This window comes from Asparagus officinalis, chromosome 8 (genome assembly GCF_001876935.1).
Source record: "Asparagus officinalis chromosome 8, Aspof.V1, whole genome shotgun sequence".
NCBI classification, from domain to species: Eukaryota; Viridiplantae; Streptophyta; class Magnoliopsida; order Asparagales; family Asparagaceae; genus Asparagus; species Asparagus officinalis.
In genome coordinates, this window is record NC_033801.1 from 5,302,787 (window position 1) to 5,374,875 (window position 72,089).

Genomic DNA, 72,089 nt, shown 5'->3' on the forward strand with positions numbered 1-72,089 from the left:
GAAAGCAATCTTTGTGGGATTTAGGGATGGAGTCAAAGGCTTCAAGTTATGGGATCCACAGGACAAGAAGATAGTTATTAGCAGAGATGTCACATTTGACGAGGCGTACATGATGAGGCCTCGAGCCCCTCAGCAGGTGGAGGGAGACCAGACAGGAGAGATATCGCAGCAGGTGGAGGATGATGTGACTCCACCCACTCCAGAGAACACTGTATCCATTGAGGCTCCTACAGAGGTGACACTGGGAGGAGATGAGATGACAGATGGGCAGATACAGGATACAGTAGATCATGGGACTCAGGAACAGGGTCATGTTCAGAGGACCATTGCAGCAGATAGACCGAGGAGAGAGATTCGTCGGCCAGCTAGGTATAATGATGTCATGGTCGCATATGCATTATCAGTGGAGGTCGTTGATGATATGGTTCCAGCCACATTCAGGGAGGCAGAGTCTAGCCCCGATTCGATCAGGTGGAGGGAAGCTATGGAGGAGGAGATGCGGTCTCTTCAGAAGAACGACACTTGGACACTTGCACATCTACCTAAGGGTAAGAAAGCTATTGGTTGCAAGTGGGTATATGCAAAGAAGGAGTATTGGTTGCAAGTGGGTATATGCGAAGAAGGAGGGATCTTCTATTGGGGACATTCGGTTCAAAGCCAGATTAGTTGCCAAGGGATATGCACAGCTTGAGGGCATTGATTACAACGAGGTATTTTCACCCGTTGTGAAGCATTCGTCGATTCGAATTTTATTGGCGTTGGTGGCACAGTTGGATTTGGATTTGGTCCAGATGGATGTGAAGACAGCCTTTCTACACGGTGATTTAGATGAGGAGATCTACATGACACAACCACAGGGTTTCAAAGCTGCAGGAAAGGAAAATTTGGTTTGTAAGCTGAAGAAGTCTCTTTATGGTTTGAAGCAGTCACCAAGACAGTGGTATAAGAGATTCGACGGCTTTATGATTGGCCGAGGGTACACGAGGAGCCCATATGACCCATGTGTTTATATGCACAAGCTACAGGATGGTGAGCTCATATATTTGCTTTTATATGTTGATGATATGCTTATTGCTTCCAGGAATTCTTCAGCTATTCAAAAGCTGAAAGAGGAGTTATCATCCGAGTTTGAGATGAAGGATCTTGGAGAGGCAAAGAAGATATTGGGTATGGAGATCGAGAGAGAAAGAGTGAGAGGGAGTTTGAAGCTTACACAGAAGAGCTACTTGCAGAAGATGTTGAAGAAATTCAGCTTTGATGGCAATGCAAAAGCAGTTAGCACACCATTGGCTCCCCACTTCAAGCTTTCAGCGTTGATGTCACCTGTTTCAGTTGAGGACAGAGATTATATGTCGAAGGTCCCATATGCCAGTGCAGTAGGTAGCTTGATGTATGCGATGGTGTGTACGAGGCCAGATTTGTCACAGGCCGTGAGCATGGTATCGAGATACATACACGACCCCGGGAAGGGTCATTGGGAGGCCGTGAAGTGGATTCTACGGTATGTTCAAGGCACCGTGGATGTTGGTTTAGTATTCCAGAAGGATGAAAAGAATGGGCAGGATTGTATTGGATATGTGGATTCAGATTATGCTGGAGATCTTGACAAACGCCGGTCTACGTCAGGTTATGCTTTTACATTGGCAGGTGCACCTGTATGTTGGCGTTGCACGCTTCAGTCCACAGTGGCTCTCTCTACTACAGAGGCAGAGTATATGACAGTTACTGAAGCTATTAAGGAGGCTTTATGGTTGCGTGGATTATTGGAGGACTTGGGGATTGCACAGGAGACTATTCGGATATATTGTGATAGTATGTCGGCTATCTATTTGGCAAAGAACCAGGTTTATCATGCGCGCACAAAGCACATCGATGTCAGATTCCACTTTGTACGGGACGTCTTGGATGATGGAGATGTCATATTGGAGAAGGTCCATACGAAGGACAACCCTGCAGATATGTTGACCAAAGTTGTTTCAGGAGTGAAATTTGGTCATTGTTTGAAGTTGTTGAACATCCTTCAGTGCTGAGGCCGTTGGCGGCCATTTGGGTGAACTACGTTCGGCTTGATTCCTTGGGCAAGAGGATACGTAGGCAGTCTTTAGATGCAGCCGGTTTGATCAGTTGATCAAGATGGGGGGAGATCGTGTTTCAGCTCGAGTATTGGTTTCCTGGACTTGTTGAGGAACTATTGGATGTTTTGGTGTCGGCTCAGTTTTTTGGTGGAAACATTCGCCGAGGTGGAGAATTGAAGGAATTTCAGCATCAGCAGCAGAATCAGGAAAAACAGGCGGCGGTCGACCGGTCCGGTCGACCGGATTCGTGCACAAGGGTTCCTGTGCGTCTGGAAGGAGGTCGGTCGACCGGCCCGGTCGACCGCAGATGATTCGGTCGACCGGTGCGGTCGACCGACGGTCTCTCTGGATTTTTGGGGTTTCTGCTGGATGGTGATCGGTCGACCGGGCCGGTCGACCGGAATTGATCGCGGTCGACCGGGCCGGTCGACCGACGAAGCGGATATCAGTTTTTCCAGGTTTTCGACCCGGTTCGTTTTGTAAGTTCTATATATACCTAAACCTGTTTGTTTAGGGATGGTGTTGAACGAATTTGAGCAGCCAAAGAGAGAGAATCATTGCATCAAATTGTGAGAGAGCTTTGAGAGATCTAGAGCTTTGTTTTAGGGTTTGGTCTGAGAGATTTGTAACCCTATTTGTATTCTCTTGATTTCTAGTAGAAAGAACTCCCCCCTCCTTGCCCCGTGGACGTAGGCAACTTGCCGAACCACGTAAATTGTGTGTTCTTGCTGTGATTGTGGTTTGCATATTATTTGTGGTTTAGTTCGAGTTATTGTTCGTGTTGCCCTAGAAAGCTTCCGCCGCGCACAACAGTTTTCTGTCGTTTTTCCTGTATTCTCTTCAGTGGACGCCCAAGTCAATCTTGGATCGATTCTTCTCATTAATGCTAAATTGCTGCATTTAAGCCCCTGTGTGATATCTGTCCTGCTCAAGGTGAGGGGTATGAGATTTTAATTTGAAAAATTCTGACAGCAGTAGGAGGATTATGGCCCTATTGCGATATGAATAGTCAATTTGACGCATTATTTGGTTCTATTTTACTTTCGCTGTTGAGACCGGTGGATCTCGTTGCTTCAGTGAAACTGGATTTTCATCTCGAAATGGATATCTATTTACTAAGTCACAGTCAATGGACACCTAATAGATCGAAGAAGTCTGTTCTGTATCCTGTTCCATATCCAGATTCTTTGTGAAGTACTAGAAATTTGACACGAGCAAATGCACATGACATGAAAACATATTGTTATTGTATATTTACATTAAAAAAATAAACAGACCTTAAGAAGTAAGTAAATAATGCAGTGTTTTTTCTGATCCGGCCTATTGTAGACCCGTGACCAAATAAGTAGGCCCGACACACTGTAGACGTGGCCCGGCCTACTGTAGACCCTACCCATCAATGGCCTTGTCCGGCCCAAGCCGGCTCGGCCCACCCCCGCTAGACTCAAGGTTAACTATAAATATTTATTTTGTTTAACAAAAAATAAATGAGCCTCACGTAGTCAGGTATTTAAATCCGAATTGTGTATATCTTTGTGTTTGCTATTTTTCTATGTGATGTTATATATATACTAGGTTTTATGCACATGCAATGCACGTGGTTGAATGCCATGATTAAGTATTTTTGATTTGTTTCCTTACTAAAATTTGTTTCTCGTTCCATTTTGATGGTTTTTGCTCACTTATGCCTCTAAACATTAGCATTGTGATTATTTATTTTCTTTGAATTTTGTTTAAATGAGCTACACCCAATTTAAATTTTAATATTGATAATTAAATTGATAGGAAACAAATATAATCCGAAACCAACTTGAATTATCATGTTATTTGGACCAACATGAAATCAAGCTTGTCTTGAGAATGTATTGTAGTACAAACGTGAAAAACACTTGAAAAAAATAGCTTTATAAAAAGAAGATGAACAAGTAAAACTAATAAGATAAGATCATTGGTAAAAGTGGGATAAAACGACACAAAAGAGAATATGGAGTTTGTTCCTATACCTTGATAGACTTCAAAAAATTACAAATTAAAGATTAATGCTAACTCTAGTATAGTTTTATATGATAAAAGCACCCATATAAGCATATAAAAGTACTAAAAATTTTCATGAAAATCCCTTAAATTCGTAATTTACTTAAAAATAAAATATTCTAAAAAATATTCAGAAAATAGTGTCTTTTATTTCTTCTGTTTTATTTTTTTATTAAGCCGATATCAATGCTTCTCCAACTTTATCTTTTTCGATAAAATTAGCTACATTTAGATGCTGAAAAGGGATAACAAACCTTAAATTAAAAGTTAAATTTATATATCTTAGTGCAAGAATATCAAACAACTACTCCTTTCTTTGCTAAGTTTTGAAATTTTAGTCTTTATTTTGTGATTTTGAATATTTGAGGTTTGTGTTTTGCAAATTTTGAAAGTTTGATAGTATGTTTTGAAAATTTTAAATTTTAAGTTAGATGTTTGTAATTTCCATGTTTCATGCATTGTTGGTAAGTTTTTGAATATCATGATATTTCTTACAACTCTAAAAATTGAAGAGTGCTTTTTGCAATTATTAAAACTTTGGATTGTTTTTTTGTAAATTTAACATTTCAACGGACTACTGATAATTTCTAGATTTGATATGTACTGGTTATAAGTTTTAAAATTTTAGGGTTTCTTTTGTGATTTTTGTCTTCTGAAGGAGTTTTTTTTGTAATTTTTAGAAGTTTGAGGTTATTTTTTATAAATTTGAAATTTTTAGGTGCATGATAGTTGTTATTGGTGTTCCCATTCGTTAAAGTACAATTCATTGCTAAGCAACAGGTATGTGCACTTCTGTATGCTATGCCCCAGTCAACTTGGCAGCTCAAGACCAGCGAGGAGTCCGACTATGCCGACTCGTCGAGTCAACATTCCTCAATGTCGACACGAAAAGAGGTACCAGTTGACCCTCTTGTCGAAGACAACTAGCCACAAGTTACTCGATCACTTGCCAGACGTCTTGCAAAGACGACTCGAAAGGTGTTACTTCTCGGCGAAGCTAAACGACAATTTCTACCTCGAGTTTATCCTCATTGGCAACGTGTCAACATCACATTTAATGCTTGGCAGGCGCTATCATGCATCTGGCCTTGATAGCCTTCATGACTCATCGGACCACATAGGCCCTTTCATGCCGCCGATCACTTCCCATTTAATGCCGAAGCGATTATTCCTCCAGTCGCTAGTCGACACCTGTAAAGCAGAAGCTGACTCAGCTGTCAGCCCCCACTTTGCCACTACCCTCCTGTGCTTGGCTAGAGTGACCAATCTGCCCTTATACCCTAAGTATAAATACATGTACTATTCTAACGTAAAAAAGGTTCACAAATCTGGATCTTCTTTGATCTAATCTAATCAGTAAAATTAAACCGCACACTTACAAGAACTCACACGGTTCTTCTTTTTTCTCACTCAAGTTCATCAATTAACTTGGCCGTCAGAGGAACCACGGGGGACAACTTTTTGCTATCCACTTTAGTTGACATAAGTTTTGCTCTCTCTCTCTCTCTCTCTCTCTCTCATCTATATATATATATATATATATAGTATATATATATTATATATATATATATATATATATATATATATATATATATAGAGAGAGAGAGAGAGAGAGAGAGAGAGAGAGCGAGAACGCAAAACTTGTTGTCAACTAAAGTGGATAGCAAGCAACAAATTTTGTGCTTGGTACCAACACATATTCTGCACACCACATATATATTATATATATATATATATATATATAATATATATATATATATATATATATATATATATATAATGAGAATAATGGGTTGCACATTGGTCATAGGGAGGGGGATTTTTCCTCCTTTAAAAATGATGTGGCACAATGCTCCGACGACTTGTGATATTTCTCGTCTGCTAACTTTAATTCACATGGTGAGGATGTGCGAGCACATCATTTTCAAGGAGGAAATCCTCCTTGACATGGACACAGCGGAGTCGGCCAATTACCGTGGGGCCTGTCTCTCTCATCGCTCGTCTCTCCTTATATTATATATTATATAAATATATTTTTATATATATATATATATCATATTATATATATATTATATTATAATATATATTATATATTATATATATATATATATATATAATATATATATATATATAGAAATATGGGTATGCTTGGTAAGCGAACATAAATTTTGTGGTTGGTAGTGGAGGTGCACAAATCCCCCATCGCACTCATGTCAAGATTGGGCGGGATGCACTATTCCAAAAAAGCATGGGTTTGAGGAGTGCATTGTGATAATGCAATTATTTAAATGAGTGGATGAGATTATGGGCCTACCCCTCTGTCCCTACAAGCATCAACTTTTTATGCTTGGTACCGAAGCATAACCATGTTTTCTCAATTCGTCTCTCTCTCTCTCTCTCGTCTCTCTAATCATATATATATATATATATATATATATATTATATATATATATATATATATATATATATATATATGTGTGTGTGTGTGTGTGTGTGTGTGTGTGTGTGTCTATATATATACATATATATTCACATATGTATATATATACATGTACACACACACACACACACACACACACAAACACACACACACACACACACACACACACATATATATATATATATAGGGAGAGGTTCAAATAAAAACCTCACTATCCTAAAAACTAAAAACCAATCCTCTCCATTGGATCTAGATTCATCCAATAGCTTAGATTAAAGCTGCATAAGGGTAATTAGGTAAAATAAACAGCCCATTAAAGAGAGGTAATTAATGCTTCTCTGTTGAGTTCTCCATTTCCCCATGCAACTCTCTCTCTCTCCAAAATCATAGCAACTCTCTCTCTGTCTTCAACATCTCTCTTCTTCAACCTTCGTCTTCTTCAACCTCTCTCTCTCCAAAATCATAGCAACTCTCTCTTCTTCAACCTTCGTCTTCATGGTTTATGAAGTTATTTTGACGCTTCGTCTTCACGGTCTTCTTCAACCTTCGTCTTCATGATTCAGTGGGCTGTTAAATTATTTTGACGCTTTAATGGTAAGTTTATAAAATTTGTTTGATTTTTCATCTAAAAGTTTTAGTTTTAACCTTAAAGATCGTAGCTTTTTGTTGTAAAAGGTAAAATATTTCACCTTTTAGTCTGAAAAGTTTTTTGTTTTTTGAAGAAACCAGTTGAAAAACGAAGACACGCATAAGTGAATCTAGATTCACTGCAGTTGAAAAACGAAGACACGCATAAGTGAATATAGATTCACTGCAGTGAATCTCGATTCACAACAGTGAATCCAGATTCAGTATGTGAGGTGTTTGTTTTTTACCATAAAATCGTAATTTTTTGCTGTAAAAGATAAAATCTTTTCATGGTTTAAAATTTTATAGCTTGTTTTTTACCATAAGTTTCTTATTCTTTAATATAATCCAGATTCAATGGAGTGAATCTGGATTCACTGGAGTGAATCCAGATTCACTGGAGTGAATCCAGATTCACTCCAGCGAAAGCTTGGATGGTTGAGTGAATCCAGATTCACTGGAGTGAATCCAGATTCACTGGAGTGAATCCAGATTCACTGGAGTGAATCCAGATTCACTGGAGTGAATCCAGATTCACTGGAGTGAATCCAGATTCACTGGAGTGAATCCAGATTCACTCCAGCGAAAGCTTGGATGGTTAGGATGGTTTTTAATGAATTGTTGAAGAAATAAATTCATGTGTTGTAATTTCGAAGAAATAAACGCATGAGTGAATCTAGATTCACTGTAGTGAATCCAGATTCAGTTATGTGAGGTGTTTGTTTTTTACCATAAAAATCGTAACTTTTTGCTGTAAAATATAAAATCTTATTATGGTTTAAAATTTTATAGCTTGTTTTTTACCATAAGTTTCTTATTCTTTTTGTTTTTTATTTTTACAGATTTGCTATTGTTTGATGACGAGTTTCAGTCCACTGAATCTGGATTCAATTCAGTGAATCTGGATTCACTCCAATGAATCGAGCTTCAATATAATCCATATTCAATGGAGTGAATCCAGATTCACTGGAGTGAATCCAGATTCACTGGAGTGAATCCAGATTACTGGAGTGAATCCAGATTCACTGGAGTGAATCCAGATTCACTCCAGCGAAAGCTTGGATGGTTAGGATGATTTTTAATGAATTGTTGCTGTGTTCTTCATGCGAAGATGGAAGATCAAAGCTTGATAGAAGATGGAAGTGAGTTACAGAGAGCAGGAAGTGAGTTAGAGAGAGAAATGGGGAAATGGAGAACTCAACAGAGAAGCATTAATGTTGCCAGCCACCATTAATGTAGTGAATTGTTCCGCGTGTTGTTTTTTTGGTTTCCAATGTTGCCAGCCACCATTAATGTAGTGAATTGTTCCAATTTTACCCTTTTCACATTAATGATGTGTATTAAATTTGTCTATATTTACAATTCTGCCATCGAAATGTAGGCCATTGGATTAGATAGATTGGAGGGTTAGGATTGGTTGTTAGTTCTCTAGGTTTTTATTAGAACCTCTCCCTATATATATATATATATATACTTTGGTTTCCAATGTTGCCAGCCACCATTAATGTAGTGAATTGTTCCAATTTTACCCTTTTCACATTAATGATGTGTATTAAATTTGTCTATATTTACAATTCTGCCATCGAAATGTAGGCCATTGGATTAGATAGATTGGAGGGTTAGGATTGGTTGTTAGTTCTCTAGGTTTTTATTAGAACCTCTCCCTATATATATATATATATATAGATATATATGTGTGTGTGTGTGTGTGTGTGTGTGTGTGTGTGTGTGTGTGTGTGTGTGTGTATATACTTTGATTTCGGATGCAGATGATGGATTGGTTTTGGATTCGGTGGTAGCTGGTGGACATGATTTGGATACGGCCATTGGTTTACCTCAGATGGAGGTATTTGATTTGTATCAGTTTGGGGCCGCTATCAGTTGCAGATCCGTTGGTGATATTGGGGAAGAATTGCAGACTTTTCTATTTGTTTGAGGGCCTTTGAAGGTCGTTTGGGTGAACTACGTGAAGGCTTGATTCCTTGGGCAAGAGGATACGTAGGCAGTCAGTTTTGATGCAGCCGATTTGGTGAGTAGATACCGACATTTGGGTGAGTGTTCGCACTCCCGTTTGGGTCTCGACTTGTGTGGATGGAGTCCGTTGTCATGAGTCTGTTGCCGTGACGTACTAAATGCAACAAGTGAGGCATTTGTTTTGGTTGGTGTCGGCTCAATTTTGGGAAAACTTCGTCGAGGTGGAGAATTGTGAAAACGGCGAAGGAATTGAGGAAGGAATTGAGAAAAACGTGAAGAATAAGCAAAACAGGTTCCACCACACCCTGGTATGGTGTCTGCCATGGGTGTGGCAGAATCTGCCCTGTCTTCCATGGGTGTGGTGTCTGCCACCCTGGTGTGGCAAAATCTGCCATATTTACCATGGGTGTGGTGTGTGCCACACCAGGGTGTGGCAGACTCATTTTTAGAATCACAATCAGTTTGGGATTGTGTTTTGTTATAAATAGAGACACGTTTTTTAGGGTTTCTTTGACTTTGTTTAGCCTTTGATTGAGTTTTGATTAAGCATTGATTGGGGGATATTTGGAGCACAAAGACTGAAAACCTCATCCCCTTCTTGCCCCGTGGACGTAGGCAACTTGCCGAACCACGTTAAAATTGGTGTTTTGTTTGTGCATTGATATTTAGTTCGTTTGGCCCTCTTGGATCGGCGTTTGGTTTGGTTCCTCGACACAGCTTTTGGCACAACAATTAGTGGCAACTGAAGTCATAATTTATTGTTCAAAAAGTTACTTGAATCTAAATCTGCATAAATTATAGGTAGCCAAATTTCCCCAAAAACCAAATCATTTTTTAACTACTCATTTATGCTAATGAGGTACAGAATCTTATGGTCAAGGGATAATGTCAACAAAAGAGAGATTACATTAATTTTACTACAGATAACCTTTTAGATATGTTGCCGGCTATCCATGAACCTATGCCTCATGTCTCGAGCAAACCCGAAATTAAATTTTTTAAGTTTTTCTTCCGCATAAATCATAATCATCACTATCTCAAAATAATTGAAAACTCCCCCATTAACTCAAGGATGCTTTGCTTAGATTAGGATCCTAGAAGTTATCAAGTGAATGTGACAAAGGCGTGGTCAATAAAACAAATAGTTAACCAAAGATAAGATCGACTTCGGTCTTTGGGCTATAAATTAAAAAGATACGGGGATATGTTTTCTATTGCATCATGGTACTAACTTTCTTTAATGACGTCAAAGCAAATCACATTTCTTTTCATTTGATATATTATTTAATAATATTTTTAATTAATAATATTGAACATATTAATAGTATATCAAAAATATTATAAATATTATATTTTAATGAGGAGCCATGTGTTGGATTTAATCTAATAAATCTATTTGTGGGCACATATGATTAATCAATGTGTATTGCTATCTTTCAGGATAACCCACTAAAGTGATCAATTAAGTTGGGTTAATTTGGTATTTAAATAAGTCATGGGGTTATATGTGCAGATACCAGGTTGTAATTGTAATTTATTGAGGGGCTAAATTACAAAAGTACAACATCTATAAATAAGGGGTTATGGTCCCTAACCTAGGGTTACATTCTCTAATTCTCTACACCCCCATCTAGCTAGAGAAATTCGGTTTTAGAGAGAACCCTAAGGTTAGAAGATCCAACACCCAAAATCAAGATCAAGCAATGGATTCAGGTATAAGCTTCCGCTCTTTTAGATCCTTGTTAATCTCTTTGAATTAATCATGGCTATATGGTTTTAGATCTCAAGTTTTATGATGTAGATCTAACAAGTGGTATCAGAGCCACCTTGATTAATTCTTAGGGATTTAAGTTTTATTGGGTTTTTGATCTTAAATCTCTGGTTAAAGATTCATTTTTTGTTCTCGGATGAACAGTAATGTTCGGTGAACAGTAGCGAAATTTTTTTCCGGGTGAACAGTAAAGCATTTTTCGGATGAACAGTAACTGAAAAATCGCCGTGAGCAGTAACTTTTGGGAATTTTTTGGCTTTTTCTTTGATTTTTCCTTCAATTTTTTCCAATTCTGGATCTGTTTTGAAAATAAAAATCAAAGATTTTTGGGTTTGACGGCGGCGGTTTCAGTTTGAAACCCTAAGGGTTCATGGCGAAAATTGAGGAGGTGGTTACCTCAAACGAACCTCGCGTTCGTTTCCACTTTGCGTTCGTTCTCAGGTTGAACTCTGCGTTCATTTTTTAACGAACTTTGCGTTCGTTCTCAGGTTGAACTCTGCGTTCATTTTTTAACGAACTTTGCGTTCGTTCTCAGGTCGAACATTGCGTTCGTACTCAGGTTGAACTCTGCGTTCATTTTTTAACGAACTTTGCGTTCGTTCTCAGGTTGAACTCTGCGTTCATTTTTTAACGAACTTTGCGTTCGTTCTCAGGTTGAACTCTGCGTTCATTTTTTAAACGAACCTTGCGTTCGTTCTCAGATCGAACATTGCGTTCGTACTCAGGTTGAACTCTGCGTTCATTTTTTTAACGAACTTTGCGTTCGTTCTCAGGTTGAACTCTGCGTTCATTTTTTTTAACGAACTTTGCGTTCGTTCTCAGGTCGAACATTGCGTTCGTACTCAGGTTGAACTCTGCGTTCATTTTTTTTAACGAACTTTGCGTTCGTTCTCAGGTTGAACTCTGCGTTCAATTTTTAACGAACTTTGCGTTCGTTCTCAGGTCGAACATTGCGTTTGTGCTCAGGTTGAACTTTGCGTTCTTTTTTCAAACGAACCTTGCGTTCGTACTTAAGTGAGTCTCGTACTCAATACAGTTGAACCTTGCGTTCGAAGTTAAGGGAACTTCGTGTTCATTATGGTTAAGCCTCGGCTTTTCATGGGTCCATTTTGGTATACTTAATTTATTTAATTAAGTTATGGGCCCTAATTAAGCTGTGAGACCCCAATTAAGTTTTTGGAAATTCAGTTGATTTAAATTAAATTTTTTAATTTAAATCTATTTCGGTTTTTTAATCAATTATTTAATTCAAATATTATGACACTAAGGTATTAAGGTTGTCTCTCACTCTAATTGATTAATTGAAACAAGAAGTTGCCAAAGTAACCTCTCTTGTGTAGATTGTTCATGAGGAATGTGAGATGTTTGTGTGTATGCTTTCGTGTAAATATTTAATCGGCCCAAAGGAAGGTTAATATTTATTTAGACTGTATACACATCTGCGATGATAAGCGTGTGACAATTATAAGGTTTACATGTGAATAATGAATCGATCCAAAGATAGTTTCATTATTTGACATGAGTTATTGTCAATGTTTGATCATTGCAACAAGGTATCACTTACAAGTTAATATTACTGTCCAAAGACTTGATATTAATGTTGTGCCCGATATCTTGATGGGGACTGTTAATTATTTGAATAATATTGATTATGGTTATTGATGTGAGCTTCTTTTGTTTTATTTCAGCTAATGCATCTGCTGCAACAATTTCTGCTAACATCAACTCAATTCCCATGCTAAATGGGACAAACTTCAAGGTTTGGAAAGAGAACATATTAATTGTTCTTGGCTCCATGGATCTTGACTATGCATTAAGAACTGAACAACCCCAATCTGTCAATGCGGATAGCACTCCTGATGCAAAGAAGGAGCATGAGAAGTGGGAGCGTTCAAATCGCATGAGTTTTATGATCATTAAGCGCGGCGTTCCGGAAGCCTTCAGGGGCATAGAATCCGAAGGGATTACTAAGGCTAAAGATTTCCTTGTCGAAATTGAGAAGCGTTTTGCGAAAAACGATAAGGTAGAAACAAGCACGCTTTTAGCTCGCTTGATTTCGATAAAGTATAAGGGCAAGGGAAACATCAGGGAGTACATTATGGAAATGTCTCATATTGCTTCAAAGCTTAAGGCACTTAAACTCGATCTTTGTGACGAGTTACTAGTGCATCTGGTTTTGTTGTCTCTTCCTGCATAGTTCAATCAATTTAAGGTCAGTTATAACTGCCAAAAGGAGAAATGGACTCTAAATGAGCTAATTTCATACTGTGTGCAAGAAGAAGACAGGTTGAAGCAAGATAAGACAGAAAGTGCTCATTTGGCCTATGCCTCTAAGGATAAGGGCAAGAAAAGGAAGAATGATAAGGAAGCTGCTAAGGGTCCAGTTGAGAAGAAACAACATAAGGATAATCAGGGTTGTTTCTTCTGTAAGAAGCCTGGACATGTAAAGAAGGACTGTACAAAATATCACGCCTGGCGTGATAATAAGGGTACGTTCCTTGCTTTGGTCTGTTCTGAGGTTAATTTAGCTTCAGTACCTAGAAACACTTGGTGGTTAGACTCTGGTGCTACTACTCACATAAGTGTTTCTATGCAGGGTTGCCTGAGCTACCGAAAGCCAAGTGATGTTGAAAGACACATCTTTGTGGGCGACGGACAATCGGTAGATGTGGAAGCAATTGGGCACTTTAGGTTGTTGTTAGGAACTGGTTATTATTTGGATTTAAAAGATACTTTTGTAGTACCGTCTTTTAGACGGAATTTGGTTTCTGTTTCTGTATTGGACAAATCAGGTTATTCTTGTTCATTTGGAAACAGTCAATTCAGTTTATCTTTTAATTCAAATGTTGTGGGAACCGGTTACTTGAGTATTTATGACAACCTATATTTGCTTGATACAATTGCTTCTTACAATGAATCCTTGCATGTGGAATCACGTGGTACTAAGCGTAAATTAAATAAGGAAAATTCGGCGACATTATGGCATAAGCGCTTAGGTCATATCTCAAAAGGTAGAATTGAGCGTCTTGTGTCTGATGGCATTTTGGATTCCCTTGATTTTTCGGACTTCGACGTATGTGTTGAATGTATCAAGGGAAAACAGACCAAAGTGAAAAGATTAGGTGCCAACAGATCTTCGGATGTCTTAGAATTGATACATACGGATATTTGTGGGCCATTCCCTACGGAATCCTGGAATGGTCAACAATATTTTATATCATTCATAGACGATTACTCACGTTATGGGCACCTATATCTTATTCATGAAAAATCTGAGTCTCTGGACATGTTCAAAGCCTATAAAGCTGAAGTTGAGAATCAACTCAACAGAAGAATTAAAACCGTCAGATCTGATCGTGGTGGTGAGTACTACGGTAGATATGATGGTTCAGGTGAACAACGTCCAGGACCATTTGCTAGATACCTAGAGGAATACGGTATCGTCCCACAGTACACCATGCCGGGTTCACCTAGCATGAATGGTGTAGCTGAAAGACGAAACAGGACTCTTAAGGATATGGTAAGAAGTATGATTGCTCATTCTTCTTTACCAGAGTCACTCTGGGGAGAAGCACTTAAGACAGCAGCTTACATTCTGAATAGAGTACCAAGTAAAGCAGTTGCTAAAACACCTTATGAGCTTTGGACTGGTCGAAAGCCCAGTTTAAAGCATTTACATATTTGGGGATGTCCAGCTGAGGCAAGGCCTTATAGGCCAAATGAAAAGAAATTGGACTCCAAAACAGTTAGCAGCTACTTTATTGGATACTCTGAACGCTCTAGGGGCTTTAAGTTTTATGATCCCACTATAAGGAACATTTTTGAGACGGGAACAGCAACATTCTTTGAGGATGTTGAGTTTGGGGGGAGAAATAAGGTTAGAGACATTAGTTTTGAGGAGGAATTGGCTTCAGATCCAATCCATACAGTTACTTTTGACAATATTCAGGTTCCTATACCTGTTGTTGCTCAAGAAGTAAATCCGGAACCTCAAGATGATAATGTTGAACAACTCCCTGTTCCAGAAGAACAAACTCAACAACCTCAAGAACCAGTGCCATTAAGGAGATCCACGAGAGAAAGGAGAAATGCTATTCCGGATGATTATATTGTATTTCTCCAAGAACATGAGGAAAGTAGTGGAATGTTAGAAGATGATCCAATCAACTTCTCTCAGGCCATGAAAAGTTCTAACTCTCAACAGTGGATTGATGCCATGAATGAAGAGTACAAGTCTATGCAAGACAATAAGGTTTGGGAACTTGTCCCATTACCAGAAGGTGCAAAACCAATTGGTTGTAAATGGATTTTTAAAACCAAGCGGGATGCAAACGGTAATGTGGAGAGGTATAAGGCACGTCTTGTGGCTAAAGGCTATACTCAAAAGGAAGGCATTGATTATACAGAGACTTTCTCTCCGGTTTCATCGAAAGACTCTTTCAGAATAATCATGGCACTTGTTGCTCATTATGATCTTGAGTTACATCAGATGGATGTTAAGACTGCATTTCTCAATGGAGACATTGATGAGATGATCTATATGGTGCAACCAGAAAACTTTGTGTCGGGAGACCCAAAGAATATGGTCTGCAAATTAAGGAAATCCATCTATGGACTCAAGCAAGCTCCTCGTCAATGGTATCATAAGTTTCAACAAATAGTTATCTCGTTCGGTTTTGAGATGAACATTGTTGATGACTGTGTATATCACAAGTTCAGTGGGAGTAAGTATATTTTTCTGGTTCTGTATGTGGATGACATCTTGCTTGCCACTAATGATATAGGCATGTTGCACGAAACCAAGAGATTTCTATCAAAGAATTTTGAGATGAAAGATCTTGGGGACGCCTCTTTTATATTAGGGATCCAGATACATCGAGATCGCTCTCGGGGTATTCTTGGATTATCACAAAAGAGCTATATCGATAAGGTACTTAAAAGGTTTGGCATGCAAGATTGCAGACCAGGTGACACCCCTGTTGCTAAAGGAGACAAGTTTAGTCTCAATCAGTGCCCTAAAGGTAACCTTGAAATTCAGGAAATGCAGAAGATTCCTTATGCTTCGGCTGTAGGAAGTCTAATGTATGCTCAGGTATGTACGCGTCCGGATATTGCGTACATTGTTGGGATGTTAGGCAGATACTTAAGCAACCCTGGTATGGATCATTGGATAGCAGTCAAAAGGGTTATGAGGTATCTTCAGAAAACAAAAGATTACATGCTCACATACAGAAAATCAGAGAAATTAGAGGTCATTGGGTATTCGGACTCTGATTTTGCTGGATGCCAAGATAGCAGGAAGTCTACATCAGGCTACATTTATATGTTAGCAGGAGGAGCTATATCATGGAAAAGTGTCAAACAAACACTAGTAGCTTCCTCCACTATGGCAGCAGAATTTGTAGCTTGCTATGAGGCATCCAATCAGGGAATATGGCTGCGAAATTTTGTCACGGGACTGCGCATTTTGGAAAATGTTGAAAGACCACTAAGGCTATATTGTGACAATAAATCTGCAGTAATGTATTCCAATAACAACAGGAGCTCAATTAAGTCAAAACATATTGATATTAAGTTCCTGGTTGTGAAAGAAAGGGTACAGAGTGGACAGATATCCATAGAGCACATTGGGACAAACTCCATGATAGCTGATCCTCTTACTAAGGGATAGCCACCTAAGGTCTTTCATGAGCATACTGCTCATATGGGTGTGGTATTATTTGAGGACGTTATGTTTTAGTGGGAGTTTGTAATTGTGGTGCTTTATGTTTGGTTGTATTGTCTGATCAGAATAAAGTTTTCAGTTAAGTCACTCTGTTACATTATGTTTGGTTTTGACCTCACTAAGGAGGACCAGTTGAAAATAGACATGTACTGATCACATTGCATGTAATTTTCATGCTGCACATCCATGATTGATCTATGTCATTTGATTGTATTGGTATATGTGACCATTGATGGGTCGAGTCACGATAAATGTGACGAAGGCCGCTTTGATCCTATATTGATATAGTCAATGGACGAGATTGTTCGGAAATACCATTTCAGTGATAGCAATTTTTGAGCTCATAAGGTTATACACAGTTTAAGGAATCATATGGTGCCCAAGTGGGAGATTGTTGGATTTAATCTAATAAATCTATTTGTGGGCACATATGATTAATCAATGTGTATTGCTATCTTTGAGGATAACCCACTAAAGTGATCAATTAAGTTGGGTTAATTTGGTATTTAAATAAGTCATGGGGTTATATGTGCAGATACCAGGTTGTAATTGTAATTTATTGAGGGGCTAAATTACAAAAGTACAACATCTATAAATAAGGGGTTATGGTCCCTAATCTAGGGTTACTACATTCTCTAATTCTCTTCACCCCCATCTAAGAGAGAAATTCAGTTTTAGAGAAACCCTAAGGTTAGAAGATCCAAAACCCAAAATCAAGACCAAGCAATTGATTCAGGTATAAGCTTCCGCTCTTTTAGATCCTTGTTAATCTCTTTGAATTAATCATGGCTATATGGTTTTAGATCTCAAGTTTTATGATGTAGATCTAACACAGTAGGCTTCTTTCTCGTAAAGATTTCTAGCAACAATATTCCAAAGCTATAGACATCTCCCTTTGTAGAGACTCTTCCTGTTGATGCATACTCTATACGACAAACACAACGAATAATACAAATCATTTGCGATTGGATTAAATTTGAGGTGAAAGTTTGTAAATTTATTTACCTGGAGCAATATAGCTAATTGTCCCTGCCGTGCTTGCTGAAGTTACACTCCGGCTGACACCACTCAGTAGTTTTGCAATGCCAAAGTCACTGACGTGTGCAACCATTTCTTCATCAAGAAGAATGTTGCTCGGTTTCAGATCACAATGTAGTATGACCTCAGAATGGTGGTGATGAAGATAGTCTAGAGCTGAGGCTACATTGATTACTATATTAATCCTTTGGAGTAGGTCCAAGCAGTAATTATGGGAGTAGAGCCATCTTTCTAGGCTACCATTAGGCATGAATTGGAGGACGAGTGCCTTGAAATCCAAGTTGGAGCACGCACTGATGATTCTAACAAGATTTCTGTGTCGAACCATTCTTAAAGCACGACACTCAGCATCAAAACTCCTCAAAGCTCCTTCAATTTTCAACTTCAAGACCTTGATGGCAACAACAAGACCATCATCTAAAAGCCCTCTGTACACAGAACCAAATGCACCCATTCCCAGCAAGTTTATCTCGCTGAAGTTGTCAGTGGCACGAACAAGCTCGTAGTATGAGATCAATCTATGGTAAGTAGGAGAGAGCATGCTAGGAGGGGCTAGATTCTTGGCTCTCCTTCTACAAAATCTTAATAAGATGCAAAAACCAAGAAGAAGGACTCCGGAAGAAGCAATAACAGGGAGGATATACCTTAGCAAATGCCTCCCTGAGTTAGAATGTGTTGAATCAAATGGATTACAAGATGGAAATCCTAATATGGGTGCTCCACATAGTGCTGAATTTCCTTCTAAAGACACGGCACTGACGTTTAAAAAGGCACCGCCATTTGGAATCTTTCCTTCCAACTTGTTGAAAGATAAGTTCAGGACATTGAGATGTCGAATTTTGACTAAGGACTCGGGTATAACACCTGAGAGCTTATTGCAAGAAAGATTTAGGACATCAAGGTTAATAAGATTACCAAATGATTCAGGAATGTGCCCGTCGAATGAGTTATTTGACAGATCTAAATAATTTATTTCGAGATACTTTGGAGGACTTGGAAGGTTACCCGACAGCTGATTTACTGATATGTCCAATGAATATAAATCCATGTTCCACAATGTCAATGGCAGCGATCCAGTGAGAAGGTTTTGTGAAAGATTTAAGAGTTGTAGAGTAGTCAGACTCCCAATAGTTTCAGGAATTGCTGAAGATAACCTGTTAGCAGCAAGGATTAAGCTCTCTAGTTCGGTGATGTTATCCAGTGAGTCAGGTATGGATCCAGAAAGACTGTTTTCGTTACTATGCAAACTTAGGTACTGCAGGCCTTGTAGCGTTGTGATTTCAAACGGTATTGTTCCAACTAGCTCATTATTGCCCAGTAATAATTTTGTCAATCCAGACAGGTTACCCAGCTCAACAGGAATTTTCCCCTTAAAATGATTATCCTCAACATCAAGCAATGTTAGAGTCCTTGAAAGATTACCAACAGTACGTGGAAGAATGCCATCCAGCTCATTTCCAGTAACAGCCACAAACTCTAAACCTCTGCAGTTTGAAAGCGATGCAAGGAAGTCAGCTCCTCCTGTTAGTTTGTTTCCTCGTAGATCCAAGTATGAAAGGTTAGGCGTGTTCCCAAACTGCAAGTGCACTGGTCCGGTGAGACTATTATCGTTCAGTGCAAGGTGTGTGAGTGATGACAAATTTGAAAGGGAAATTGGTATGGGACCAGTTATACCACCACACGCCATAATCTGCAATCCGACGAGGTTCGTAAGACGACCCAACTCCTCAGGAATATTCCCATGGAAACTGCTGCCGCCAAGGCTTAATTTAGACAGGTTAGTCAGGTTACCTAAAGAGGATGGTATGGTACCCGTCAGATTGTTACCTCCAAGATACAGTATATTAAGCTGCTTCAGATTTCCAATCTCGGGCGGGATGTTCCCGGTTAGCTGGTTGTAACTCAAGCTCAGGATTTGAAGAGTACGACTACCGCAAAGGCTAGACGGGATGCTGCCAGTGAGTTGGTTCCAAGACATAGACGTAACAGGAGGGAACAACGGATGGAAGTTGCTATCATTAGAGGGCAGGGTCCCTGAAATACTGTTTTTCCCATGATGCAATTCAAGAAGCGACGACATGTTGAAAAAGGCAGGAGGTACTGAACCTGAAAGCTGATTACTATCAAGTCCGAGATATTTCAGTCGAGGCAGCTGAGCCAGAGATTCAGGAATGGTTCCAACTAAGCCATCATTGGAAAGCCAGAGCAGAGACAGAAATGAGAGGTTGCCGATGTGAGGAGGGATGGTGCCGTAGAGCGGCATGTTGCTAATGTTGAGAGCAGTGACTCTTTGCCTTCGACGGCTGCAGGAGACGCCCATCCAGGTGCAAAAGGAGGCATCGGTGGTCCAGTTGGCGGATAGAATGCTGCCTGGATCACGTTCGATGACCTGGGCTCTGATGGCCAAGAGGGCCGAGAGGTCGGTAATGTTGTTATGTTTCACCGCCGATGATGAGGTAAACAATAATAGCATCAGATGCGTTACTAAGAGGACAGACTGGTAGGTCCCCATTGATGCCAGTGAAGGAAGATTAATAGAGGATAAAAGAAATTGATCCTTCACGAGGGAAAATGCTCAACATAAATAGGCCAGCTGATTTGCTCTCACTTGCACCTACCAACGTTTACTCGGACTTTGCCGTCCTACGCCATCCCTTGCGTTTGGAAATCTGGTACCCATCGTCAACATAGACTTGGACTCTTGAAAGTCCTATCCAAGGCCATGCGTTTGCAAATTAGGGGCTGTTTGTTTGTCCAAAAAAAAGGGAAATCAAAGAATAGGAAACCTATTTCTTAGAAATTTTATTTTGAGGTTGTTTGGTTGGAAAAAAAAGAAGGAAATTAAAGAATAGGAGATGGGGATGAGATGAGTTGTCGTCATATTATTGGATGATGTGAGTGATTTTTTAAGAAAACTTGTTTTGATGTCATATTATTGGATGATGTGAGTGATTTTTTAAGAAAACTTGTTTTGATGTTGTTTGGTTGGCTAAAAAATAAGGAAATGTATTATAAGAAATCTATTTCCTATAATATGTTTTTTTCTTGTGTTTGGTTCATTCTTAAAAATAAGAAAATAGATGAGATGAGATGAGTTGTCATTATATTATGATGTGACCCACACTTAAGGAAATTATTTTCCTAGCTTTTTAGGAGGAAAACAAAGAAATAAAATGTTAATAAGATGAGGTGAGTTGTCACAATCTTATTGGATGATGTGAGTGATTTTTAAATATGAGATGAGATGAGTTGAGTGATGTTGTGGATGAAAATAATATTTTATTAGATGTGGTGGATGAGTTGTTAAATGAGAGATTTCCATGCTCCCATTTCCTATTCTTGGTTTTTAGGAAACCAACCAAACAGCCCCTTAAGTCATCAGAAATTAAGTCATCTGTCCTACGTGTCAGGCGCCCAACCTTTTTGACCCAGCCAACATGAAAACAAAAGTGGGGCCCACAAAGGCGGGCCCCACAAGAAGAAAAATCAAATTCGGTGGCAGCCATTGTTGAGAATTTATAAAGGATGTGGGTCCCACAAATATTTTATTATTAGTGGCGGGTCCCACATATAATATTATATTTGTGCATAGTGTTTTCTCAAACACTATAAATAGGGCCCTAAACTCTTAAGGAAATCTCATCCCAGAAACAACTCCTCTTATAGAAGAGTAAGAGAAAACAAAGAGAGAGTTTGTGAGAGTTCTTGGAGTGTATCTGATCAAGAGAGGGTGTTCTCTTGGATCAATTCTTTTGGGATATTAAAGAATTTGGCGTCGTCGTTGCACCGTGGAGTAGCTCCGAAGGAGTGAACCACGTATATCTGTGAGTACTCTGTGTTGAATTTTGTGCCTTTATTTTGTGATTAAGTCTCCGTTCGAGGCGTTATTATTGGGGTGAATCCTAACAACTGGTATCAGAGCCTGACTTAGAGTATATATATCTGCTTATCGTATGCTCTGTGGCTGCCACTAAAAGTGGATCCTCCACATCAGAAAATAAGTTAGATTAATATTTACTCTTTTAAGGCATTGGGCACTATTCACGTGTACGACACTATTCACGTGTACGGTACTATTCACTTGTACGGTACTATTCACGGGTACGGTACTATTCACGGGTACGGTACTATTCACGGGTACGGTACTATTCACGAATACTGTACTATTGACGAATACGGGAAAGACGTAATCTTTCGCCATGGGATCTACAGTTGAAGACAACAGACTTCGAATTGAGAAGTTCGGCGGCCAAAATTTTAGGTATTGGAGGATGCAAATAGAAGACTATTTGTACCAGAAGGATCTCTTCCTACCCCTCCAAGGAGAGGCGGGGAAACCTGAGAAGATGGACGACGATAAGTGGAAGGTGCTCGATCGTAAAGCACTTGCCACCATCAGGCTCAACCTTCACCAGCATGTGACTTACAACGTCTCGCATGCGACCACCACCAAGGAGTTGATGGAGGCCTTGGAGGCGCTGTATGAGAAGCCGTCTGCTTCAAATAAGGTGTACCTGATGAAGAAGCTATTCAATCTCAAGATGCAGCAAGGAGCTCGCGTGACGGACTTCTTGAACGAATTTCAGGCTGTGGTGCAACAGCTTGCTGCAGTAGATCTAAAGTTCGACAACGAGATCCAAGCTCTTCTGCTACTTTCTTGTCTACCAGATTCATGGGAGAATATGGTAATGGCGGTGAGCAACGCTAATGGCAATGACAAGATGAAGCTCGACACAGTGGTTGGGGCAATTCTGGATGAAGAATCTCGCCGCAAAGTCTCAGGAGCTGAGGCCTCTAGCAGTGGGAGTGCTCTGCATGTCGAGGCACGAGGGCGTGCACAGAAGAAGGGTAGGGGACGACGAGGCCAATCAAAATCCAGAGGGAAGTCTAAAGAGCCAAACCCGAATGGTTACGGTGAAGGGAAGTACTTCAGATGCGAAAAGAATGGTCACTTTGCACGGGACTGCAGAGTTTGTGTTCCAGCATCAACAGGGGATGATCGGGCTGACGGTGCAGCCAATCTCATGCACGAGACGGATTCGGATGCACTTCTCCTATCCCTAGAAGACAAAAGTGATGCGTGGGTCATCGACTCTGGCGCATCTTTTCATGCAACCTCACAACAAAAGCTGCTTTCATCGTTCGTGAAGAAGGACTTGGGGACAGTCTATCTTGGCGACGATCAACCTTGTAAGGTTTCCGGAAAGGGAAATTGTACCCTCAAGATGGAGGGCGGGACCACCTTGACGCTGAATGATGTTCGGCATGTAGTCGGGCAACTGACTGACTTCGGTTACAAAGTATCCTTCGAGCAGAGAAGCTAGAAGGTGTCCTGGTGGTGGCACCCGGTAAACACGAGGGATCTCTCTACATCGCCAACGGGAAGATCGACCACTTGCTTGTCGTAGGACAAGCATCATCATCATCATCCATCGGCATGACTTGGCATCGACGACTTGGCCACATGAGCGAGAAGGGGATGCAGATTATGGCCGCGGGAGAGAGGCTTCCGGGTCTGAACAAGATCGATCTGACTTTCTGTGAGGACTGCATCCTAGGCAAACGAAAGAAGGTGAGCTTCAACAAGATCAGACCGGCTCTAAATCTGCAGAAATTGGAGTTGGTACACACGGACATGTGGAGACCTGTGCAAGTCCCATCTGTTGGAAATTCTCTTTACTTTGTCACTTTTATTGATGATGCTACGAGAAAATTGTGGGTGTTCTTCTTGAAGCACAAGTCAGATGTATTCATCATCTTCAAGAAGTGGCTTGCCTGTGTGGAGAACGAAACAGGCAATAAGCTGAAGTGCCTAAAGTCTGATAATGGAGGCGAGTATTGCAGCCAGGAGTTCGAGAACTTCTGCTCGTCCCGTGGGATTCGGAGACTGAAGACCGTCCCAGGCACACCTCAGCACAACGGAGTGGCGGAGCGCATGAATCGCACTATCTTGGAGCGCGCCAGAAGTATGAGGATCCACTCCGGATTGCCCAAGAGCTTTTGGGCTGAAGCTGTCAATACTGCTGCATACTTGATCAACCGCGGGCCATCCGCCCCAAGAGCTTTTGGGCCGAAGCTGTCAACTGCTGCATACTTGATCAACCGCGGGCCATCCGTGGCTCTCAGTTATGGGATGCCTGAAGAGGCTTGGATCGGAAAGAAGCTGAAGCTAGAGAACTTACGAATATTTGGTTGTGACGCCTATGTCATGACCAATCCTACAGACCGATCAAAGCTTGATCCAAAGTCAAAGAAGCTCTCTTTCATCGGCTATGGAGGAGATGAGTATGGGTACCGTTTCTGGGATCACGATACGCGCAAGGTGGTGCGCAATCGTAACGTCGTATTCCATGAGAATGCGGTGTACAAGACCAAAGAGGTGAGTGGGAGTCAGCTATCTCCCCCTCTTTTTCCAGATATTGCTGACAGTGAGGACGGAGGTGAGATACCAATCAGCATAGAAGACAGAGACCAAGAGAACATGCGGGATGCACAGCAGCAGGATCCAGCAGAGTTGCCGATCGCAATTCGCAAAGCTCCAAGAAATCCAAGGGTGCCAGAGAGGTACCTTTCCACAATGAATTACCTTCTCCTGACTAACAATGGTGAGCCAGAGAGCTATGAGGAGGTACAGCAGACCGACAAAGCTCGGGGCGAGTGGGAGTCTGCCATGGAGGAAGAAATGAAGTCCTTGATGAAGAATGGGACTTGGGAGCTTGTAAAGCTTCCACGAGGGCGAAAGGCACTTCACAATTCGTGTGATATATTCGGTCAAGGATGAAGCCGATGGACGGAGACGCTACAAAGGCGAGGCCTTGTAGATGAAGGGCTATGAACAAAAAGCAGGGATTGATTATCTGACGTTTTCGCTCCCGTCGTCAAAGTTGACCACGATCCGAACTGTGCTGACATTGTAGGCAGTTCGAGATCTCCACTAGAACAGAATGGATTGAAGACGACATTCCTTCATGGGATCTGAGGAAGAAATCTATATGCATCAACGAGCAGTGGCTTCAGAGAGCGAGCAGGGAAGGGCCTCGTGTGTCGCTAACGCAAGAGCTTGTATGGCTGAAGCAAGCTCCGCGACAGTGGTACATGAAGTTCGAAAAACTTTATGGAGGAGAACGGTTTTCTCAAATGTGACACAGACCACTGCTGCTTCATCAAGAGATTATGACGAATCCTATGTAATACTCTTGATTTATGTTGATGACATGTTGATTGCAGGCCCGACTTGCCCCGCATTGAGGAACTCAAGGGGCGTCTCTCCGAGTGCTTCGAGATGAAGGATCTGGGTCCAGCAAACAGATTCTGGGGATGAGGATCATCAGAGACAGATCAGCACGGAGCTGAGGTTGTCTCAGAAAGGCCTACATTGAGAAAGATTCTTGAAAAGTTTGGCATGGAGAAAGCTAAACCGGTGGGCTCGCCGTTTGCAAGTCATTTCAAGCTATCGAAGACACAACCAGAGACTACAGAAGAGCACGAGTTCATGGGCAAACGATACCATATGCCATCTGTCGTCGGGAGTTTGATGTATGCGATGTGTGTGCACAGAGCCAGATATTGCCACAAGGAGTGGGAGTTGTGAGCCGCTTCATGAGCAATCCAGGGAAGCATCACTGGGTGGCGGTCAAGTGGCTTCTACGCTACTTGAGAAGCTCGTCGAACCGTTGTCTTGAGTATGGCGGGGCAGATTGGCAGCTAGAGGGCTTTTGTGATGCGCAGACTATGCCGGGGATATTAGACTCGAGAAGGAGTACGAGCGGCTACATCTTCATCTTGGGTGGTGGAGCGATAAGTTGGAGATCCAAGTTACAGGATACTGTGGCTTTGTCGACAACCGAAGCCGAGTACGTGTCTGCAGCAGAGGCAGCAAAGGAGTTGCTATGGTTGAAGGCTTTTCTTCTCGAGCTTGGAGTAAGCTTTGAGAAATACTTCATCCACTGCGACAGTCAGAGTGCCATTCACTTGTCAGAGAACGACGCATTCCATGCTCGGACCAAGCATGTTGATGTGAAGCACCATGCCATACGGAGATGGCAAAGCAGGAACGAGTTCAAGCTTGTGAAGATTGATACGAGGTACAATCCAGCCGATATGCTGACCAAGCCAGTTCCACTCGAGAAGGTGAGGCTGTGTGCAGCCTCATATGGCCTCCGTTGAGAATGTTGAGGGCCGTGCAAGACGCCAAAGATACATGACATCCGGATGATGCAACCAAGAGTGGTGTGAAGATATGATCGACATTCAATCAAATCTTCAAGTGGGAGATTGTCAGGCGCCCAACCTTTTTGACCCAGCCAACATGAAAACAAAAGTGGGGCCCACAAAGGCGGGCCCCACAAGAAGAAAAATCAAATTCGGTGGCAGCCATTGTTGAGAATTTATAAAGGATGTGGGTCCCACAAATATTTTATTATTAGTGGCGGGTCCCACAGATAATATTATATTTGTGCATAGTGTTTTCTCAAACACTATAAATAGGGCCCTAAACTCTTAAGGAAATCTCATCCCAGAAACAACTCCTCTTATAGAAGAGTAAGAGAAAACAAAGAGAGAGTTTGTGAGAGTTCTTGGAGTGTATCTGATCAAGAGAGGGTGTTCTCTTGGATCAATTCTTTTGGGATATTAAAGAATTTGGCGTCGTCGTTGCACTAATAATATTTTATTTGTGCATAGTGTTTCTCAAACACTATAAATAGGGCCCTAAACTCTTAAGGAAATCTCATCCCAGAAACAACTCCTCTTATAGAAGAGTAAGAGAAAACAAAGAGAGAGTTTGTGAGAGTTCTTGGAGTGTATCTGATCAAGAGAGGGTGTTCTCTTGGATCAATTCTTTTGGGATATAAAAGAATTTGGCGTCGTCGTTGCACCGTGGAGTAGCTCCGAAGGGGTGAACCACGTATATCTGTGAGTACTCTGTGTTGAATTTTGTGCCTTTATTTTGTGATTAAGTCTCCGTTCGAGGCGTTATTATTGGGGTGAATCCTAACACTACGTACATCAGAATATTTTCCACGATTGAAACATGTCCCTTGATATAAAGATCCCGTGAGGATGAATCAAATATTAACAGATTCCCTATTCGGATTAAAAATATTAATATTAGGAAGGAGAAAAAAAATTGTGTCCTTGCTTATTTGGACTTGAATAGTCTGCACTTAGACCAAATTGTGCCACTGAAACAACAAGTTAATCATGCAATAGCAGATCTCAAAAACAAACGACTGGTTGTTATTGTAGTCGAAATATAAAAGTAATTGCTATCTGGATTAAATATGATTTTTTTTAAATTGACTGCAATATGATTTTTTACATTTTACTACTCAAGAAAATGAGCTTTTTTTTCACTTAAAAAGACACACATCATATGTTGGTTCAGCCCTTCAATCCATTTTCTCCACAAGATGGAGCCCACATCATATCTTCGTCTCCGCCATGACTTTTGTTTTGTTTTTTGTTTTTGTTTTTTGTATTTTTTTTCTTTTTGGGTCGTTTTCGCTGGGTTCACGGGAAGAAAACGAAACTGAAATTTCAACCATTTTTCCTCTTTGGATTCCCTCATTTTCGTTTTCTTTTTCTCTCTCTTTCTAACCAGAGTCCAGACAGAGTTTTTCCTCTTTGGATTCCCTCATTTTCGTTTTCTTTTTCTCTCTCTTTCTAACCAGAGTCCAGACAGAGGAAATTTTTACTATGTCGTCTCTTTTCTGTTTTCTTTTTCTCTCTCTTTCTAACCAGAGTCCAGACAGAGGAAATTTTTACTATGTCGTCTCTTTTCTTTTCTTTTATTCCATTTTCAATCGAATCAAACACAGGCTCAGGCTCCCGTACGTGAAATCTGGAAGATAATGAAGCAAAGTAGAACTAAACAATCCAATCAATTGTTTACAATCCTCCTACTGCTGTCAGCATTTTCTAAATTAAAATCTCATACACGTCACCTTGAGCAGAACAGATATCATTCGGAGACCAAAAAAAGAAAAGAAAAAAAAGAAAAAAAAATACTGCAATATTAGCAGTAAATGAGAAGAATAAATCAAAGATAGTGCATTACCTTTTTCTCTAGTCTCATCTTTGTCGATCTGTGCCTTTTCTGTAATACCCTAACCCTTGAGAGGGTGATGTGATTAGTATTGATAGATTTGATTGGAATACTCATACCACCAAGATGCATCTTCTTTTCGGGAACCCAACTCCTAGAAACTCCAAAGTTAAGCGTGCTTGGCCTGGAGAAATTCTAGGATGGATGACCCCCCGGGAAGTTTTCCAGGGAGCGCGTGAGTGAGGACAAAACATACTGAAAAGACTTGTGGTGGTTTGTGAGGTCAGTCCATCAGATCTAGTAGCGCACCGACTCCGAGATTCCGGGGCGGGGCGTTACATTTTCCACCATCAATAGAATAAAATGTTAACGATTGCCACCTGATCAAGCTTAAGCAGCTCACGAGCTACTTGTCCAGTGGAAATAAGCTCATTATGCTGTGTGCCTACCAATGGCAAAGAGTAGGAAAATATAAAGAAGACCATACATTATCAACAAAATCTAGTAAATAAAAATTATATAATATGTTTCTCACAATTGCTTCATTACCTCATAATACAAATGTTATTCTTGAAATAACTAGTAAGAAACCTTTATGTAAATAAGCACATTTGTAATACATTTGTCAAAGTTCTAAACAATACAATACGCGGACATATACTCCTCCATCTTGATCCTCCGCAACTTTGGAACCACATCTTTCATAGCAAGCCTTTGTTTAGGTAAGCCACTTGAACAGATAATGCCCAACTCCATTATAGAAGATAAACAATCATTTCCTTTCTCATCTTTCAAGAGATTGCAGTCTCTACAGTATCAAACAGGCCGGTATGATTTGCATCGCATACCTATTGTTGGCAAGCTTGATTCCCCAGTGAAATTAAACATATGCCTTTGTGAGACTCTACCGGTTGATGTATACTCTGTTGGGACAAACCCAGGGCCCAATAGAGCAGGGTCGCAGTAATAGTAGTGAAAGTAAAGATAAAAAGATGGACACATAGATTTACGTGGTTCGACACTTGATTGCCTATGTCCACGGACAAGGATAGAAGAATTTACTATGAGGAGAAAACTTTGGAGTTACGATCTCTCTTTACAAGGAGATACTCCTCTCTCTATTTTTTCTCTCTCTTCTATATAAGAAGTTTTTTCTGGGATGAGATTTCCTTAAGGATTTAGAGCCTATTTATAGTTTTGTGGAAAACACCATGCACAATAAAATATTAATATTTTACTATGCTGTGGGGCCCGTCATTTTTATTTTCTTTTCAAAATTTCAAAGTAGGTGGCTGCTTTCTTTCTTTTTAAAGTTGGCTGGCGCCTGACATACTCTATTCCACAGACATAAAGAATTGGTTTAAATCATATGTAATTTGATTAAATTTCAGGTTAAAGCTTGTAATTTCAATTATCTAGAGCAATGTAGCCAATGGTGCATGCCATGCAAGCTGAGGTTACACTTCTGTTATCAGCAGTCAATAGTTTCGCAATGCCAAAGTTGCTAACGTGTGCAGTCATTTCTTTATCAAGAAGAATGTTGCTTGGTTTCAGATCACAGTGTAGTACAACCTCAGAATGGTGGTGATGAAGATAGCCAAGAGACAATCGTGTTGAACTCGCTGAGGTGCATCGTGAATGACCGTCCTTCTGTCATCTTGAGGTTGAAGAGGGTTTTGACGAGATGCACCTTATTTGTGGCAGATGGTTGCTCATACATCTTCGCAAGCGCTTCCATAAATCCCACCGTCGTCTTCTCCTTCAATATGTTATGGGTGACTATTTTGGTGAGAGACAACCGGATTTGCCCCAGGGCCTTCCTATCCAGTATCTCTCGGTCCTTGTTTGACTCCTCTTTCTTCTTTCCTTTAGATTTGCCCATCAATGGGCTATACAAGTTCTTCTAGTACAGATAGTCCTCCATCTGCGACTTCTAGTAGGTGAAGTTTGAACCGTCAAACTTCTCGATATTTTATTTGCTTTCTTCTGTCATCTCTCACACAAATTGCTTGAACGAAGCTTTTATACCAGTTGTTGGGGATTTAAAACAATCAAATCGAACCCGCGCCCTTCTGGATCTTATGTTGAAAGTTTAGTAAGCAAGAAAACACCGCAAATAAAGATCAAAACTTGTAGGAAAGTAAAAGAGACTGAACACACAGATTTAACAAGGTTCGGCAACTTACCTACGTCTTCGGGAGCCACACCACACAATCTCTTTGATTAATTGAAGAAAGATTACAAGCTCACAAACTAGGGTTTAATCTCTCTGAAGAATCCTCTCAAAAACTCTCTTTTTGATGCTCTACTAAACCCTAAAATCGTTTAGGTATATATAGGATCCCAGGTCAAAACAGAATACAAAATAGATTAGGAAATTGCCGGATCACGTCGCGGTCGACCAAACTTGGCTCCGCGGTCGACCGGCCAGAATGTCAATTCTGCAGGGTGCTTCATGCACGTTTGCGGTCGACCGTACCAGATATCGCGGTCGACCGGCCAGAACGCCAGTTTCTTCTCAGTCTCGTGCATGCATCGCGGTCGACCGGACCAAGCTCTATGGTCGATCGCCCGTCATTTTGACTGTTTCCTTCGTCTTCTTGATTCCAGTTTTTGGTCTACACACTTGGACTAATAGTATTACTGATCACATAGTTAGTTATATGTCCGGGTCTGGTTGAGTTTGTTTAGTATTGATGAGGGGCCACTTCCTTCCCTGACTTCATCCCGTCGAGCCTTTTCCTTGCTCCTACTCTTCGGGTGCTCAGTTTATCTCTAAATTAGTTAAGAGGAAACATACCGTTTGAGATTGGAAATATGAAGCAACTTAATTACTTGTATATTGGTGATAACTATCTAACGGGCAAAATATCATCCTCTTTGGGCAACCTCACTAATCTAGTTGACATAACCCTTGACAACAACAGCTTCCATGGAAATATTCCTGAGGAGCTGCGTCGTCTTACAAACCTTAAAAGATTGCAGATTGGTCACTGTGGTGGTATTACTGGTTCTATACCGGTTTCCCTTTCTAATATGTCATCGCTCCGAATCATGGACCTTGAGAGCAATAGCCTTGATGGACCGGTGCGTTTGCAATTTGGGACTATGCCTCTTCTTATATCCTTGTTGTTACCCGGAAACAGACTAACCGGAGGGTTGGACTTCCTCGCATCACTGTCAAACTGCAGAGCTTTAGATTTTGTGGAAGTTAGCGCAAATGAGCTGGATGGCATTCTACCAAATACCGTAGGTAATCTCTCGAGGAACCTAGCATTCTTTAGTATTGAGCAAAATCATATTAAGGGGAAAATTCCTTTGGAACGATACCGTTGGAAATCACAACTCTAGAAGGCCTGCAGAGGCTAACACTGTCTAGTAACGGTATATACGGTTCCATCCCAAATGAACTTGGTCGATTAAGAAACTTGAAACAACTGTACCTCGACAGTAACAGTCTTTCTGGATCCATACCTGACTCTATTGGAAATATCATTGGACTAGACCAATTGACGCTTAGTGCTAACAGATTATCTTCAACAATTCCCGAAAGTGTTTGGGGTCTGACTCGTCTACTTTACTTAAATCTGTCACAGAACCTTCTCTCTGGATTTCTACCTTCAGCATTGTGGAATATTAAGGACTTGAACACATTTGACGTGTCAAGAAATCGGCTATCAGGTAACCTTCCAAGTCCTCCGAAGTATCTCGAAATCAATACGTTGTACCTATCAAATAACTCATTTGCTGGCCACATTCCTGAATCATTTGGGGATCTTTTTAATCTCGAGGGTTTGGACCTTTCTTGCAATAACCTCTCAGGTTTCATACCCGAGTCCTTGGTCAATCTCCAACACCTCAGCATCCTAAACTTATCTTTCAACATATTGGAAGGAAAGGTTCCAAATGTTGGTGCCTTTATGAATGTCAACATCGTGTCTTTGGAAGGAAAGGCGGCATTATGTGGAGCACCCAGATTTGGCTTTCCATCTTGCAACATAACTGATTCCACAGTTTCTAATTCATGGAGGCATTTGTTACGATATATCCTCCCTGCTATTGCTTCTACGGGAATCCTTGTTCTCTGTTTTTGCATCCTATTAGGATTACGTAGAAGGAGAGCCAAGAATCCAACCCCAAGTAGCACGCTCTCTCCTACCAAGCATAGATTGACCCCCTACTACGAGCTTGTTCGTGCCACTGACAACTTCCGCGAGATAAACTTACTCGGAAGGGGTGCATTTGGTTCTGTGTACAGAGGGCTTTTAGATGACGGCCTTCTTGTTGCCATCAAGGTCTTGAATATGCAAATCGATGGAGCTTCAAGGAGTTTTGATGCTGAGTGTCGTGCTTTGAGGATGGTTTGCCACAGAAATCTTGTTAGAATCATCAGTACTTGTTCCAACTTGGATTTCAAGGCACTTGTCCTCCAATTCATGCCCAATGGTAGCATTGAAAGATGGCTCTACTCCCATAACTACTCCTTGAGCTTACTTCAAAGGATTAACATAGCCATAGATGTTGCTTCAGCTACTGAGTACCTCCATCATCACCATTCTCATGTTGTGCTGCATTGTGATCTGAAGCCGACCAACATTCTTCTTGATGAAGAAATGGTTGCACATGTCAGCGACTTTGGCATTGCAAAATTGCTGAGTGGTGACAACCGGAGTGTAACCTCAGCGAGCACGCCGGGGACAATTGGTTATATTGCCCCAGGTAAATAAATTTATAAGCTTTCGCCTAAAATCTAGTCCAATCACGTGCAATCTGTATTAACGTTTGTGTTTGCGGTGTAGAGTATGCTTCAACAGGAAGAGTCTCCACAAGGGGAGATGTCTATAGCTTTGGAATATTGTTGCTAGAAATCTTTACGAGAAAGAAGCCTATTGATCCTATGTTTACTGGGGAATCAAACTTGCGACGATGGGTAAATGATGCATATCCTGCCGGCTTGTTTGATATAGTGGACTGCAACCTCTTGAGAGATGAGGATGGAAACGAAAGGCCGAGGAGCGACTTAATTTCATTGCAGACTTGTCTATCTTCTATCATGGAGTTGGGGATTATCTGTTCAAGTGACTCGCCTAGAGAAAGGCTTGCTATGAAAGATGTCGTCCCACGATTGCGGAAGATCAAGATGGAGTATTTGTCAGTGTATTGAGTTGTTTGAAACATGCCTGTAACATATTATGAATGCACTACTAATCACTATGTTTGGGAGTTTGGTAATGAAGGGGAAGGAAAAGGAAGGGAGTGTAAAATAGGACAAGGGATGGTTTCCTTTTATGAGAAGCATTTTATGCATTTTTTTTGTTTACTAGATTTTGCAGATAACAGACGAGCTTCCATTTAGTTTCTCTCACTTTGCTGTAGGTAGGCGTCCAGAATGAGCTTACTTCCACTGGACAAATAGTCCACGATCTGCTTAAAGCTTGATTGGGTAGCAAGCCTTAACATTTTTTTTCCAGCGTTTGTTTTTATTTCAGGTTTCCAATAAATTAATAGCTTTTGTCATGACATTGTGCAAAATTCAACAGGTTTAAGCAAGAGTTTCTCTTCGCTCGGTGTCCCTTAGTTCACCGGCCAAATCGATTCCCATATCCATAGTTGCTAACAGGTAGTTTTAAGGGAGAGTTTTTGTGAGTCTTCAACAAATGATATTAAAATTAACTATTTTCTGTTTCAATTTATATTACATTTTATTTAAAGGTATGTTGGATGTTTGTAGTGGATGTTGCGCGCCTATGCGGAAGCGTGCTTGCACACCAAACGAATCTGTGATCACGGGAGAAGAGAAGTAACCACACACGAGCACAATTCAATCCAAATACGACAAATCAAACCAAACACAGAGATATACGTGGTTCCGCAAATTGCCTACGTCCACAGGGAGAGGATGAAAAGATTCCACTAAATCAATGAGAGTACAAAGGGTTACAATCTCACAAAATCACTCACACAAAGCCTAAACCAAATCTCTCAACTTGCTCACAAGTTCTCCATGTCAATATGCTCAGTACAATCTGAAATCTTTGTTCAGAAACCCTAGAAAATCGTGTTTCAATTTATATTAAAACACAACTCAATGCGAACAGGAAACTAAATTTAGGCCCAGCCCGACTCGTGGTCGACCGCAAAGACACGTGCAGTCGACCGGACAGAACGACAGAAACTGAAAAGCATTACATGGTTTGGCCGGTCGACCACCGCGCCAATTGCGGTCGACCGCGAAAAGTCTAAAGACTTTTCCAGTTTGCGTGCATGTTGGCGGTCAACCGCCGCGCCACTCGCGGTTGACCGCTGGAAGTCTAAACTTGTTTTTTGCCGTTTTTCCTGTATTCTCTTCAGTGGACGCCCAAGTCAATCTTGGATCGATTCTTCTCATTTATGCTAAATTGCTGCATTTAAGCCTCTGTGTGATATCTGTCCTGCTCAAGGTGATGGGTATGAGATTTTAATTTGAAAAATTCTGACAGCAGTAGGAGGATTATGGCCCTATTGCGATATGAATAGTCAATTTGACTAATTATTTGGTTCTATTTTACTTTTGCTGTTGAGACCGGTGGATCTCAATGCTTCAGTGAAACTGGATTTTCATCTCGAAATGGATATCTATTTACAATTAGGGCCCGTTTGGATAATGAAAGTATTGGAAGTAAGATGTAAGTTGCGAAAGTAACTTCCAAAACTATGAAATAGGAAGTAGCGGAAATAACATTTTTTTTGTTTGTTTCATATATTTTTAGAAGTAATGGAAGTAGAACTTCTTCCTCTTCATTTATTTTTTATTGTTTGGATAATAATTGGAAATATAACTATGAAGTAATTAATACATGTTGCTTCTATTTTATTCTTGTTTGGATTGTCATTGAAATAAAATAGAAGTATTATAACACACAGTATTCTTGCTGCAATGATATTGAAACATAATTGATTGTTTGCTGCCGTAATTGTCGGAGACTCGCAGTACAATTTTGCTACTATATATGTCAAAATTTGATAATGAAATATGATTTTTCTAACGGGTGCCTATAGGCACTTACTAGAGGATGATTATCTATCAGATTTTGCAAGCTGTATACTTTCTTTTAAAGCATCACATATATTTCTACTATACATGTATCATACTGTTTTCTTCTTATTATTGTCTTTATTTCTAATTTATGAATTTCCATTAAAAACAATATTTCTAATTTATGAAGGGAAAAAAATCTTTTATATATGTCACATGTTCAACAGAAAAGTATGTCGTTCATCAATTCCAATAACAATATTTTTTATATCTACGAAAGCAAAAAAATGCATGAACGACATTCATCAATTTTAATAATAATATTTTTTATATCTACGAAAGCAAAAAATGCATGAACGGCATCACTGTCATAATTTTTTTTTAAATATTTATAAAAAAGATTTTATGATTACATATCAACTTCCGCCGTAATTATGATTTTGAGAATCTTTTTTCTTTCGTGGACCCCACCCTACATCAACTTCCGTCGTATTTCAATGCATTTGAAGACAGAAAAATATCAAGGAAATAGAGGTGCCACGTAGACGCCACGTCAGCTTTCAATAAAGTAGCGGAAGTAGTTTTTACAAAGAAACAAACATACATTTTTGCTAAGAAGTAGCAGAAGTAGCCTCTACTTCTGCTATTTCATAGTTACTTCTGTGCAAACAAACGGGTCCTAAGTCACAGTCAATGGACACCCAATAGAAGAAGTCTGTTCCATATCCAGATTCTTTGTGAAGTACTAGAAATTTGACACTAACAAATGCACATGACATGAAAACATATTGTTATTGTATATTTACATAAAAAAATAAAATAAACAGACCTTAAGAAGTAAGTAAATAATGTAGTGTTTATTCTGACCCGTCCTACTGTAGACCCGTGACCAAATAAGTAGGCCCGACACACTGTAGACGCAGCCTAGCCTACTGTAGACCCGACCCATCAATGGCCTAGTCCAGCCCAAGCCGGCCCGGTCCAGCCCAAGCCGGCCCGGCCCGACCTGCTAGATTCAAGGTTAATTATAAATATTTATTTTGTTTAGCAAAAAATAAATGAGCTTCACGCAGACAGGTATTTAAATCCGAATTGTGTATATCTTTGTGTTTGCTATTTTTCTATGTGATGTTATATATATACTAGGTTTTATGCACATGCAATGCACATGGTTGAATACCATGATTAAGTATTTTTGATTTGTTTCCTTACTAAAATTTATTCCTCGGTTCCATTTTGATGGTTTTTGTTCACTTATGCCTCTAAACTTTAGCATTGTAATTATTCATTTATTTTCTTTATTTTGTGATTTTGAATATTTGAGGTTGTGTTTTGCAAAATTTGAAAGTTTGATAGTATGTTTTGAAAATTTTAAATTTTAAGTTAGATGTTTGTAATTTCCATGTTTCGTGCATTGTTGGTAAGTTTTCGTCAGGATATTTCTTACAACTCAAAAACTTGAAGAGTGCTTTTTGCAATTACTAAAACTTTGGATTGTTTTTTGTAAATTTAAAATTTCAACGGACTGCTGATAATTTCTAGATTTGATATGTACTGGTTATAAGTTTTAAAATTTTAGGGTTTCTTTTGTGATTTTTGTCTTCTAAATAAGTTTTTTTTTTGCAATTTTTAGAAGTTTGAGGTTATTTTTTATAAATTTTAAATTTTCAGGTGCGTGATAGTTGTTATTGGTGTTCCCATTCGTTAAAGTGCAAGTCATTGCTAAGCAACGGGTATGTGCACTTCTGTATGCTATGCCCTAGTTAACTTGGCTGCCCAAGACCAGCGAGGAGTCCGACTAAACCGACTCGTCGAGTCGACATTCCTCAATGTCGACATGAAAGGAGGTACCAGTTGACCCTCTTGTCGAAGACAACTCGCCATAAGTCCACTCGACCACTTGCCAGACGCCTTGGAAAGACGACTCAAAAGGCGTTACTTATCGATGAAGCTAAACGATAATTTCTACCTCGAGCCTATCCTCATTGGTAACGTGTCAACATCACATTTAATGTTTGGCAGGCACCATCATGCCTCTGGCCTCGATAGCCTTCATGACTCATCGGACCACATAGGCCCTTCCATGCCGCCGATCACTTCTCATTTAATGTTGAAGTGATCCTTCCTCCAGTCGCTAGTCGATACCTATAAAGCAGAAGCTGACTCAGCTGTCAGCCCCCACTTTGCCACTGCCCTCCTGTGCTTGGCTAGAGTGACCAATCTGCCCTTATACCCTAGGTATAAATACATGTACTATTCTAACGTAAAAAAGGTTTACAAATCTGGATCTTCTTTGATCTAATCTAATCAGTAAAATTAAACCGCACACTTACAAGAACTCACACAGTTCTTCTTTTTTCTCACTCAAGTTCATCAATTAACTTGGTCGTCAGAGGAACCACGGGGGACCTAAGCCCCGTCCTTTCACTTGTTCTACATGTGCAAGCTGTCCAGCAACCCAACTCAAGAACAAGACATAAAGTCAGGGAAGAAAACGGTCCTTCATCAAACTCTAACTTTATACAAGTATGTATATTGAATTTTCTTGAAATTTACAGATGACAACCAGCATATATTGTTTCTGAGAAAATAAAAGGAAAACTATATGTTATCAAAAAAATCTAGTAAATAAAAGTAACTAAAATGCTTCTCATAGTTGCTTCTGAATTCATAATACACATTACTCTTGATATAACTGACAAGAAACCCGTATGCATATAAGTAAATTCATAATACAGTATTGTCTTGTTTCAAGCAACAAAAGGGTCAGACATATACTTCATCTTGATCTTTTGCAATTGTGGGACAACGTCTTTCATAGCAAGCCTTTCGTTAGGAAAGTCACTTGAACAGATAATCCCCAACTCCATGATGGAAGATAGACAGGCCTGTGTTGAAATTAAGTAGTTCTTTGGCCTTTCATTTCCATTTTCATCTTTCAGGAGATTGCAGTCCACAATATCCAACAGGCCCGTAGGATTTGCGTCATTTACCCATCGTCGCAAGCTTGATTCCCCAGTAAACATAGGATCAGTAGGCTTCTTTCTCGTAAAGATTTCTAGCAACAATATTCCAAAGCTATAGACATCTCCCTTTGTGGAGACCCTTCCTGTTGATGCAAACTCTACACCGCAAAACACAAAGGTTTAATACAAATCATTTGCGATTGGATTAAATTTGAAATGAAAGCTTGTCAATTTAATTACCTGGAGCAATATAGCCGATTGTTCCTGCCGTGCTTGCTGAGGTTCCGCTCAGGCTGACACCACTCAGTAGTTTTGCAATGCCAAAGTCACTCACGTGCCCACTCATTTCTTCATCCAGAAGGATGTTGCTCGGTTTTAGATCACAATGCAGTATAACCTCAGGATGGTGGTGGTGAAGATAGTCTAGAGCTGACGCTACATCGATTACTATATTAATCCTTTGGAGTAGGCTCAAGCAGTAATTATGCGAGTATAGCCATCTTTCTAGACTTCCATTGGGCATGAATTGGAGGACGAGTGCCTTGAAATCCAAGTTGGAACAAGCGCTGATGATTCTAACAAGATTTCTGTGTCGAACCATCCTCAAAGCACGACATTCAGCATCAAAACTCCTTGAAGCTCCTTCGATTTCCAAATTCAATACCTTGATGGCAACAAGAAGGCCGTCATCTAAAAGCCCTCTGTACACAGAACCAAATGCACCCCTTCCGATCATCTAAAAGCCCTCTGTACACAGAACCAAATGCACCCCTTCCGAGTAAGTTTATCTCGCTGAAGTTGTCAGTGGCACGAACAAGCTCGTAGTAGGGGAAAGTTTATCTCGCTGAAGTTGTCAGTGGCACGAACAAGCTCGTAGTAGGGGATCAATCTATGCTTAGTAAGAGAGAGCGTGCTACTTGGGGTCGGATTCTTGGCTCTCCTTCTACGTAATCTTAATAAGATGCAAAAACAGAGAACAAGTATTCCCGTAGAAGCAATAGCAGGGAGGATATATCTCAACAAATGCCTCCCCGGATTAGGAACTCTAGAATCAGTTACATTGCAAGATGGAAAGCCAAATCTGGGTGCTCCACATAATGCCACATTTCCTTCCAAAGACACGATGCTGACATTCATAAAGGCACCAACACTTGGGACATTTCCTTCCAACATGTTGAATGATAAGTTAAGGATGCTGAGATGTCGAAGATTGACCAAGGACTCGGGTATAACTCCTGAGAGCTTATTGCAAGAAAGGTTCAAGACATCAAGATTAATGAGATCACCAAATGATTGGGGAATGTGCCCCTCAAATGAGTTATTTGATAGATCTAAAACATTGATTTCGAGATACTTCGGAGGACTTGGAAGGTTACCCGACAGCTGATTTAGTGATACATCGAATACATATAAGCCCTGCATGTTCCACAAAGCTAATGGCAGCGATCCAGTGAGAAGGTTTTGTGACAGACCCAATTCATATAGAAAAGTCAAACTCCAAATAGTTTCAGGAATTGTTGAGGATAACCTGTTAGCGAAAAGTGTTAATTTCTCTAGTCCAGTGATGTTACCCAGCGAGTCAGGTATGGATCCAGAAAGACTGTTGCTGTCGAGGTAGAGTGTGTCCAACTTTGTCAATCGGCCTAGCTCTTGTGGGATCGAACCGTATATCCTGTTACTATACAAACTTAGGTATTGCAGGCCGTGTAGGGTTATGATTTCTAACGGTATCGTTCCAGCTAGCTCATTCTTGCTCAATGATAGAACCATCAATGCAGTCAAGGAATTTTCCCCTTAAAATGATTATCCTCAACATCAAGGTATGTTAGAGTCCTTGAAAGATTACCTACGGTATATGGAAGAATGCCATCCAGCTCATTCCCACGAACAGACACAAACTCTAAACCTCTGCAGTTTGAAAGCGATGCAAGGAAATCAACTCCTCCTGTTAGTTTGTTTCCTGATAGATCCAAGTAGTAAAGGTTAGCCATGTTCCCAAACTGCAAACGCACGGGCCCGGTGAGACTATTATCGTTCAGTGCAATGAATGTGAGTGATGACAAATTGGAAAGAGAAATTGGTATGGGACCAGTAATACCACCACAGAAAACAATCTGCAATAGCTCAAGGTTCGTGAGACGACCCAAGTCCTCGGGAATGTTCCCATGGAAGCTGCTGTTGCCAAGGCTTAATTCAGACAAATTAGTCAGGTTACCTAAAGAGGATGGTATGTTACCCGTTAGATTGTTACTTCCAAGAGCTAATATATTAAGCTGCTTCATATTTCCAATCTCTGGCGGTATGCTCCCGGTTAGCTGGTTAAAAGCCAAGCTCAGGATTTGAAGAGTACGACTACTGCAAAGGCTAGACGGGATGCTGCCAGTGAGTTGGTTGTCATGTATGGACATAATATGAGGGAACAACGGATGGAAGTTGCTATCATTAGAGGGCAGGGTCCCTGAAATACTGTTGGACCCGAGTTGCAATTCAATAAGCGATGACATGTTGAAAAAGGAAGGAGGTATTGAACCTGAAAGCTGATTACCATCAAGTCTGAGCACTTTCAGTCGAGGCAGCTGAGCCAGAGATTCAGGGATGGTTCCGGCTAAGCCATCATTGGAAAGCCAGAGCAGAGACAGAAATGAGAGGTTGCCGATGTGAGGAGGGATGGTGCCGTGGAGCGGCATGTTGCTAACGTTGAGACCAGTGACTCTTTGCCTTCGACGGCTGCAGGAGACGCCCATCCAGGTGCAAAAGGAGGCATCAGTGGTCCAGTTGGCGGATAGAATGCTGCCTGGATCACGTTCGATGACCTGGGCTCTGATGGCCAAGAGGGCCGAGAGGTCGGTAATGTTGTTATGCTTCGCCCCCGATGATGAGGAAAACAATAATAGCATCAGATGCATAACTAAGAGGACAGACTGGAAGGTTTCCATTGATGCCAGTAAAGGAAGATTATGGAGGATAAAAGAAATTGATACTTCACGAGGGAAAATGCTCAACATAAATAGGCCAGCTGAAGTTGATACTGAAAGAGTGGATCAAGTTACAAATTATATATATAACGCACTACCCACGTTTACTTGTGGACTTTACCTAACGCGCTACAAATTATATATACAAACAGTCCTACGCCATCCCTTTCATTTGGAAGTCATCAGTCCTACATCAGAATATTTTCCATGATTGAAAAATATATCCCTTGATATGAAGATCTCGTGAGGATGAATCAAGTATTAACAGCTTCCCTATTCGGATTAAAAATATTAATATTAGAAGGAGAAAAAAATTTTGTGTCCTCGCCTATTTGGACTTGAATAGTCTACACTTGACCAAATTGTGCCAGCGAAACAAGAACTTAATCATGCAATAGCAGATCTAAAAAACAAACGACTGGTTGTTATTGTAGTCGAAATATAAAAGTAATTGCTATCTGGATTAAATATGATTCTTTAAAGAGACTTGCTTTGGTGCTCCTAAAATAGAATTTTATTTAATTTTTAGTTAAAGAGCAAAATTGTAATTTTCGATCACCATCTTCTCCCCCAGACCGCCCCGGCCCATGTTTTACAGCCTCTGCTATTAAAGTTCTGCGCATCTTCACGAACAAGTGCAGAAATAATTGGGACATCATCACATCAACGAGCAGATAACGCGATTAAAATTAAAATTTAATCAATCAAGAAATCTTTAAAGGTCTTCAAATTCTTTTATTTTCATAATTGATAATCTACTTTTCTAACCTTTTAATACTCGATCAAACTCTTACGGAAGAAACTTTTCAACTTTTTTCACGTTCATTACTAAGTTCTTTTAAAATTGGATAGACAAAATAAAAAAAACTAGTGAAAAAAGAAATGGTTTAGATCAAATCAATGGAAGAAGAAAAAGGATATGATATTGGAGATGTCCGTGCCTATCGTGACCCCAACAAATGGTTTACTGCCTTATTGCTTCGGCTTTGTTTCTATTTTTGAAATTATGTGGAGTGTTAACGAAGAAGATATGGTGAAGTCCTATGTCGCGGTTCATCGGCGATAAATTGTAAAATTAATGAGTGTTAGGATAAGAGCTTGGTTCGGTTTTCGATTCTACTTTTTGCTTACCGTATATCGTTGGATAACAATGGCGGAATTAAGGGGAATTGAGGTGCAGGAATTAACGGCGGCATGTGGAAGACGGTGGCAAAATAATCTAAATATAACTACCCCTCAAAGCCAAGGTAATTACAAATATGGGTGTGGAACTTCACGAAACGGATCGCAGCTGTTTGCATCAGGAACAAGTTTCGTTGTTGAATTCATTATAACTGTTTATCTATTACAATGAATACAAAAGAGCAAGTTTAGTGCTTTGTAAAACTACTCTTTACAATAAAAAACCAAATTACAATGCTCCTTAGAAACACACGCATGATCGTTGTTTAGATCGCTGCTTGCGCGAGATCTTTACCTGTGCCGGGGGTGCGTTAGCCCGTGGACCACCGAATCATATATTCTTATTAAACCGTGAAGGCTATTTGGGGATTCTTGTTTCGTTTAGAAGTAAGAAAAAGAAGTGAATATCTTATCGATGTAAGATGAACACTCTTCTTAAGATCAAGTCAAAGCTTAGATCTCAAGGAATCCCAAAGTTGCTGAATATGCTCGAATTCAACGAAGACTCTCTCTCTCTCATGAGAAGAATGCTCGAAAATACTCAAGTTTATCTACTTAATCTGCTCTATCTGCATGGAAATGCCCCGCCCCTGTTGGTAATGGTCCTAGGGGGTTATTTATAGCCCATTGGGACTGTAACTGAAGGTAGAAGTCAAAGAGAGACCGTGTCGGAGAACTTCTGTTTCTGAGACAGTCACAACTGTCTTGAAAGCATGGCTGGCTTCTGGCCGTTTCATAACCACTCCCATCATGTTTAATTGTCATTATTCCTGCGGTTATGAGCATGGTTTTAGCTTGTAATTGCTCCCCCCATGTTCATAGGTGATCCCCAACAGTTAATAAGTCATGTGGACTACACAGAACTTAAGAAAACTGTCAAAAATAACGTTGTCAGCTTCTCAGTGTGCGAGATAGTCTAAGGTGTCTCGCACTTCCGAGACAGTTTTGGTGTCTCGCACTTCTGGGACAGTTTGTGCTGTATTGGGTATTTTGGCTCTAACTCCCTCGTACGATCTCGAAATAAGGTGATTTAAGATACATTGGAAAGCTGACGAAGAGATCTACAATATTTGTCTTTTGAACTTCTTTAGATTTGACTCACATCATGGCTTAAATGTGCAAGATTCCACCATAATTTCCGAGACAGTCACATGTGTCTCGGAAGCTATGATTTGCCTTCAATGTTGTTTTGCATCTAACTCTCTCGTCCGATCTCGGGATGAGATGATTCAAGATGCGTTGGAAACCATACGAAGAGATCTACAGCTTTTCTCTTTTGAGTTTCTTCAAATTTGAAACACATCATGGCTGAAATGTGCAAGATTCACCATAGTTTCCGAGACAGTCACATGTGTCTCGGAAGCTATGATTTGCCTTCATTGTTGTTTTGCATCCAACTCTCTCGTCCAATCTCGGAATGAGGTGATTCAAGATGTGTTAGAAAGCTAGCGAAGATCTCTACAACCTCCCATAGGCAATACACTCATAGAGTGGGTGAGACACACATGGTACTTCACCCTTTGTGGGTGAAGCACAACTCTCGGTTGAGTTGTTCTTTCATCGTTTTGTGTGTTTTGTAGAGACGTACGCTTCGCCGACTTACTGTATGTGCTTTTTAGCTCCTCTATGGTATCAGATGATCCCCTTTGACTCAGATATTAATAATGTTCATCGTCTTTTCTTTGTCTCGAGCTATATTCAGATAACTATAGGTATTTTGAGATGCCTACATATACCCCCTCTAAAGTGTTTTAGACACATTCTTTTATAGAGGATCTGAGACACTTTGGATAAGATAAATCCTGTGAATGGATTCAATTCTTAACTTCTTATTATTTTAGTCTACTCAGTGCTTTGTAGAATAGATAAAATTCTTTCGGTATTGCGTTTATCGCTTGACCCTTGTTGAAATCTTGAACTGAAGCTGATGTTTTGATTTATGAATTAGCTCTTGTCGTTGAACCGATGTTGAACTGATTGTCTTCATCAGAAATTCATATCTGGATCGCTATTGAACCCCCTGGAATAATCCATTAACTTGGAATTTTTTCTTTAGCCTTATTTTGGCGAAAATCATTGACGTGTTGACCGGCATCAATCTTCACTGTAACGTGTTGACCGGTGGTAACACAGTTTATACTCGTGCGTTTACGGGAGTCTACACAGTTTAAACTCTTAAGGCGTTGGAGCATGGCTGTCTCGAGTGTCAAGGCTACAGGACCAATTATTCAGGTCGGTTCATCTATAGGTATGGATTTTATCCTGAGTTTATCAAATACTCAAGTCACGAGACCAACTAATGAAGCTGGTGCGTCAGTGACTATCATATTTATAGGATTTTTGGCAAACCCTCAGCCATCAACGAATTTGATAAACCTTTACCGACTACCGTTTGAATCGGGCTAGCATGCAAATTGTTTTAGTTCGCTCTGCATGTAACGTTGTGCTAATAGAATAAACTCTCTTGGACTTGGTGCTATGATATTAAATACATAGGCTTGATCGTTTTCACGAGAACGGATCACCCGACAACGCGTGTTAGACGTAGGCTTATCTCTAATAAGGGATCAAGATAAAGTTCCCCATGCATCAAACATGGATTTGAAAATATTGATGGGTGACGTCTTTTTGGTGAAAAGATGATCCCGACACTGGAGAGGAAGAATTTTATATTCTATCTACTGGTCTCTTTTTTATTGGTAGAGATGAACCCAATGATGGAGAGGAAAAATTTTATATTCTATCTCCTACTGCAAAAGAAACTCAAAGTAGGATCTCCACTTCGAGAATCTGAAGGGTAAAACTAAGAGTGGAATCTTCACTCCGATAATCAAAAAGATTTAGATAACTCTAATTGTTTAAAGGTTTGATTATCCAATCTAAAAGTGGTTTTCTCGTTTATCAAGATGGAATTCCAACTTTGGTTCTAACTGTTTAAAGGTTTGACCGAAGGGGAATGTGTAGAAATCTTTCATTTATCGAAAGGTGATTCCGATTTTGGTCCTAACTGTTTAAAGGTTTGACCGAGTGAGGGTTTGAGGCGATCCTAACTGTTTAAATGTTTGATCGTTCAATTTGTCAATTTGTGGACCTCTCGTTCATGGAAGGAATCAAGAGGAGATTTTGGCTTTGGCCCTATCTATTTAAATGTTTGACCGAATGAGATTGGAACGATTCTAACTGTTTAAAGGTTTAACCATCCAATTTGGCAGTGGACCTCTCGTTCATGGAAGGAATCAAGAGGATATTTTAGCTTTGGCCCTAACTGTTTAAAGGTTTGACCAAATAAGAGTTTGAGACGATCCTAACTGTTTAAAGGTTTGATCGTTCAATTTGTAGACCTCTCGTTTATGGAAGGAATCGAGAGGGGATTTTAGCTTTGGCCCTAACTGTTCAAATGTTTGACTAAATGGGGGTTTGAGATGACCCTAACTGTTTAAAGGTTTGATCTTTCAATTTGTGGACCTCTCGTTCATGGAAGGAATCGAGAGGAGATTTTAGCTTTAGTCCTAACTGTTTAAAGGTTTGACCAAATAAGAGTTTGAGACGATCCTAACTGTTTAAAGGTTTGATCGTTCAATTTGTAGACCTCTCGTTTATGGAAGGAATTACGATCCTAACTGTTTAAAGGTTTGATCGTTCAATTTGTAGACCTCTCGTTTATGGAAGGAATCGAGAGGGGATTTTAGCTTTGGCCCTAACTGTTCAAATGTTTGACTAAATGGGGGTTTGAGATGACCCTAACTGTTTAAAGGTTTGATCTTTCAATTTGTGGACCTCTCGTTCATGGAAGGAATCGAGAGGAGATTTTAGCTTTAGTCCTAACTGTTTAAAGGTTTGACCAAATAAGAGTTTGAGACGATCCTAACTGTTTAAAGGTTTGATTGCTCGATTTGGGTGTCGTGTTAGACCTCAACACTAGGAGTGTTGAAGGCTTGGATATAGTGGTAGTTTGGGTGGATTTAACCACGAAGAATTTTGGTGGACTCACCGTCAGCTGATTTGATCGGTGAGAGATCTTATGGTGGAGGACTGCGAATCATCAAACATTCAACAATTAGACCATGGGAGTTTCGTGAGGAAAGACTGACCCAATGAGGCCATTGAATCTCATCTCAACGAAAGGGTGCTTGGAAAGTCACAGTGGGAGTAGGCGTAATTGATCCCAACGATTGAAACGACCAAGAATCGGATGAAGGAAAATAAGACATGCTTCATCCTTGAAGGATTTCATGAGGGAAGATTGACTTGATGAAGTCATTGAATCTCATCTCATTGAAAGAGTGCTCTGAAAATCACAGTGGGAGGGTTTTAACCATTTTGGACATGATTAAACAACAACAACGAGAGGTTCTTAATCATTTTTATCATGATTAAGAGTGGATTATTTGGATGGTTTGTTTCCATCTAGAATAATTAGCTCATTCTGGGTTATCCTTAAGAATATTATGCGTAATATTCTCTAGGAACTTCCCATCAAAGGTAGGGAACAGTTGTAAAACCCCGTAAAAATAAAATGAATGGTTTTTATCATGAAATATAGCTTCATATCATAGATGAGTGTGATAACAAGTATTTAGGGATCAAACAAGTTTATTTATGTGAGAGAAAACAAGCGAAAAGGCCAGCACACAAACGAAATGCACCAACATGATTTTTCCTATCCGGTCGACTGTCGCGGTCGACCGGACAGCGATATGCCAGTTTGCCCAGTTCGGGTCTATTTGGGTTTTGGGTCGGGTTTAGCTGTTGGTATATGTATGTTTCTACCCATAAGAACCCCTCCCTCACCAATCTAAACCCTAGCAGCCGCCTCCTTCTCTCTCAAACCCTAAACCTCTCTCTTTGGGCGATTTTTGGAGGATTTTGGAGGGCTAACGTGAGATCCATCGGTGTTCAACGAAGGAGGATCAGTTCCACACGTTTATGGGAGTTCATCAACACCCCTCAGGCGAGTTTCATCTCGCCCAACTCTGCACCCATGTTTTAAACGATTTTTATTGGGTTTTCACATAGTTTTATTGAGCCTAAAATGCTATTTTGTGTATATAGATGAATCTCTATAGTATATGATGTAAAGATCAAAGTTTTGGTTTATAAAAATCCACCAACGAAGTTCTTAATGAAGATCTAGATTTGAAAATATTTTTTTAGCAAGAGTTTTAAATGAAAAATCTGTGTTTTCGTATGTTTCGACATGTATACATGCGTTTAAGTATGTTTCGATTAGTCTATAGTGATTAGATCTTATTTCACATGTTTTAGAAATGCTAGATCTTTCAATTAGGGTTTTTAGTGTGCATAATTATCATATAAAAACTTTTGATTCAAAACCCGTAGAGCAGAAAACCTGCAGGAGGGTTTCTGCCTCTGCGCGATCGACCACGGTGGACGCGACGGTCGACTGTGGAGCTTGCAGCAGAAGCAGAAAGTTTCTGCTTCGTGCGTGGTCAACCGCGGTGGGCACGACGGTCGACCACTGGGCATACAGATGAGTAGAGACTCTCTGCTCTTTGCGCGGTCGACTGTGGTGGGCACGGCGGTCAACTGCTGGGTATTTTTGGTGCATGTGCATGTTGTTTACATGTGTTTGTATGGCTAGCGAGTTGCCTAGGTTATTTGGGATTTTAATACACTATGAATTGTGTACATGAGTTGACTATGGACATGAGTTTTAGATTCACTCACCGAGACACGAGAGTGAATAGTATATATGCTTGTTCTTACATCATTTACTTGTTGTAGTCCTCGTGTTGGACTATAATCCATTACAGTCCTCGTGTTGGACTTTAATCCATTACAGTCCTCGTGTTGGACTTTAATCCATTGCAGTCCATTTATTGGACATTTACCTATTGCAGTCCATGTGTTGGGCACGTATCTGATATCTGACAGGACACCTATGATATGGTTGGAGATGGAGCTGTCTTTCTTTATTGCTTCATGTAGTAGCTTTTGGATTTGGTATTTAGCTATTTACAATTGGAGCTAACGGGATATTCGACATACCTATGCTCGTGTTGTAAATTTCTAAATATCAAACCTCCATTTATTTTCAGAGTAGATGATTGCTTATCTATATGTACTAACAAATATTTTCTTATACTCCTAGCCCATCCCCCTGGGGTTGGTTGAGATGTTACTCGCTAGCAGTTTATGTCAGAACTCCACAGCAGATGTCATTTGTGAACATTTGAGTTTATTATTCTTGTTCTATAAAAGCAATGTGCCCTAATGTCATTTCATTAGATTTCCTATGTCGAGACACTTGTATTCAGTTCAGATGTTTTCCTCTCAGAGATTTTGTCTATTTATTTCAGTGGTGATGATGATGTCTTCAGAGTATATTTATCATTTAGTATTTCTTATGTATACTTTCTTTGCCTGTTTTGTACCTACACCTATTGTTGATTCTACTAGAGAGATAGTAATTATGATGGTGAAACGTGCTATTGCACGGTGTAGTGCATGGCAGGTTTGACATTCTTGGTTTTACCTTAGACTGCAGCCTTGTTAAAATCAGGGGCATCACAGTTGGTATCAGAGCTCTAGTTCTAGCATCCTTAGGATCATGTGTCGAGTCGTGGAGTTAGAATAGAGTTTCTTAAGATTCATGTATAGAGTCTGCTAGGAATTCCTAGAATGAGTAAGGACGTTATATTCGTGTATTCGAAAATTTCAAATATTTTTTTTGTGAGACTATAACACTTTGATATGAAAAGTATTTACACGAATGATATATGATACGAATTTCTTATTATTACGAGTTCCATATATGTTTATTTTGGAGGGCTAACGTGAGATCCATCGGTGTTCAACGAAGGAGGATCAGTTCCACACGTTTATGGGAGTTCATCAACACCCCTCAGGCGAGTTTCATCTCGCCCAACTCTGCACCCATGTTTTAAACGATTTTTATTGGGTTTTCACATAGTTTTATTGAGCCTAAAATGCTATTTTGTGTATATAGATGAATCTCTATAGTATATGATGTAAAGATCAAAGTTTTGGTTTATAAAAATCCACCAACGAAGTTCTTAATGAAGATCTAGATTTGAAAATATTTTTTTAGCAAGAGTTTTAAATGAAAAATCTGTGTTTTCGTATGTTTCGACATGTATACATGCGTTTAAGTATGTTTCGATTAGTCTATAGTGATTAGATCTTATTTCACATGTTTTAGAAATGCTAGATCTTTCAATTAGGGTTTTTAGTGTGCATAATTATCATATAAAAACTTTTGATTCAAAACCCGTAGAGCAGAAAACCTGCAGGAGGGTTTCTGCCTCTGCGCGATCGACCACGGTGGACGCGACGGTCGACTGTGGAGCTTGCAGCAGAAGCAGAAAGTTTCTGCTTCGTGCGTGGTCAACCGCGGTGGGCACGACGGTCGACCACTGGGCATACAGATGAGTAGAGACTCTCTGCTCTTTGCGCGGTCGACTGTGGTGGGCACGGCGGTCAACTGCTGGGTATTTTTGGTGCATGTGCATGTTGTTTACATGTGTTTGTATGGCTAGCGAGTTGCCTAGGTTATTTGGGATTTTAATACACTATGAATTGTGTACATGAGTTGACTATGGACATGAGTTTTAGATTCACTCACCGAGACACGAGAGTGAATAGTATATATGCTTGTTCTTACATCATTTACTTGTTGTAGTCCTCGTGTTGGACTATAATCCATTACAGTCCTCGTGTTGGACTATAATCCATTACAGTCCTCGTGTTGGACTTTAATCCATTACAGTCCTCGTGTTGGACTTTAATCCATTGCAGTCCATTTATTGGACATTTACCTATTGCAGTCCATGTGTTGGGCACGTATCTGATATCTGACAGGACACCTATGATATGGTTGGAGATGGAGCTGTCTTTCTTTATTGCTTCATGTAGTAGCTTTTGGATTTGGTATTTAGCTATTTACAATTGGAGCTAACGGGATATTCGACATACCTATGCTCGTGTTGTAAATTTCTAAATATCAAACCTCCATTTATTTTCAGAGTAGATGATTGCTTATCTATATGTACTAACAAATATTTTCTTATACTCCTAGCCCATCCCCCTGGGGTTGGTTGAGATGTTACTCGCTAGCAGTTTATGTCAGAACTCCACAGCAGATGTCATTTGTGAACATTTGAGTTTATTATTCTTGTTCTATAAAAGCAATGTGCCCTAATGTCATTTCATTAGATTTCCTATGTCGAGACACTTGTATTCAGTTCAGATGTTTTCCTCTCAGAGATTTTGTCTATTTATTTCAGTGGTGATGATGATGTCTTCAGAGTATATTTATCATTTAGTATTTCTTATGTATACTTTCTTTGCCTGTTTTGTACCTACACCTATTGTTGATTCTACTAGAGAGATAGTAATTATGATGGTGAAACGTGCTATTGCACGGTGTAGTGCATGGCAGGTTTGACATTCTTGGTTTTACCTTAGACTGCAGCCTTGTTAAAATCAGGGGCATCACAGTTGGTATCAGAGCTCTAGTTCTAGCATCCTTAGGATCATGTGTCGAGTCGTGGAGTTAGAATAGAGTTTCTTAAGATTCATGTATAGAGTCTGCTAGGAATTCCTAGAATGAGTAAGGACGTTATATTCGTGTATTCGAAAATTTCAAATATTTTTTTTGTGAGACTATAACACTTTGATATGAAAAGTATTTACACGAATGATATATGATACGAATTTCTTATTATTACGAGTTCCATATATGTTTTGTCCGAGGACTTATAAACTTTCTTCTATATGCTCAGATGACCGAACGTGGTAGACCTCGTACCCGGAGAGTTGGACAGGCAAAGCCATAACAGGCTCCACCAGAGCCATAGTAGGCTCCACCCGAGCCGTAGCAAGCTCCACCCGAGCCGCAGCAGGCTCCCCAGTATTTGATAGACCTTATGGCTCCCATAGCTGCTAGGATGGCAGCGCTTGAGGAGATTGTGACGAATCACATCACACCACCACCACCACCAGTAGTTCCGCCACCGGCGATACCAGCTATTCCTATTGCGGAGAATTTCCCAGAGGTCACACCTAGACTCACCCCACTAGCAGTTGCTGATAGAGCCGCAGAGTAGGAGACTTGACTCTGTCTAGTGGAGAGGTACCAGAAGATGAGGGCACCGGAGTTTTAGGGATTATCAGATTCTCTTGCAGTACATAAGTGGAAGGAAGATGTGTGTAACACCCTTGAGATACTTAATGTGACTTTAGTTCAGAAGCAGATGCTAGCATCTTACAGTCTTAAAGGGGACGTAGGGAGATGGTACCAGCTTCAGTTTACTCCAAAGCAGCGGATGACCCTTACCTGGGAGGACTTCGTTCACTTTTGATGAGCAGTATATCTCTTCCGCGGCATGGGCTGGTAAAGAGCTTGAGTTATCCATATTGACTCAGGGAGACATGTTAGTGGCTGATTTCGAGAGCCGATTTATGAGCCTACTTCACTTTACGGACATGTGGCAGATCGGAGAATGCCAGACACAGATGTTTCTAGAAGGACATCGCCCTAGCCTTCATCAATACCTCGTTTCTAGGATATTCTACTCAGTTCGAGAGGTAGCTGATGCTGCCACTTCATAGGAGAATGAGTCGGCTATGTTTCAGAAGGACAATGAAGGGAATGCTAAGGATAAGGGCAAGAACAAGAGGCCTTTTTCAGGACCCCAGCAGCATCAGCAGCAAGGCCCTCATAGAATAGGACCTCAACATGATCAGAGAGCGCCTCAGCAACGCAAGTTTCAGGGCACTTGTTTTAATTATCACAAGGTTGGCCACAGAGCATCAGACTACCACAGTGCACTAGCAGGAACCCAGCAAGGGAAGGGGCAGAATCAGTAGCAGAGCCGATTTAGAGCTGAGGTCAGGGCCAGCAGATGAGAATTGAAGCATCACCAGTAGTTCCAAAGATTAAGGGACAGGTTCGTGCAGTTCAGGAGGTCCCTCAGGGACAGGTAGTCCCATATACTCTACTTTCAGTAGCAGAGCAGTCTCCAGCCACCGGCAGAGTCTATGAAGTAGTTCCACATGATCATGGTGCGAGCGGGGTCATGGTCGAGGGTACGTTCCTCGTGAACTCCTTTCCACCCCGCATTCTTTTTGATTCAGGGGCTTCGCATTCTTTCATATCTTATGCATTTATGATTAAACTTCAGCTCGTAGCTCAGCCTCTAGACATTCCTTTGTCAGTTTCTACCCCTCTAGGAGATATGTCACTCTTGGAGAGAATTTGTAGGAGGTGTATTATCATCTTAGACGAGTCTAGTTCGTTGTTGATCTAATAGTTTTGCGTATGTCTGAGTTCGATGTCATTCTTGGTATGGATTGGCTATCTTCCTACCACGTCAATATCGACTGTTTTGCAAAAACAGTCTATTTGCGAGCGTCCGATGGATCTGAGTTAGTTGTAGCAACCTCTTAGGGCAACCAGTTTGTAGAGTCATTTCTGACGTACATCGAGGATGTGATGCTGCGGGATCAGAGTGTTGATTTATGCGAGACTAGAGTTATCTCAGATTATTAGGATATCTTTCAGGACATACCTGGGTTGCCTCCTGTGAGAGAGGTTGAGTTTTGTATTGAGTTGTAGCTGGGCACAGCCCCGATATCCCGAACATCCTATCGCATGGCACCTGCTGAGATGAGGGAGCTACAAACCCAGTTGGATTAGTTATTAGCCCAGGGCTTTATTCGTCGGAGTCATTCTCCGTGGGGAGCGCCGGTCCTCTTCGTGAAGAAGAAAGATGGTAGTATGCGATTGTGTATCGACTACCGTGAGTTGAACAAAGTCACTATCCGGAATAGGTATCCATTTCTACGGATTGACGACTTGTACGACCAACTGCAGGGAGCGTAGTATTTCTCGAAGATTAATCTTCGCTCTGGTTATCACCAGTTACGGGTTCGGGAGATGGATATTCCCAAGACCGCCTTTCTGACTTGATATGGGTCTTTCGAGTTTCTGGTCATGCCATTTGGGCTGACGCATCCATGGTATTCATGGATTTGATGAACCGGGTCTTCCGTCCATACTTGAACCAATTCGCGATTGTATTTATCGATGACACTCTCAACTATTCGAGATCGGAGTCAAAGCACGAGCAGCATCTACATTTGGCTTTGCAGATCTTACGGGAGCATCAGCTATATGCTAAGTTCAGCAAGTGTGAGTTTTGGATTTCTGAGGTCAGATTCCTTGTCCATATTGTCAGCAGAGAGGGCATAGCAGTGGACCCATCTAAGGTTTCAGCAGTGCTTGATTGGGAACCACCGAAGACGGTTACCGAGATTTGTAGCTTTTTGGGGTTAGCTGGCTATTATAGGAAGTTCATTAAAGACTTCTCGAAGATTTTGATGCCTTTTACACGTCTTACAAAGAAGGGTGTACAGTTTACTTGGAGCACGGAGTGCCAGAAAGCCTTTGATACCTTAAAGGCTAAGTTGACTACGGCGCCAACTCTTACTATTCCGAGCAGTGTCAGGACATTTGTTGTATACACGGATGCGTCGTTAACAGATTTGGGAGGTGTTCTGATGCAAACTAAAAGGGTAGAAGCATATATCTCATGGCAGTTGAGGGTACATGAGAAGAACTATCCCACACATAATTTGGAGTTAGCAGCGGTGGTATTCGCACTAAAGGCGTGGAGACACTACTTGTATAGAGTACAGTTCGAGTTATTCACAGACCACCATAGTTTGAAGTACCTTTTTCTCCCAGAAGGAACTCAACCAGAGACATTGGTGATGGATTGAGTTTATCAAGAACTACGAGTCCGCGATTCAGTATCACCTGGGGAAGATGAACATCGTAGCAGATGCTTTGAGTAGGAAGCGTCGATATCAGGTTGCGGCTTTGAGGTGCTCGTTATATCGAGATCTTCTTACTCTTAGCCAGTTCTATTTTAGGCCAGAGATTGGTGGGACCCGCGTATACTTGGGAGCTGTATCAGTACAACCATCTTGGAGTGATAAAGTAGTCAGAGCTCAGTTAGAGGACTCTTGGATTCAAGTCCAGAAGGAGGAAATTTCCAAAGATCCAAAGGACGATTGGACCATTGGAGCAGATGGGGGCCTTTGGATGAAGGGTCGATTGGTTATGCCAGCTAGTGTAGAGCTGAAGAGTGAATTGTTTGATGAAGTACATCATACCCGATACACGGTGTATCCAGGAACCACTAAGATGTACGAGGACCTGAGGAGACACTTTTGGTGGAGTGGTATGCGTAGGAAGATTGCAGAATATGTGGCTAAGTGTTTTACCTACCAACAAGTGAAGGCAGAACACCAGAGACCAGCATTGACACTTCAGCCTTTACCCATTCTAGAATAGAAGTGGGCGGACATTTCTATGGGCTTTATTGTAGGGTTGCCGAAGTCGAAGAAGCGAATGATTCAGTTTGGGTGCTAATGGATCGGTTGACGAAGTTAGCCTATTTTATTCCAATGAGGACTACTTATACCGCCGAGACATATACGAGGATATTTATCCAAGAGATAGTTTGACTTCACGGAGTTCCAGATATGATTATATCAGATCGAGGCTCAGTTTTCACCTCGTATTTTTGGAGAAGTTTCCAGGATTTGTTCGGCAGCAGATTATTGCACGGCAGTGTATTCCACCCTCAGACAGACGGTCAGACAGCGAGAGTGAACCAGGTGTTGGAGGACATGCTGCAGGCTTGTATCATTGATTTTCAAGATAGCTAGGAGGATCATATTCCATTGATAGAGTTTGCTTATAACAATAGTTATCAAGAGACGATCGGTATGGCTCCGTATAAGGCATTGTACGGGAGGCCCTGTAGATCCCCTATATGTTGGGCAGAGGCGTAGGATAGCTTATTGCTTGGACTAGAGCTCATGAGGTAGACTACCGAAAAGGTAGTATTAATCAGGGAGCGTATTCTAGCCGCTCAGAGTCGGCAGAAGAGCTACGCGGATCATAGATGGCGATCTTTAGAGTTTCAGGTTGGAGATTTTGTCATGCTGAAGGTATCACCTATGAAGGGTGTTCAACGAATTGGGAAGCGGGGGAAGCTTGCCTCAAGATATATTGGCCCTCTTCAGATTGTTAAGCGTATTAGGGCTTTTTCATATAGACTAGATCTTCCAGCATCGATGTCAAGTGTGCACAATGTATTTCATATTTTAATACTCAAGAAACACTTACATGATGAGGAGAGACAGTGAGTATTGGATACTCCGGAGATTGAGCTTCAGGACGATTTGACTACTATTTTGATCCCAATTTGTATACTTACCAGAGAAGACAAGAGACTTAGAAACAAGGTGATTCCTTTGATGAAAGTCCAATGGAACCGGAGAGGAGCTGAGGAGATTTTTTGGGAGCGCGAAGAGGATATGCGTCGCGACTACCCACACCTGTTTGAACAAGTAAATTATCTGGATTATGTTTTTCTTACGGTTTGTGATGATTTTGGATAGTTATATTTATCTTTAACACTGTAATGAGGGTATTATAACTTAATCCTTAATCATTTGGAATACATGATATATATATGGGAGGTTTCTCGTTTGGATTTTTCGCCCGACGTACTAATTCCTTTTAGTTAGGGATTAAGGTGCGAATATTTGCATTCTAGGTTATTAATTTTAGATATCACTATGTTTCTATCTGAAAATTAATGCTATGAGATGTGTATGTAGGAATTTATTTACTCCCGACGTGCTTTTCTCGTATTATTAATTTTTGAGATACGATTTCGGAATTTCGAGGACGAAATTCTTTTAAGAGGGGGAAGAATGTTAAACCCCGTAAAATAAAATGAATGATTTTTATCATGAAATATAGCTTCATATCATAGATGAGTGTGATAACAAGTGTTTGGGGATCAAACAAGTTTATTTATGTGAGAGAAAACAAGCGAAAAGGCCAGCACACAAACGAAATGCACCAACAGGATTTTTCCTATCCGGTCGACCGTCGCGGTCGACCGGACAGCGATATGCCAGTTTGCCTAGTTCGGGTCTATTTGGGTTTTGGGTCGGGTTTAGCTATTGGTATATGTATGCTTCTACCCGTAAGAACCCCTCCCTCACCAGTCTAAACCCTAGCAGCTCACTCCTTCTCTCTCAAACCCTAAACCTCTCTCTTTAGGTGATTTTTGGAGGATTTTGGAGGGCTAACGCGAGATCAATCGGTGTTCAGCGAAGGAGGATCAGTTCCACACATTTTTAGGAGTTCATCAACACCCCTCAGGCGAGTTTCATCTCGCCCAACCCTGCACCCATATTTTAAATGATTTTTATTAGGTTTTCACATGGTTTTATTGAGCATAAAATGCTATTTTGTGTATATAGATGAATCTCTATAGTATATATGTAAAGATCAAAGTTTTGGTTTATAAAAATCCACCAACGAAGTTCTTAATGAAGATCTAGATCTGAAAATGTTTTTTTAGCAAGAGTTTTAAATGAAAAATCTGTGTTTTCATATGTTTCAACATGTATACATGCGTTTAAGTATGTTTCGATTAGTCTATAGTGATTAGATCTTATTTCACATGTTTTAGAAATGCTAGATCTTTCAATTAGGGTTTTTAGTGTGCATAATTATCATATAAAAACTTTTGAATCAAAACCCGTAGAGCAGAAAACCTGCAGGTGGGTTTCTGTCTCTGCGCGGTTGACCGCAGAGGACGTGGTTGTCGACCGCGGAGCGTGCAGCAGAAGCAGAAAGTTTCTGCTTCGTGCGCGGTCGACTGCGGTGGGCACGGCGGTCGACTGCTGGGTATTTTTCGTGCATGTGCATGTTGTTTACATGCGTTTGTGTGACTGGCGAGTTGCCTAAGTTATTTGGGATTTTAATACACTGTGAATTGTGTACATGAGTGTACTATGGACATGAGTTTTAGATTCACTCACCGAGGTACGAGAGTGAATAGTATATATGCTTGTTCTTACATCATTTACTTGTTGCAGTCCTCGTGTTAGACTACAATCCATTACAGTCCTCGTGTTGGACTATAATCCATTACAGTCCTCGTGTTAGACTTTAATCCATTACAGTCCTCATGTTGGACTTTAATCCATTACAGTCCTCGTGTTGGACTTTAATCCATTGCAGTCCATGTATTAGACATTTACCTATTGCAGTCCATGTGTTGGGCACGTATCTGATATCTGACAGGACACCTATGATATGGTTGGAGATGGAGCTGTTTTTCTTTATTGCTCCATGTAGTAGCTTTTGGATTTGGTATTTAGCTATTTACAATTTAGACTAGATCTTCCAGCATCGATGTCAAGTGTGCACAATGTATTTCATATTTTAATACTCAAGAAACACTTACATGATGAGGAGAGACAGTGAGTATTGGATACTCCGGAGATTGAGCTTCAGGACGATTTGACTACTATTTTGATCCCAATTTGTATACTTACCAGAGAAGACAAGAGACTTAGAAACAAGGTGATTCCTTTGATGAAAGTCCAATGGAACCGGAGAGGAGCTGAGGAGATTTTTTGGGAGCGCGAAGAGGATATGCGTCGCGACTACCCACACCTGTTTGAACAAGTAAATTATCTGGATTATGTTTTTCTTACGGTTTGTGATGATTTTGGATAGTTATATTTATCTTTAACACTGTAATGAGGGTATTATAACTTAATCCTTAATCATTTGGAATACATGATATATATATGGGAGGTTTCTCGTTTGGATTTTTCGCCCGACGTACTAATTCCTTTTAGTTAGGGATTAAGGTGCGAATATTTGCATTCTAGGTTATTAATTTTAGATATCACTATGTTTCTATCTGAAAATTAATGCTATGAGATGTGTATGTAGGAATTTATTTACTCCCGACGTGCTTTTCTCGTATTATTAATTTTTGAGATACGATTTCGGAATTTCGAGGACGAAATTCTTTTAAGAGGGGGAAGAATGTTAAACCCCGTAAAATAAAATGAATGATTTTTATCATGAAATATAGCTTCATATCATAGATGAGTGTGATAACAAGTGTTTGGGGATCAAACAAGTTTATTTATGTGAGAGAAAACAAGCGAAAAGGCCAGCACACAAACGAAATGCACCAACAGGATTTTTCCTATCCGGTCGACCGTCGCGGTCGACCGGACAGCGATATGCCAGTTTGCCTAGTTCGGGTCTATTTGGGTTTTGGGTCGGGTTTAGCTATTGGTATATGTATGCTTCTACCCGTAAGAACCCCTCCCTCACCAGTCTAAACCCTAGCAGCTCACTCCTTCTCTCTCAAACCCTAAACCTCTCTCTTTAGGTGATTTTTGGAGGATTTTGGAGGGCTAACGCGAGATCAATCGGTGTTCAGCGAAGGAGGATCAGTTCCACACATTTTTAGGAGTTCATCAACACCCCTCAGGCGAGTTTCATCTCGCCCAACCCTGCACCCATATTTTAAATGATTTTTATTAGGTTTTCACATGGTTTTATTGAGCATAAAATGCTATTTTGTGTATATAGATGAATCTCTATAGTATATATGTAAAGATCAAAGTTTTGGTTTATAAAAATCCACCAACGAAGTTCTTAATGAAGATCTAGATCTGAAAATGTTTTTTTAGCAAGAGTTTTAAATGAAAAATCTGTGTTTTCATATGTTTCAACATGTATACATGCGTTTAAGTATGTTTCGATTAGTCTATAGTGATTAGATCTTATTTCACATGTTTTAGAAATGCTAGATCTTTCAATTAGGGTTTTTAGTGTGCATAATTATCATATAAAAACTTTTGAATCAAAACCCGTAGAGCAGAAAACCTGCAGGTGGGTTTCTGTCTCTGCGCGGTTGACCGCAGAGGACGTGGTTGTCGACCGCGGAGCGTGCAGCAGAAGCAGAAAGTTTCTGCTTCGTGCGCGGTCGACTGCGGTGGGCACGGCGGTCGACTGCTGGGTATTTTTCGTGCATGTGCATGTTGTTTACATGCGTTTGTGTGACTGGCGAGTTGCCTAAGTTATTTGGGATTTTAATACACTGTGAATTGTGTACATGAGTGTACTATGGACATGAGTTTTAGATTCACTCACCGAGGTACGAGAGTGAATAGTATATATGCTTGTTCTTACATCATTTACTTGTTGCAGTCCTCGTGTTAGACTACAATCCATTACAGTCCTCGTGTTGGACTATAATCCATTACAGTCCTCGTGTTAGACTTTAATCCATTACAGTCCTCATGTTGGACTTTAATCCATTACAGTCCTCGTGTTGGACTTTAATCCATTGCAGTCCATGTATTAGACATTTACCTATTGCAGTCCATGTGTTGGGCACGTATCTGATATCTGACAGGACACCTATGATATGGTTGGAGATGGAGCTGTTTTTCTTTATTGCTCCATGTAGTAGCTTTTGGATTTGGTATTTAGCTATTTACAATTAGAGCTAACGGGATATTCGACATACCTATGCTCGTGTTGTAAATTTCTAAATATCAAACCTCCTTTTATTTTCAGATTAGATGATTGCTTATCTATATGTACTAACAAATATTTTCTTATACTCCTAGCCCTTCCCCCTGGGGTTGGTTGAGATGTTACTCGCTAGCACTTGACGCTCGTTGTTTTCCCCCCTTTCAGGTAACGAGCCAGGTGCACAGAGAGTCATAGGTTGATGGAGTTGCACTAGCATTTAGTTATTTATATTGTTAGCAGTTTATGTCAGAACTCCACAGTAGATGTCTTTTGTGAATATTTGAGTTTATTATTCTAGTTTTGTAAAGGCAATATGCCCTAATGTCATTTCATTAGATTTCCTATGTCGAGACACTTGTATTCAGTTCAAATGTTTTCCTCTCAGAGATTTTGTCTATTTATTTCAGTGGTGATGATGATGCCTTCAGAGTATATCTGTCATTTAGTATTTTTTCTGTATACTTTCTTTTGCATGTTTTGTACCTACATCTATTGTTAATTTTACTAGAGAGATAGTAATTGTGATGGTGAAACGTGCTATTGCATGGTGTAGTGCATGGCAGGTTTGACATTCTTGGTTTCACCTTGGACTACAGTCTTGTTGAAACCAGGGGCGTCACAACAGTTTAGCCTCGTATACCAGTTGGAGATTCGGGAAACAGTTTATACTCGTATTCCCTTTGGAGTGAAAAAAAGAGAAGCAGTTTATACTCGTATACTCTTTGGAGTTTTTGGGAATCAGTTTAACCTCGTATACCCATTGGAGGCTCAAGGAGATGCAGTTTATACTCATACACTCCTCGGAGTTTCAGGCGTCCTCATTTGGTTTGTTCTACCGTTATGACGCCGGAGTCAATTAAAGCTTGGATTTTGTTTTTAAGGCCAAAGAAAATCTTGGTGGGATGAAGAATCCTCCTATGGTACGCACAGTAGTTTGGATCCGTAATCCTCTTAGCTTAATCCTGATTTTTAATAGGTGGTAGCTCGATCTTGTCGTTGGCAAGGAGGTATTTCAAGATAGCTGGAACTTCATCATCTTCGAAAGAATACTCCTTCTGAAACTTCGGATCGGGAGTCTTCTGTTACCTCTGGGGTTGCTGTTGTGACGTTTGATTGACATCAATAGCAACTACAGGCGTTGTCGGTTAGCTTCTCTCAGCCTTTTTCCTTCTAAGGAAGCGTTCGGCCTGTTTACCACGTAGTTTTAACTCCTTCCAGGTTTTGGATGGTACGACCCCCAGGGCTTCCAGGACATTAATGGAGAGTTGTGGCATGTCTACAAGATGAACTCCTCTGTGATAGGATCCCTGTAATTCATTACCTTATTGCGAAAGCGCTTGACAAAATTGTTGACTGACTCTCCGTCTTTTTGATTTTCATCCAAAAGAGTTCTGATTGACACTTCGGTGCTATCATCGAAGAAGTTGCTGAGGAATAAACTTTCCATGTCATCCCAGTAGTTTACGCTCTCTGGCTTGAGACGTCGATACCAATCAAAAGCGGCTCCGCAAAGGGTGCCAACGAATAACTTAACCATCAAGGCCTCGTTTCCAGAGATCACACCCAAGTGAGACTTGAAGTAGATTAAGTGCTGAGTAGGAGATCCTTTCCTATCGAATGGCATGAAATTGATCAAAGTGAACTTCGTGGGGGTATGGAATTGACTCCCACTCCCTTGGATATGAACACGGAATACCCTGTCTTCTTTACTTCCTGAGCGGACATCAAGGTATTTACCTTATTCTCCAGCTCTTTCATTATCTCGTCATCACCTTCATCTCTCTTTGAGCAATGTTGAGAAGAAGCAATTGGATCACCCCCTAATATTATTGAGGGGTGCAATTGAACCACCCCCAACATTATTATTGGGAGGATCCGTTGAACCACCCCAGCGTTATTGTTATTAGGAGGTGCATCAGCAAAAATGACTTCATTCACTTCTAGATCACTATCATCTGTAATATTTTGAGTGCGGCGAAATTCAGCTCACTAACTAGACTCAGGAGGTCGAAGCCGTTGTGCTTGCAATTCTCTCATTTTCTGCATAGCCAACTTCATCTCTGCTTTCATCTCTGCTCTAATCTCTTCTCTTTGCTTGGCTAGAGCTTCTTGAAGCATTTGAGCTAGATGATCAGGAGTGATTGTGAACACTTCTTTAATTTGCCCCGTGCTAGATATTGTATCGTCAGAAGCAATCGCTGAACAAGTGTCCGAAAGTTCATCCTCCGAGGATATTCCTTCATGCATTCTCTTGTAATCCCTACATCTGATGGTTCCTAACTAGAGTCGAGACATTCGTTGAGTAATTCTTGGATTGACTTTTCCTCCCAGTAAAAAATTAGGATTTGAGTCACTTGAATGCCACTTAGACTTTCCTTTATCAGCTATGTTAATGGTGACTTCAGGAAATTCATCATCTTGGACAGGTGATCTTCTCTTGCAGAAGAGTCTTAGCTTGGGATTCAATATTTCGGTGGAAAGCCTCTGGAACACCGAGATTTTTTGAGGGGTGGTTTCTCGCTTGAAGTAGTCACATTACGACAATACTGCTCTAATGAATCGCTCACAGGAACAATGAGAGCTCATTTCTCAGACAATCCTCTTTCGAAATTTGTTTACACCCCTAGCTTGATAGTACAATTCAATGGTATGATTATCGGAGAATCCTATCGTCTGTTGGTATGACCTTCCAGGTATAATGATGTCTTTTGATGAACATGTCTTTTTCTGGGGATGTAAAGCCTTGTTGGTATGCTCAGGACAACTTATTGTCGGTTTTGAGCGATCTAAGGTTATGTCAGGAGTCGCACGTTTAGAACCACTCCCTTACGGGTGCGGAGTCTTAATGGGCTCCTGAGTTTTAATATGAACCCTCAAGCAGGTGGAAATCGAGATTTTCCTAACTTGGGATTGCTTTGGATTGGTGGGAGGATGCGTACGACCCCCAGCCATAAGAGTCACTTGGAATTTGTTCATTGGGCCCAAGCATTCTTTGACCGGAGCTTTACCTCGATCTTCGTGCAAAGGACCAAGGCAATCCACCATTATGATCTTGAAATTTGATAGGTCAGGATTAATGCAAGGCTCTACTAACGGTGCAGCAGATGTAGTTGCAGCAGACAGATAAGAAACAGACGTCGACGAAGTTGAGGGAATAAACTCGGGAACTTGCCTTTGGCCGAGACATTGGTCAGTGTCTCGAACAAGGCTGCTTTGGTCGAGACACTGGCTAGTGTCTCGGACAAGGGTGCTTTGGCCGAGACAGTGGCATGTGTCTCGGCTAAAGGGGGCACTCCTTGTCGCCGGTGAATTTAATTTTCACACAAGGGTCGAGACAGTGGCTTGTGTCTCGCCTAAAGGGGACACTCCCTGTCGCCACTGGATTTGATTTTCGCACAAGTTCGGATTTTGGGATCCAAACTTTGCGTGTTCTTGGTGATTCTTTGGCCATCGTTTCCTTCTTTCTAAGAGTGCAAGCTTGTGTGACACATGCACGACGTTTTTTGATGCGCTCTTCCCTTGTCAAACGAGTCCTCTTGACGAGAACCCACTTTTCGGTCAATGGCTTGGAGGACGTGAGAAACTTGATGTTGACGTGATTCAGTTGCATGTCACATCCTAGACTCCAAGTTCACGTAGTATTGAATCCCATCGACCTGTTCTAAGGCCTTAGCGAGTTGACGAGCAAGACGTTGGCGTTACCTTTGACGAGCCTTTTCGTCAGAGTTGGCAAACTTTGATCGAACGATTCCTTAACCGGGGAGGAATAGTCATGAGCAGAGCTTCCGGCTTTGGGGGTCACCGGGATAATGTTGTGAGGGGAAGCCTCAGCAACGATTGTGCAAGAACCTTCACTTTGAGCATTCTTTAGCGTGTAAGCCTTCTTCAATGGTGAGATCCTCTTGTACTTGCGAGACAGAAGATCTTGAAGAGGATGAGAAGAGATATTCCTCAAACTTGGCATGTCGAACTTGTACTCGATCGTTGATTCAACCGGGATCTTGATTGTTTACGACACGACGGTCTTGGTAGCAAAACCGTTGCTCCCACTATGGTCGCCAGCGTGTTTACGTCAGGAATAAGTTTCGTTGTTGAATTCATTATAACTATTTATCTATTACAATGAATACAAAAGAGCAAGTTTAGTGCTTTGTAAAACTACTCTTTACAACAAAAAATCAAATTACAATGCTCCTTAGAAACACACATAGGATCGTTGTTTAGATCGCTGCTTGCGCGAGATCTTTGCCTGTGCCGGAGGTGCGTTAGCCCATGGACCACCGAATTATAGATTCTTATTGAACCGTGAAGGCTATTTGGGGATTCTTGCTTTGTTTAGAAGTAAGAAAAAGAAGTGAATATCTTATCAATGTAAGATGAACACTCTTCTTAAGATCAAGTCAAAGCTTAGATCTTAAGGATTCCCAAAGTTACTGAATATGCTCGAATTCAACGAAGACTCTCTCTCTCTCTCTCTCTCTCTTGAGAAGAATGCTTGAAAATGCTCAAGTTTCTTTGCTTAATCTGCTCTATCTGCTTAGAAATGCCCCGTCCCCGTTGGTAATGGTCCTAGGGGGGTATTTATAGCCCATTGGGACTCTAACTGAAGGTAGAAGTCAAAGAGAGACCGTGTCGGAGAACTTCTATTTCCGAGATAGTCGCAACTGTCTCGAAAGCATGGCTGCCTTCTGGCCATTTCATAACCTTTCCTACCATGTTTAATTGTCATTATTCCTGCGATTATGGGCGTGATTTTAGCTTGTAACTGCTCCCCCCATGTTCATAGGTGATCCCCAGCAGTTAATAAGCCATGTGGACCACACAAAACTCAGGAAAACTATCAAAAATGATGTTGTCAGCTTCTCAGTGTGTGAGACAGTCTAAGGTGTCTCACACTTCCGAGACAGTTTTGGTGTCTCGGGTATTTTTGCTTTAACTCCCTCGTCCGATCTCAGAACGAGGTGATTCAAGATGAATTAGAAATCTAACGAAGAGATCTACAACTTTTGTGTTTTGAGCTTCTTCATATTTGAATTACATCATGGCCAAAATGTGTAAGATTCCACCATAGTTTCCGAGACAGTCACATGTGTCTCGGAAGCTATGATTTGCCTTCAATGTTGTTTTGCATCTAACTCTCTCATTCGATCTCAGAATGAGGTGATTCAAGATGCGTTGGAAATCTTACGAAGAGTACTACAACTTTTCTCTTTTGAGATTCTTTATATTTGAATCACATCATGGCCGAAATTTGCAAGATTCCACCATAGTTTCCGAGACAGTCACATGTGTCTCGGAAGCTATGATTTGCCTTCATTATTGTTTTGCATCTAACTCTCTCGTCTAATCTCGGAATAAGGTGATTCAAGATGAGTTGGAAAGCTAACGAAGGGCTCTACAACTCCCATAAGCGAGATACTCATGAAGTGGGTGAGACACACATGGTACTTCGCCCTTTGTGGGCGAAGCACAACTCTCGGCTTACTTGTTCTTTCATCATTTTGCATGTTTCATAGACTCGTACGCTTCACCGACTTACTTCATGTGCTTTTTAGCTCCTCTACGGTATCGGATGATCCCCTTTGACTCAGATATTAATGACGTTCATCATCTTCTCTTTGTCTCGAGCGATATTCAGATACCTATAGGCATTTTTAGACGCCTACAGTAGCGTTGGATAGCAGGTTCCTAATTTGTTTTGGTAATAAGTTATTAGGATTACTAATCTGTTTTGGTAGCAGGTTATTGGGATTCCTAATCTGTTTTGGTAACAAGTTATTATGGTTCCTAATTTGTTTTAATTTTGGTTTTAGAATTCCTAGTATGATTTTGGTTTTAGGATTTTTATATATATGGAACATTTTAGAAGAGATAATTGGGAAAGGTTGAAAAGGGGTTGTTTTGAGCACAGAAAAGAGGTATTTTCTGGAGCTATTGGTTAGAGTTTTGTTGGAGAGAATTAGAGATTTGTTGGTGAGATTAATTGGTGAGTTTGAGTGATTTGTAATCTCGGTTTGTACTCTTCTTCTCTATTAGTGAAAACCTCATCCCCTTCTTGCCCCATGGACGTAGGCACACTTGCCGAACCACGTTAAAATTGGTTGTTTGTGTTTGTGCCGTTATTTTGAATTGTTTGTGGCCTTCTCTCTCGGCATTTGTGTTTGGTTCTCGAAGCACATCGGTTGTTTGGCTTCCTCCGCGCACAACAACCTTGAGCGGGACAGATCGATATCATTCAGAGACCAAAAAAAAAAGAGAAAAAAAAAGACCGCAATATTAGCAGTAAGTGAGAAGAATTAATCAAAGATAGCGCATTACCTTTTTCTCTTGCCTCATCTTTGTCGATCTGTGCCTTTTCCACCATCAATAGAATAAAATGTTAACGATTGCTACCTGATCAAGCTTAAGCAGCTCACGAGCTGCTTGTCCAGTGGAAATAAGCTCATTATGCTGTGTGCCTACCAATGGCAAAGAGTATTAAAATATAAAGAAGACCATACATTATCAACAAAATCTAGTAAATAAAAATTATATAATATGTTTCTCACAATTGCTTCCTTAACTCATAATACAAATGTTATTCTTGAAATAACTAGCAAGAAACCTTTATTTATGTAAGTACATCTGTAATACATTTGTCAAAGTTCTAAGCAATACAATACGCTCACATATACCCTTCCATCTTGATCCTCTGCAACTTTGGAACCACATCTTTCATAGCAAGCCTTTGTTTAGGTGAGCCACTTGAACAGATAATGCCCAACTCCATTATAGAATATAAACAATCATTTCCTTTCTCATCTTCAAGAGATTACAGTCTCCACAGTATCAAACAGGCCGGTATGATTTACATCGCATACCCATTGTCGGCAAGCTTGATTCCCCAGTGAAAATAGACATCTGCCTTTGTGAGATTCTACCTGTTGATGCATACTCTATTCCACAAACCGAAAGAATTGGTTTGAATCATATGTAATTTGATTAAATTTCAGGTTAAAGCTTGTAATTTCAATTATCTGGAGCAATGTAGCCAACAGTGCAGTAATTATCTAGTAGCCTAAGTAATTAGTGCTTTGAAATTGGATTAATGGAGAAAATAATTTCGAAAATAAAGATTAGGGAAACTAATTGAGGGGTTTCTTTGGAATTTCACCCTCAACTCTTGATTAACTGCCACGTAAGTGTTTTAATGACTAAAAGCCATTCGATGATTTGGGCGGCACCTCCTCAACAGAGGAATAAAACAGAAAAAAAACCCACGAAAAAATATACCCTCTCATCCTCAATCAAACTCTCTGGGAGCTAGAGAGCTCGTGAAGGGAGAAAAGAAGACCAAGGCAACAAATCAGTATCTCAATCATTAAGGTATAACCCACTTTCAAATTGCATAGTAAATTCTAGTAATTTGAATCAAAATAGAATGAGTGAGGATGATAACTTGTTATGATTATGAAGCTAAAAACTAGAATTTGCAAAAGATAATTTTTATGTGTTTAAGATGTATGTGATGGATGGGAAATAAAAGAAGAAGAAAGAAAAGAAAAACTAACCCTAGATCCGACGGGGGTCTTGCCGCCGGCCGCTCTTGGTTGTCGGTGGTTCCCTGTCGTCGTCCTACCAACATGGCGAGAGAAAGAGAGGGAGGGAGGGGGATGCCTCAGACGGTCCAGCCGAAAAAAAGAGAAAAGAGGAATGGGAAAAAAAAAAAAAAGAAAGAAAGGATGAAGGAGGAAGAGGATCAGGTATAAAGCAATATAAAGGGAGGAAAATTTATCAAGACTCCCTAAGTTATTTTAGCTTTGCTAATAAACCCTCTTGAGTGGAGGATAGAGAGTTGTGATCTAAGAATTCATTCTAAGTCGTTAAAAGCCACAAAGATTTGTAAATAAACCCTAACATAGAAATTTAGGATCATATATGAACAGGATAATTATGTATAGACCCCTATTATTTACTCTATTTGCAAACAAGTCCAATCCAAAGAATAAAAGATAACTTTTGGGTTTGATTAATTACCTATAACCCCTTACCTTATCATAAATTACTAGGAAGTCCAAAAGCTGGTTTATGAGAGTTATAAAATTTTGATAAATTGCTAAAGCTGGCAATAAGTTCATAAGTACCATATTTATATATTTTAATTGTTATTGATTATATTTAAAATTATTGGCTCTAGATTATGAATTGATTAACCTATAATATGTGTTGTCATGAATTAATATTAGCTTTATATCTTCATATTATAGGTTCTGGTTGATATTCAGGAGAATAATATTTTGAAGAAGTCGTGACCACTAAAGGTGAGTTCATTTCTCACTAGTATTTTATAAAATAAAATTACATGAGTGTTATATTTGATTTATCTTGTGATCAAAAAATAAATAATATATCATTTTCATGTATATAAAGTTAAAGGTGATTTGATCTACTTCTGTTGTGGCCTAAGCCATAATACGATGTTGATTTCGTACAGGATATAAAAAAAAATCAATTTGATTTTATATGAACTATGAAAAATGAATTTGGTTCTCATGTGATTTCAATAATTTTGGGTATTGCTTTATTTGAAAGCTTTTTGAAGAAAAGAAATATTTTGAACGTGTTTCGATAGTTTAATGGATTCAAAGATTTTCTGTGGCTTAGTATCTGATAAAAGTAGAGAAAAGTAAAATCCGTGAACTGTTTTAATTAAGGTTTAAGATGATGAGTTCACACTCGTCCACTTGATTCAAAATGTTTAGCAAATTCTGATAAGTGATGTCTTTCCGATTTGACAAGTGATTCTCGATATTTTTAAACCGTAAAAAAAGTCCACTATGGAATGATTTTGCCTATAATATGGTGAATGCATCTTTATTTGGCCCTTTTGTATTGGCCCTTCTGAAATCTGTTCTGGCCCCTTTGTATTTGGCTAGTAACCTATGACAGTGATAGGTGCATTCGATTCCCAGGAATTATCTGTTATGTGATGCGTTTTATGCATTCCTATGCTACTAGGCTATAATTCGTAGACTTAGTGACCTATTAGGTGATTTTCATATTTACGAATGACTCATCGAGATTTAAGATTCTGACAATTGACTGTGAAATTGAGAAAATAATAATCATCTGGTTTTGTACAAATTTAGTAGTTCTTTTTCTTTCTTAATGTTTACCTTGATTCAAAAAGGGTCTGATTCTAGAAAATATTACAGTATATTCAGTTACACATAAGAAAGAAAAATATAACTATTGTATTCTTTCTTGAAGATGACAATATTATGATATTTGGATCGTATTTTGCTATTTTTGAATTTGTGGTGCAAAACTTATAATTCATTATTTCTGGGAATTATTTGTATTATTATTTTGTTAACTATCTAGGAACTCTTGTGGGAAATGTTCTCACTGAACCCTAGCTCACCCCGTTTTTTATTTATTTATTTTTTAGATCTTGCCTAGCCATATTGTAAGCTAAACTTTTGGTTGTGGCACGTCGCTGAGAGGTGTTATAGGAAAAATCTCCTCTTTGGTGTTTCACATAGTCAACGATATGCTTTATTTTGTAAAATGTTTGTAATGTGAGCTTGTGGGTTGTAAGTACTGATTATATATATATAGTGGCTCTAAACTTCTATCATCAGTAAGTTTATATATGTTTTGAGATAATCTCTATGATATGAAGTGTCAAGCTTGACTCATGCTCGGGACTTTGTCTCGTGCACGGGTCGCTGCTGTCACGTAAACATTTTTTATGAATTTCCGCTACAAATTTGAGGCGTGACAGTAAGATGGTATTAGAGCCTAGGTTCGACGTTAGAAGCCTTGTAGGGCACGTAGCATAGTGTATATGCGCTAGATGAGTGTTATCGTATGGATCAATTATGTGACATATATATTTGTATACATATGTACATACGTGTATGCATATAAATGTTTTATAGTAAGGCCTTTTACATATTTAAGGAGGGTACATATGGGATTTAGTTGACCTTATTTCATTTTAGAATTTTCTAATATTTCTTAATACCTATTTATTTTTTTATTTTATTTTATTTTTGTCCTTTTATTTTAGTATGCAGATGGATGGTCCCCCTTTTGTAGGATGGCGGAGACACATTCATCAACCAGTTTCTCAGACACCCATTCTAGCTATACAATCTCAATAGACAACTCTTGGGAACTCAGACAAAAAGACTGGGAGTACGATTCTAACGAGATTGACCCAGAGGAGATTTTGGCTGATAGTGAGATGACATATTCCTCTGATATAGAGTCTATAGAGATCATACCAGTAGATTCTTCCGAGTCCGAGACTAATCCCTTTAATAAGGATGAGCCAGTGGTAGAAGTTATTCCCATAGAGTCCCCACCCTCTGAAATCATTATGATTTCATCCGACCCCTCCCGTATGGAATCTCATGTAGCCAAGATTTCTAATGATGACCAAGGACTTGCCTCCTCTGAGGGTGAGTCGAATATCTTGGGTATTGGTGCAGACTTCGATCTTGAAGAATGGGGGACTAGTGGTATTGATCCAGATCCATTGTCTGACTCTGATAGTAGCCAGGACTCGGAGGAGACAACCAACCGAGGTGGAGTCTAGTTCTAGCAGCTCCTCTTCCTCAACGGAGTAGAATTTAGCAGGTAGCACAATTTTGTAAGAACAATACATGGCTTTTCTTAGTTACCCTTTTGGTGTATATAGGACTTTTTGGTAGAAAAACATGTATATATTTAAACCCATGTACTCGCATATGTGTATGAACTGAAAAGTTAAATATCAATACTATACTTTTTTGGCTTGTAATACTAATTTGTGTTACTATTTGAATAATGATTGAATTTACAGTTACTTGAATTGCATATATGTGATGGGCTTAGAAATTGTCTCTTACATAATGGTTGACCCAAACATTTTATTATTTATAGGGAGATATGGCTACAGGTAATGATCAAACCCCTCCTAACGGAGATAAGGATCTTAATCAAACAATAAGCGAAATGACGAGATCTAGAATTGCTCGTGCATCCACCTCAAAAAATCCAATAGACAACAATGCACTGATGGAACTACTGCAAGCAGTGACATCAGTAGTCACCAGACAACAATTTTGGTGCCTTTATGAATGTCATCATCGTGTCTTTGGAAGGAAATGCAGCATTATGTAGAGCACCCAGATTTGGCTTTCCATCTTGCAACATAACTGATTCCACAGTTTCTAATTTGGGGAGGCATTTGTTAAGATATATCCTCCCTGCTATAGCTTCTACGGGAATCCTTGTTCTCTATTTTTGCATCTTATTAGGATTACGTAGAAGGAGATTCAAGAATTCGACCCCGAGTAGCACGCTCTCTCCTACTAAGCATAGATTGATCCCCTACTACGAGCTTGTTCGTGCCACTGACAACTTCAGCGAGATAAACTTACTCGGAAGGGGTGCATTTGGTTCTGTGTACAGAGGGCTTTTAGATGATGGCCTTCTTGTTGCCATCAAGGTCTTGAATTTGGAAATTGATGGAGCTTCATGTGAACGTGGCTACTTGGGGGGGACCACATGTGTGTGAACGCGGGTGAACGCGGGTGCAAATGTCCTCAAATTAGTGTGAACACGGAAGAAACACGGAAGCTCACACCTGACTTACCAAGGCCCACCCGTATTCATATATATATATATGATTGTGATTTATTTCCTAGGGTTCTGTGCGTGGAGGCTTTACAAAAGCAGGCGGCTCTTCATTAGCTGAGCAAGTACGAGCGCGCAGGAGGTTTGGTTTTGTTCGGCTGGGTGCTTTTGCGGCTGCAGGAGGAAATTGCAGCAGGAGAAAAACTCAAGAGAAAAATTAGTTTTTTTTTGGGTTTTGTGCATCCTTTTGTAGAGAGATATTATGAGGGATTTGAGAGTTTGTTTGAGGGTTTAGGTTATGAGTGATTGTAAACCCTAGTTGTATTCTCTCCCTCTATTAGTAGATCTCCCCCTCCTTACCCTGTGGACGTAGGCAATTTGTCGAACCACGTAAAAATTGATTGTATTGCTATTTGTGTGATTTGTAATAGCTTTTAGGATCCCTCGATAGGTCAGTCCTAGAACTGATGAGAGGAAGAGCCGATATCTCACTTTGTTGAGATATCCGCTTCAGATTCTTGTCTCCTTAGTGAGACGGGAATTCTTATTGCGATCTGACTCTCTTGTTGTGCTGCCGAAGTGCTGCCGAAATTTTCGCTACGCGCAACAAGTGGTATCAGAGCCCAGATTTCAGATCTAGGGTTTTTTTAGTGGAGGAAGATTCTTGTGTGAAGCTTAGTTCTTGGAGTTCTCGGCTTCGGTGGAGATAGCATTAGGAGTTGTCGTTGGAGATTTTGCTTTCCTCGTGTGGTTAGGAAATCTATTTGGAATCCAATCTAGGGTTCAGTTGGGTGGTTCCTAATTTCTATCAAATTTGTTCTTTCTCTACAATTTGGAGTTAGTTCGCAATGGGAGAAGAAGGTGAAAGCAGCAAATCGATGGCGAGTACAATACAAGTTGGTTTTCAGAACACTAAGATTAGTGTGGTGAAGTATGACGGGACGTACAGGATGCGTTAAATGCTCAGAATTTGGAAGAGACCATCATGGTCCACGAGAGGCCACCTAAATATGAAGAGGCGGTATGGGAGAAAATGAATAGGAACGCTTGTGGGGTGATCAGGTCCTGTTTGGAACAGGAGCTGAAGTATGATGTGATTGGGGTGACGTCTGCGATGAAGATGTGGGAAATTCTCAACAATAAGTACCTTACGAAGAGTGTTGAGAACCGATTGCACTTGCTGCGTA

General features: G+C 40.2%; 3 protein-coding genes and 1 long non-coding RNA gene across 4 annotated transcripts; 1 reads left to right on the plus strand and 3 right to left on the minus strand.

Moving 5' to 3' along the window:
• LOC109820744 (probable LRR receptor-like serine/threonine-protein kinase At3g47570) lies at positions 17,453 to 20,207 on the minus strand. The gene is made up of 2 exons (XM_020386939.1): positions 17,652 to 20,207; positions 17,453 to 17,571 (listed from the first exon to the last, which is right to left on the minus strand). The coding sequence occupies exons 1-2, from the start codon at positions 20,194 to 20,196 to the stop codon at positions 17,453 to 17,455; spliced, it is 2,664 nt and encodes an 887-aa protein (XP_020242528.1). The 5' UTR covers positions 20,197 to 20,207.
• On the plus strand, positions 30,547 to 32,893 carry LOC109820745 (receptor kinase-like protein Xa21). The gene is made up of 3 exons (XM_020386941.1): positions 30,547 to 30,982; positions 31,036 to 32,448; positions 32,529 to 32,893. The coding sequence occupies exons 1-3, from the start codon at positions 30,547 to 30,549 to the stop codon at positions 32,891 to 32,893; spliced, it is 2,214 nt and encodes a 737-aa protein (XP_020242530.1).
• On the minus strand, positions 37,357 to 40,675 carry LOC109820746 (probable LRR receptor-like serine/threonine-protein kinase At3g47570). The gene is made up of 5 exons (XM_020386942.1): positions 39,513 to 40,675; positions 38,578 to 39,459; positions 38,471 to 38,528; positions 37,951 to 38,424; positions 37,357 to 37,868 (listed from the first exon to the last, which is right to left on the minus strand). Exons 1-5 carry the CDS (start codon positions 40,644 to 40,646, stop codon positions 37,495 to 37,497), a joined length of 2,922 nt encoding a protein of 973 aa, XP_020242531.1. The 5' UTR covers positions 40,647 to 40,675; the 3' UTR covers positions 37,357 to 37,494.
• LOC109822113 lies at positions 65,811 to 71,175 on the minus strand. The gene is made up of 2 exons (XR_002242033.1): positions 66,846 to 71,175; positions 65,811 to 66,230 (listed from the first exon to the last, which is right to left on the minus strand). It is a non-coding gene; the product is annotated as an uncharacterized LOC109822113 (long non-coding RNA).

What these genes read in the sequence shown, in the direction of transcription:
- LOC109820744 (XM_020386939.1), bottom strand. Translation starts at nt 20,196, where the DNA reads ATGGGGACCTACCAGTCTGTCCTCTTAGTAACGCATCTGATGCTATTA. An exon ending in AATTAGCTATATTGCTCCAG is followed by an intron (nt 17,572 to 17,651) that starts GTAAATAAATTT and finishes TTTGTCGTATAG; the next exon opens with AGTATGCATCAACAGGAAGA.
- LOC109820745 (XM_020386941.1), top strand. Translation starts at nt 30,547, where the DNA reads ATGAAGCAACTTAATTACTTGTATATTGGTGATAACTATCTAACGGGC. An exon ending in CATTCTACCAAATACCGTAG is followed by an intron (nt 30,983 to 31,035) that starts GTAATCTCTCGA and finishes AATCATATTAAG; the next exon opens with GGGAAAATTCCTTTGGAACG. An exon ending in AATTGGTTATATTGCCCCAG is followed by an intron (nt 32,449 to 32,528) that starts GTAAATAAATTT and finishes TTTGCGGTGTAG; the next exon opens with AGTATGCTTCAACAGGAAGA.
- LOC109820746 (XM_020386942.1), bottom strand. Translation starts at nt 40,646, where the DNA reads ATGGAAACCTTCCAGTCTGTCCTCTTAGTTATGCATCTGATGCTATTA. An exon ending in TGATCCCCTACTACGAGCTT is followed by an intron (nt 38,529 to 38,577) that starts GTTCGTGCCACT and finishes CCCTACTACGAG; the next exon opens with CTTGTTCGTGCCACTGACAA. An exon ending in ACTCGGAAGGGGTGCATTTG is followed by an intron (nt 38,425 to 38,470) that starts GTTCTGTGTACA and finishes GGGGTGCATTTG; the next exon opens with GTTCTGTGTACAGAGGGCTT.